This window comes from Oncorhynchus nerka, linkage group LG25 (assembly GCF_034236695.1).
Source record: "Oncorhynchus nerka isolate Pitt River linkage group LG25, Oner_Uvic_2.0, whole genome shotgun sequence".
Taxonomy (NCBI): Eukaryota; Metazoa; Chordata; class Actinopteri; order Salmoniformes; family Salmonidae; genus Oncorhynchus; species Oncorhynchus nerka.
This window is the reverse complement of record NC_088420.1, coordinates 9,634,675-9,706,763: the sequence shown is the minus strand read 5'-3', so window position 1 is coordinate 9,706,763 and position 72,089 is coordinate 9,634,675. Positions and strand designations below refer to the sequence as shown.

Genomic DNA, 72,089 nt, shown 5'->3' with positions numbered 1-72,089 from the left:
GCAGCCTCGGCTGTATCGGACCACCTGAACGTCACTCTGGGGAGGTTAAGGCGGTAAGAGGAGCGACTATCTGGCTAAAGTTGCGAACGAAACGCCGGTAGAAATTGGCGAATCCCAGAAACCTCTGTAGGGCCTTACGGGAATCTGGGCTTGGCCAATCCACCACAGCCTTAACCTTGTCAGGATCCATGCGAATACCTTCAGTCGAGACGATGTAACCTAGGAATGGAACGGATTGTGCATGAAAAATGCATTTCTCCGCCTTGACAAAAAGTCCATTCTCCAACAACCTCTGAAGCACTCGTCTGACGTGCTGAACGTGTTCCTGGAGAGAAGAAGAAAAAATAAGTATGTCATCCAGGTAAACATATATGAACTGATCAATCATATCTCTCAGCACGTCATTTACGAGTGCCTGGAAAACCGCTGGGGAGTTGGATAGCCCAAAAGGCATGACCAAATATTCGAAGTGCCCTCTGGGGGTGTTAAACGCGGTCTTCCATTCGTCCCCCCCCCTTATGCGAACCAAATGATATGCATTACGTAAATCCAACTTAGTGAACATGGATGCTCCCTGTAACCTTTCAAAGGCTGAGGACATCAACGGTAAGGGATAGGTATTTTTCACTGTGATGTTATTCAACCCACGGTAATCAATGCAAGGACGCAGAGATCCGTCCTTCTTCTCCACAAAGAAGAACCCCGCCCCCGCTGGAGAAGAGGAAGGACGAATGAATCCAGATGCCAGAGAACCAGAGATGTATCTCTCCATAGCCTCCCTCTCAGGAACAGAGAGTGAATATAACTTGCCTTTAGGCGGAGACTCACCTGGCAATAATTCTATAGCACAGTCATAGGGACGATGCGGAGGAAGAGAAGCAGCACGGGATTTACTGAACACCTCCTTCAGGTCGAGGTATTCAACGGGCACGTTAGACAAATCCACCGCCTCCTCTAGAAACACAGAATCAGACACAGACGAACAAGCAGACACTAAACAGGACTCAAGACATTTGTTACTCCACATGGATATAGAATTATGACCCCAGTCAACTCTGGGGTTGTGTTGGGTGAGCCAAGGGTGGCCGAGAACTAATGGTGCAAGGGGTGAGTCCATGAGTAGAAATGATAGTGTCTCAGTGTGATTGCCAGAAGTGATGAGTGTGATAGGTTCAGTGGTGTGAGAAATGTTGGGTAGTTCTTGACCATTGAGAGCGTTGACGGATATCTTGTGCGTGAGTGAGGTGATAGGAATCTGGAGTTTGTGAGCGAGCTTGAAGTCCATGAAATTACCCTCTGCTCCTGAGTCCAGTAAGGCTTGGGTGTCGTGCGTGTGGTTGGCCCATCTTAGTCTTACCGGGAGGAGAGTAGATGATGAGGTCTTCTCTGTGGTGACACCACCCGATAGTAGCCTCATTCTTACTACCGGGCCTAATCTTTTACCGGGCAGGAGTGGATAAAGTGGCCCGCTCTACCACAGTAGAGACAGAGTCCTTGGGATCTCCGCCTCTCCCTCTCTTCCCGGGAGAGGCGAGCTCTCCCCAGTTGCATGGGTTCGTGAGCGGAGGTTGAACTGGCTGTGTTCCCGCCGCTGGCATGCCAGCCCTCCGTGTCGTTATACGGTCTGTTAGGGCATGCTCGGCGGCCAACACGACTCAGACGAGCGTCGACCCTCAAGGCTAGTTCCACTAGTCCATTTAAACTCCTGGGAAGGTCCAGAACATAAATCTCCTTCTGGATCCGGTCCTCCAGCCCATGCAGGAACATGTCCCACTGCGCCTCCTCGTTCCACTGACACTCTGCGGCCAGAGTGCGGAATTGGATGGAGTATTCCGATACTGAACGGTCTCCTTGGCGAAGGTCAGCGAGTAGTCTGGCCGCCTCCCTACCCGCCACGGCCCGATCGAAGACCCTTCTCATCTCCTCGGAGAGTGTCTGGAAAGAGGTGCAGCATGGGTCCTGGTTCGCCCACACCGCCGTTCCCCAAAGAGCCGCTTTGCCTGATAGCAGTGTGAGTAAGAATGCTACCTTTGACTGTTCACGGTTGAAGGTCCGTGGCTGCAACGAGAAATGCATGGAACATCTCGTAAGAAAAGCTCTGCAATAGTCAGGATCACCTGAATAACCCTCTGGTGTCGGTAGCCGTGGCTCTAGCTGGGAATCCGGCTCTGGCGGGGCGGGTTGAACTGCCGGTGTAGGTGGCGCAGCGAGACCCCTCAGATGTTGTAATTGTTGGGTCAGCTGGGATACCTGTGTCGCAATGGCTTGTACTTCCCGACCTGTGCTGGAGATGTTCTCCTCTTGTTGATCCATTCTCGTGATACTACGGGAAATGAATTCGGTCAGACTCGTTGAACTCGCTGCATCCATGGTCTGGTCAGATCGTTCTGTAACAATACAGAGGCGGATGCAAGATGCAAGCAACGATGGTTTAATGAATACAGGTTACAGCAGCAACAGGACAGACAGACTGTACTCAGACGGAATCCGACCCAGGGACTAGGGCGCATCCTCCTATGTGAGCGTGCTGAGAAACCCAGGGGAGAGTGTCCGGATGGGTAGGAAGGAGCACAGCAGATAATCCACACAAGGGCGGCGAGAGATGAGAACGGACACACGACACAACCTCAGGGAAGTAACAACGATCTGACAACAAGAAACACTGGTTACAGAACATATAAAGGGAAGATAAGTGATTCCAGCTGGCGCAGACAATCAGGCCGAGATTGGGAACCACGCCCACACAAACACGGGAGAGAGAGAGAGAGAGAGAGAGAGAGAAAAGGAAAAGGAGGCAGTGGATTCATGAACCGTGACACCCTGACCCTAACTGGGCTCAGTGGTGGTCCTCTGATTTAGTTAACTCCAATTCCCTTTGTGAGTTTTCCTTCATTAAACAGTCCAAAATCACATTGTAAAATTGTGTAAACAGTATCATACTCACTCATTCATTTAGATGAAACCCTCATATCTGAGGCTATTATATAAACAGCGTTATGGTAATGTGGCCACACCGTCTCCCATGAGCTACCCCAAGTTGTAACAAACGGACCAGTTCGTAGCTGGATTCCTCACCGATCTTTTATACTTTCTTTGTTCTCTATGAAAATGTACTCTGCCTCTTATACTGTGTGGCCATGTGGCAGGGTCTTCTCCTCAGGAATTTACGACCTCTCTCTGACCACAGCAGCCTAGTTGAAGGAGGTGAGGGGGAGGCAGGGAGAGGGGGATGGGGCTTGCTGTACCCAAAGAGGCAACATCATGACACTGGCCATCCAGAATCATGGCAGTTTCTTGTCATTGTTGCTAGCTGTCTGGCCATCTGCAATCATGGCAGTTTCTTGTCATTGTTGCTAGCTATCTGGCCATCCACAATCATGGCAGCTTCTTGTCATTGTTGCTAGCTATCTGGCCATCCGCAATCATGGCAGCTTCTTGTCATTGTTGCTAGCTATCTGGCCATCCAGAATCATGGCAGTTTCTTGTCATTGTTGCTAGCTATCTGGCCATCCAGAACCATAACAACACACACAGACTTCACACACAGATTGAAGCTTGTGTATCGTTTTAGTGACTTTGTCAGCTAACCCATCTATAGAAGCTTTCATTGATTTCAAAGGAATCATTCCCTCAACGGGTGATGTCTGACAGCAACGCTGGATGCCATGACGACGAGATAGTGTTGTTTTTTTTTTGGTGTCACATTATCCCTGGAGAGAGAAATATCCTTCTAGCGCAGTGGTCACCAACCTTTTTCTGAGTCAAGATCACTTTCTGAGTCAAAATGCAGGTCGAGATCTACCGCTCAGTTGTAAGCCTATTCAACATTAACCAATTATAAACAGTTTTCTAGCAATTATATTTGTGCAGGAGGATATAGGCCCAATACATTATCCCCCCTCTCTCCCTCCCTCAGCTGAGAAAAGTGGACACCGTCTTCCAGCTGATGGCGAAACTTAAATTGCATTGAATTATTTCTGCCTCATGCACCAATTCATGTTGTTATGCCTGACCAGAGAAAGTGAAATATTCCTCGATATTCAAATAAGACATAAGCCGCAAAAAAAGAACACAAGCTTATGAAAACACTTTGCTATACTCATTCATTACAGCTGCAGTGCTGGTTGTAGAGTGAGTGGAAGTAGGGGAGTACATTTATGGCTTAGTAGTAGGAGAAAGTACATTTTATGGGGAGAAAGTACATTTTATGGCTTAAATATTCAACATTTTATGGTGAAAACACTGCTATACTCAATATGCAACGTGAGTGGAAGTAAACATGAACTTACTCATAAAAACAGCAGCTCTTTGTTGTATTATGAGTCTCTCTCTCTCTAGTCATGGTTTTCTAAGTTTTTAAATCTCACAGTATCAACTTTGCTGTGTGTTCGAGGCTTCTTTTTTGATAGTCTACGGCGTGAGGAAACTGTACAGATACAGTGATCTGAGCTATCTGATTGGCCAGCGGTAGGCCTATAGGTGAACTTGATTTTCTCTCTGGACCTGCCGGGTAGGCTTTGTTCTACCTTAAGATAACCGAAATGGTTAAAAATGGGAACACTTTGTCTTCCCAGAGCTAGGGCTGCTGAATCAATCCTACCGCCAACAGTGCAAAACAAAGAAAAGAAAATAGGAACCCAAGGGTTTAACGTTGGTTTTTTTTGCACAAATGTTTGGTGATCGACTAGGAATGGCTTGCAGGTCGTGATTGATTGGTGACCACTGCTCTCTGTAACATACCTTTTGACTATGATAGTATCACAGCTGAGGAATATTTTATTACATTGACAGGTAATTTCTTTCATTGCATGTTGTACGTTTACCAGAAAAGGGTGAGTAAGTGCTTTTCACAAACAACAAATACACTATATTGTCTGACTCAAAACATGTCACCCTCATTGACTGCCCTAAACCTGTAAGGGCTTTCTTCCTGGGAAGGAGAGGCGGACCAAAACACAGCGTGGTTGAAGTTCATGAGTCTTTAATAAGAGACACTTAACATGAACAAACTACAAAACGTGGCAAAACCGAAACAGCCCTATCTGGTGCAGCAAACACAAAGACAGGAAACAACCACCCACAAAACCCAACACAAAACAGGCTACCTAAATATGGTTCACAATCAGAGACAATGCCTAACACCTGCCTCTGATTGAGAACCATATCAGGCCGAACATAGAAATAGACAAACTAGACACACAACATAGAATGCCCACCCAGCTCACGTCCTGACCAATACTAAAACAAGGAAAACACAAAAGAACTATGGTCAGAACGTGACAAAACCTCAAAGCAATGCATTAATATTGTACCGTGCACACATCTTACAGAGACAAGCATTCCTTTTCAGCCAGCAGACCATGCTAATTTTAGAAAACTTTTCCAGCCTCATCTTCAGCTCAGTTTACTTGAAAACAAATTACCTGTACATCATGAAAGGAAATTTATGAACAAATTACTGCCTCCCTATATGCCCATCTCACTGTCATTTACATAAACAACTAAAAGGTTTCATGGCCGTGACAAAGAAATGAAAACCTCTTTTTTGGTCACAAACTAATATGCAATTATGAGAATCCAAATGTTTTTTTTCACAAGCTGATGTGCATAAGGCCCATGAAAGTAAACTTTTCAGGAAATGAGGTAGGTTAGAAATCAAAGAACAATAACCAACAATTCCAGGAAGAAACCCGCTTCAAACTGCTAAGCAGATGTATTAACTTCAGTAATACTGGAGTGCCAAAACCTACTTATCAGTTCCCTTATCTGTTCACTCTCCCACTCAGAGGCACTTTGTGTCTGCCTCCTTTGTGCTCCTCTCCACAACAGAGTCATTAGCGTTCATATTATATGGGCCTCCTTTGGAGTTAAAATATTGTTTACATATAATTGATAGTCTGATGAGGAGGAGGCCAGTCAAATTAAACCCCAAGGATCACCTCTAATTGACAGACTCCAAGCTTTCTCCCTCAATGATAAATAGTATGTCCCCTTTCACAGCAGATAAGCTCAGCTAGCAAGGGACATTGGACATTTCAGACTTGAAGTGCATCCAAAGGCAATTGTGAAACATGCATTCTGTATTCATAAAGGGTATCAGAGTAGCAGAGGTTTTCCCTGTCTATTCATTACAATCAAAAAAGCAAAACTGATCCTAGATTAGCACTCCTACTCTGAGATACTTTGTGAGTACAGGCCCTGTAGTACAGAAAATCATAAAAACACTGGTCTTACACATATTTTTTTCCATTAATTCAATGTGTCAAACTCATTCCACGGAGGGCCAAGTGTCGGTGGGTTTTCGCTCCTCTCTTGTATATGATTGATGAATTAAGGTCATTAATTAGTATTAAAAAAAATCTCCCCTCACCTGGTGGTCTTGGTCTTAATTGAATGGAAAAACTAAAAACATTCCTGCAATAATGTCTTTTGACAAATCAGATCTTTTCACATCAGCTCTTTTTCAGAGCTGATCTGATAGGTCAAAATACCAATTAGTGAAATAAAGATCAGAATTGGGCTGCCTTTGTAAACGCAGCCTAAGAGCGTTGGAGTTTGGAAAAGCATTAGTACTTGAAATTAAACATTCTTTCATTGATCACATGAAAATATATATTATTACTTTTACTCTGTTCAGGAGTAAATGTTCTCCTGTAGGCTGGATGGGCTCATGAAGACATGTTATTCTGATTTCACTATAGCTTTTACATGTTGAACGAACTGCTGCCGTTTTCTTAGCCAGAACTCCACTGTAAAAGACTCCGCCTCAAAGGACTTTCCCAGTGAAATACAAATGAAATGTTTTTTTTTTCAACATTATAAACATCATGTTTTAACAAGTCATGATTTTGGTAACATAATCAGAAGGCTGATGTACATTGCGTAACAATAAGGCTGTACATATCACACAACGTCTGTGATTAACCCATTCATCATATCTATGAACCAAAGGACCAGTACCATTGTGCATCATGTCATTAATTCATTAGTTATGACCATAGGTCTTCAGCTAACGGTGTGTGCCAAAAACCTTTGAATGTATTGTAATGTGAATAAATCTACATCAAATAATGAACACTGAGGTACTGTAGAATATCAGAGAGTTCCATTTCAACATTGAATGTTTTGTATGGTAGAACATTCAGCACCAATGCATTGTGGGAAAGGTTAAACGCTTCATGGGTATTTTTCAAACAGGGCCACGTTTGAATGTTGTCAAGTGTTTTAGATAGAAATGTCATGAATAGAGCTGACGTGATTCCTTACTTCACATGTTCTACATTGCATATTTTTATATGAACGTTCCAAAAAAATTGTGTCCTGCTGAATGTGCCCCAGGTTGTGTTCTATTGCGTACTCTTCACCCAGACATTTGCACCCATTCACCCCTCATGCGTTTATAAGCATCAGCAAAATAATGACTGGAGGGAGTTTGCTCCATTTCCTCACACCAGTTCATTGTTTTTGAATCCATGAGAGAAAGTTTATAAAATAGAATAACTTCACTACCTTGGCTGAGGTCGTCTGAGTCAACAACAACTATAAACATATGTTCATTTAGTGCCACTGCTGAGTCAAATGCACTCTACTCAAATATAATGTCCAAATTCACCTCTTTCTATTCCAAGTCATCTGTTAAATGAATTATAATATTTAACTGGTATGCATTATACATTTTCATGTTTCTATATTGAGTAAATGGAACAAGGGGAGCATCTACAAATACCTAGGTGTCTGGCTAGACTGTAAACTCTCATTCCAGACTCATATCAAACATCTCCAATCCAAAAACAAATCTATAATCGGCTTTCTATTCCTCAACAAAGCCTCCTTCACTTACGCCGCCGAACTTACCCTAGTAAAACGGACTATCCTACCGATCCTCGACTTCGGCGATGTCATCTACAAAATGGCTTCCAATACTCTACTCAGCAAATAGGATGTAGTCTATCACAGTGCCATCCGTTTTGATACCAAAGTGCCTTATACCACCCACCACTGCGACCTGTATGCTCTAGTCAGCTGGCCCTCGCTACATATTCGTCGTCACTGGCTCCAGGTCATCTAAGTCTATGCTAGGTAAAGCTCCGCCTTATCTCAGCTCACTGGTCACGATAACAACACCCACCCGTAGCACGCGCTCCAGCAGGTATATCTCACTGGTCATCCCCAAAGCCAACACCTTCTTTGGCCGCCTTTCCTTCCAGTTCTCTGCTGCCAGTGACTGGAACGAATTGCAAAAATTGCTGAAGCTGGAGACTTACATTTCCCTCACTAACTTTAAACATCAGCTATCTGAGCAGCTAACCGATCGCTGCAGCTGTACATAGTCCATCTGTAAATAGCCCACCCAATCTACCTACCTCATCCCCATATTGTTTTTATTTACTTTTCTGCTCTTTTGCACACCAATATTTCTACTTGCACATCATCATCTGTTCATCCATCACTCCAGTGTTAATCTGCTAAATTGTAATTACTTTGCTCCTATGGCCTATTTATTACCGCCTCATGCCATTTGCACACACCGCATATAGACTTTATTTATTTATTTACTCTATTGTGTTATTGACTGTACGCTTGTTTATTCCATGTGTAACTCTGTGTTGTTGTTTCTGTCGCACTGCTTAGCTTTATCTTGGCCAGGTCGCAGTTGTGAATGAGAACTTGTTCTCAACTAGTTTACCTGGTTTAAAAAAGGTGAAAGAAAAAAGAAAAAAAAACATTTGAACTGTAACATACCTACAGGAGGTTGGTATCCTGCTCTGGAGTAATACTGCGTGTATAATTTCTACTTGGAAAGCGTGTATCATTTCCACATGACTTAAAATCGAACTAATTCTCTCATCCCCACATTCGTATGGGTAGATGTTGATTTGGTATTGGGGTTTCTTCCCTCCTCCATAAAGTGTACATTCATACATATGTACACTGCACCTCATTTTTACATGTAAAAGCAGTAGACTAGTATAAGGAATACAGTAGGTGGAAACACCAATCCATTGCTTATAAAGAAATCCTTGAGGAGGGCTAAACGAGTGGACAGTGGAGTGTGGAGGGATGGAAGAAACAGGATTGGGATCAGGTTTAGTGGGTTGACTCGTTACAATGGCACGAGCATACGTGACTCTACAAATCCGCTGATATTGGGAAACTCACCCCAAAACAAGACCATCGACTTCGGAGTCAAATAAACAGGCCGAAATTGAATCGCAAACACTCAGTCAAACATCCCCTCTGCACTGTCTAGATGTCTAATCAAAACGCAGAGCAGAATTCCCTTGTTGCTAATTAAAATGCTGCTCAAGGCAATCTCAATTTCAAACCTTTAATGTCTAGTGGAAATAACAGAACTCTTGGTAAATTCTCAGCTGCTGTCTTTTTTAGATAGAAATTGTATTCTGAATGCTTAGCAGTCAGACTGTAGGACAGGACACAGCATTATCTCGGTTGCTTCTCTAATGACATAGTTAACACACTAGACAGGACACAGCATTATCTCGGTTGCTTCTCTAAAGAGCGTCTGCTAAATGACTTAAATGTAATGTAAATGTAATGACATAGTTAACACACTAGACAGGACACAGCATTATCTCGGTTGCTTCTCTAATGACATAGTTAACACACTAGACAGGACACAGCATTATCTCGGTTGCTTCTCTAATGACATAGTTAACACACTAGACAGGACACAGCATTATCTCGGTTGCTTCTCTAATGACATAGTCAACACACTAGACAGGACACAGCATTATCTCGGTTGCTTCTCTAATGACATAGTCAACACACTAGACAGGACACAGCATTATCTCGGTTGCTTCTCTAATGACATAGTTAACACACTAGACAGGACACAGCATTATCTCGGTTGCTTCTCTAATGACATAGTTAACACACTAGACAGGACACAGCATTATCTCGGTTGCTTCTCTAATGACATAGTTAACACACTAGACAGGACACAGCATTATCTCGGTTGCTTCTCTAATGACATAGTTAACACACTAGAGAGGACACAGCATTATCTCGGTTGCTTCTCTAGTCATAATGACATAGTTAACACACTAGACAGGACACAGCATTATCTCGGTTGCTTCTCTAATGACATAGTTAACACACTAGACAGGACACAGCATTATCTCGGTTGCTTCTCTAGTCATAATGACATAGTTAACACACTAGACAGGACACAGCATTATCTCGGTTGCTTCTCTAATGACATAGTTAACACACTAGACAGGACACAGCATTATCTCGGTTGCTTCTCTAATGACATAGTTAACACACTAGACAGGACACAGCATTATCTCGGTTGCTTCTCTAATGACATAGTTAACACACTAGACAGGACACAGCATTATCTCGGTTGCTTCTCTAATGACATAGTTAACACACTAGACAGGACACAGCATTATCTCGGTTGCTTCTCTAATGACATAGTTAACACACTAGACAGGACACAGCATTATCTCGGTTGCTTCTCTAGTCATAATGACATAGTTAACACACTAGACAGGACACAGCATTATCTCGGTTGCTTCTCTAATGACATAGTTAACACACTAGACAGGACACAGCATTATCTCGGTTGCTTCTCTAATGACATAGTTAACACACTAGACAGGACACAGCATTATCTCGGTTGCTTCTCTAATGACATAGTTAACACACTAGACAGGACACAGCATTATCTCGGTTGCTTCTCTAATGACATAGTTAACACACTAGAGAGGACACAGCATTATCTCGGTTGCTTCTCTAATGACATAGTTAACACACTAGACAGGACACAGCATTATCTCGGTTGCTTCTCTAATGACATAGTTAACACACTAGAGAGGACACAGCATTATCTCGGTTGCTTCTCTAATGACATAGTTAACACACTAGACAGGACACAGCATTATCTCGGTTGCTTCTCTAATGACATAGTTAACACACTAGAGAGGACACAGCATTATCTCGGTTGCTTCTCTAATGACATAGTTAACACACTAGAGAGGACACAGCATTATCTCGGTTGCTTCTCTAATGACATAGTTAACACACTAGACAGGACACAGCATTATCTCGGTTGCTTCTCTAATGACATAGTTAACACACTAGACAGGACACAGCATTATCTCGGTTGCTTCTCTAATGACATAGTTAACACACTAGACAGGACACAGCATTATCTCGGTTGCTTCTCTAATGACATAGTTAACACACTAGACAGGACACAGCATTATCTCGGTTGCTTCTTTAATGACATAGTTAACACACTAGACAGGACACAGCATTATCTCGGTTGCTTCTCTAGTCATAATGACATAGTTAACACACTAGACAGGACACAGCATTATCTCGGTTGCTTCTCTAATGACATAGTTAACACACTAGACAGGACACAGCATTATCTCGGTTGCTTCTCTAGTCATAATGACATAGTTAACACACTAGACAGGACACAGCATTATCTCGGTTGCTTCTCTAATGACATAGTTAACACACTAGACAGGACACAGCATTATCTCGGTTGCTTCTCTAATGACATAGTTAACACACTAGAGAGGACACAGCACTATCTCGGTTGCTTCTCTAATGACATAGTTAACACACTAGACAGGACACAGCATTATCTCGGTTGCTTCTCTAGTCATAATGACATAGTTAACACACTAGACAGGACACAGCATTATCTCGGTTGCTTCTCTAGTCATAATGACATAGTTAACACACTAGACAGGACACAGCATTATCTTCTCTAGTCATAATGACATAGTTAACACACTAGTCAGGACACATCAATGCTTCTCTAGTCATAATGACATAGTTAACACACTAGACAGGACACAGCACTATCTCGGTTGCTTCTCTAGTCATAATGACATAGTTAACACACTAGACAGGACACAGCACTATCTCGGTTGCTTCTCTAGTCATAATGACATAGTTAACACACTAGACAGGACACAGTACTATCTCGGTTGCTTCTCTAGTCATAATGACATAGTTAACACACTAGCCAGGACACAGCACTATCTCGGTTGCTTCTCTAGTCATAATGACATAGTTAACACACTAGACAGGAAACAACACTATCTCGGTTGCTTCTCTAGTCATAATGACATAGTTAACACACTAGCCAGGACACAGCACTATCTCGGTTGCTTCTCTAGTCTTAATTACATAGTTAACACACTAGACAGGAAACAACACTGCACTGCCTTTTATATTCAATGCAGACGATCATGAACTCCTGCTAGAGTTTTTTTAAATATTTAAAAATGTTTGATCAAGCAGACTGCATGACAGAAGTCAATGTCTATCTGGTGATAGAGTTCAGTCTAATGTTCTTAACATAACCATAGGAGTCCCACAAGGCCCAATGCTAGGCCCAATACTGTTCACTATTTACATGAATAATGTTGGTCTGTCCCGGAATAATAATAACTGGGGCTTACATCTCTATGTGGATGACACAGTTATGTATTCCCATGTCCCTTCAATGCAGCAGGAAATCCACAACCTTCAGCTTGGCTTTGGTTCAATTCAAGAATCGCTCACCGATCTTAAATTAGTGCTGGATGTTGATAAAACCACCATTTTTTATTTTTTTCCGGGTCTCGTAAACTTGATCCTAATAAACTACGTATTGTATCTGTACCTTGAGAGGCCAAATTGAGCCAGGCCACCGTTATAAATATCTAGGTATTTAGATTGACGATAAACTGTCCTTTATAACACACATTGATAAGCTGACTAAAAGTGTTGAGTAAAGATTGGTTTCCTTTATAGAAATACATCCTGTCTCACTTTTGAAAATAGGAGGAAGATTGTTCAAGCAACACTCCACCCAGTAATTGACTCTGGAGACTCAATCAACCTGTATGCAGCAGCTTCTTTGTTAAAACCTCTAGATTCAGTCTACAAATCAGCCTTGTGTTTTATCACTGGGGATAATTTTCGTACGCATCATTGTCTCTTATATAGTTCTGTTGGCTGGGAGTCTCTGACTACCAGAAGGATCCAACATCGGCTATTATTCGTATATAAAGCTCTCGTCCAGAAATTCCCATCACCTCACTTCTAAATTTGAAATCTAGTTATTATAAGAATCTCTCTCAAGACTAGATGGTTCTAGAAGTTCCACAGGTCTCCTCTGAGTTAAGACTGGTTGGTTCTAGAGGTTCCACGTGTCTCCTCTGAGATAAGACTATTTGGTACTAGAGGTTCCACGGGTCTCCTCTGAGTTAAGACTGTTTGGTACTAGAGGTTCCACGGGTCTCCTCTGAGATAAGACTGTTTGGTACTAGAGGTTCCACAGGTCTCCTCTGAGATAAGACTGGTTGGTACTAGAGGTTCCACGGGTCTCCTCTGAGTTTGGGAAGACTGCTTTCAGTTACTAAGCCCCTCAGTCCTGGAATGACCTACAGGCCACTCTAAAACATTATTCTTTGGTCCCAAAAGATGAATTTAGTGCTCTGATTTTTTAAAAATGTGACCAATGAAAACTGCACTTGTTTTGATTGATTGTATATATTAGTTTCTAATGTCCTTTTGAACGGACTGTCATTTATTTTGAAATGTTGTAACTGTCATTTATTTTGAAATGTTGTAACTGTCATTTAGTTTGAAATGTTGTAACTGTCATTTAGTTTGAAATGTTGTAACTGTCATTTATTTTGAAATGTTGTAACTGTCATTTATTTTGAAATGTTGTAACTGTCATTTATTTTGAAATGTTGTAACTGTCATTTTGTACTGATCATGCTTAAATGTGTTGCTCACATTGCTTGAACTGTTATTTTAAGGGCACCATTGGAAATTAGACTGTGGTCTCAATGGGTTCCCCTGGTTAAACAAAGGTTTATAAAATATATCTTGTAAGTGAGACACATTTCCATGCATTTAATATTGTGTGACTTGAATAAGGTGGAAGACCTACTTTATATAATAAACTTGGTTCCCTGTAGAAGGGATGCGACACCTCACTACTTACCACATCTCACCACTCTTGCTCTATATTGAAACCGCCTCAATTCACACCATGGAACCTATGGAGGATAGTGTGATTTCTAAGAGAAGGTGATACCACAGCTCTTAAGGGAGAATAAATCAATCTATTTATTAAACAGGACATTAGCACTACCACCATGAATGATACAAAAAAAACAGAATTGATGCTGTTGATATCAAACAGCATTGAACCGCCTCGTTCGTTGATCTGAAAGAGTTGTACGCCGTCGACCGTGAGATAATGATGCTGAGATAATGATGCTGAGATAATGATGCTGAGATAATGATGAGATAATGATGCAGAAGATGTCAGAGGTAGAGCTTTCAAGTCAAGCTCCCCCAGTGATTCAAAAAAATAAAAAGATAATTTCTAAATATCTTGATGGAAACAGTTCTTAACAGCCACATTTATAGAGTTTTTACAAAAAAATGAAGAGTTTTGAATCAGAAGGGTGATGTACATTGCGTAACAACAAGGGTGTACACATCACACCTAGACTGTGTTTTCCCCTTTCATTATATTCACGAAGCGAAGAATCACAAAACAGATGTTATTGCCTCAATCCCTTTAATTACTCACAGTGTCCATTTTAATAGTATTGTATGCTTGAAAACACCTGAGATCTTTGAGCACCTACAATATAAATTGCTTTTTCAAAACAACACAACAAACCCTGCAATTTAATTGGGGTAATGAGGTGGGAAAAACACGCATTTCTAATTTAACTTCAGAAATATAAGTGATGCATTCTGGTTAGATTCCATTGGCTAGCTGATGACATTTTGGAGGCACCCTGGATTATTCTCAATAGTCTGTCTTCGCTTCCTCGTGTTCTTTTCCTCCTGTTCTCTCCTCACTTCTCACTGATGTTTTGAGAAGGCGAGGGGAGTAAAGGAACAAAGACAAGGAAGCAAAGACAGACTATTGAGAAAAATCCAGGTTGCCTCCAAGAGTCTAGTCATGTTAGAGTTCATTTAAAGTGGAGTCACAACTCACTTTTACAAACGGAGGAACAAAACTAAAGGAGGTTGACGGGGTGTGGAGAAAGAGGAACAACGTAAGAAAATATATATAAAACAACACTGGACAAAAATTGAGGAGTAAATAGTCCATGACAAATAGTCTAAATAGTCCAGAAAGTCAATAGACCATAGGACAGGAAGTGGATGGAAGGAGGTGGACAGACAGAGAGAAAATGGACGGACGACTCACTAGTAAGGCAATGGCATCTAGGTTTCGAGGAGATGAAACACTAACATTTTGAAAAGGAGGTGATTAGAGATCAGGAGGATATGACACGTGGAAGCCAAAACAGATTTTTGAGCAGTAGTCCCCTGATTCTAAATTATACTCTGAAAGGGCTTCTATTTTCATATGAGTTTTTCCTGTCAAGTTCACCATTATTAAGTCTTCCATTATCCTGTGAAGGCCCGTGATGAGATTTTCCATTACACATGGTTTCCTCAAAAGCATTTGATAATATCAGTTCCGGAAAACTCCTCATGCAAAAAACTCCTCATGGAAATATGTTTCACGATTAACAAATAAGTGCTGGAATCACAAATCAGAAAAGTGTTGTACATTGCATAACAAAAAGGCTGTAAATATCACATAACATCAGTGATAAACCCATTCATAACTTTCATGAATCAAATGATCATATTTTTTACATATGTCATTAATTCATTAGTTATGGCCATAGGATTTCAATTAACGGTGAGTGTCCAAAACATGTGAATGTATTGTAACGTCAAACAATATACATCAAATATTAAACACTGAGGTACTGTAGATATGATGCAAAATTATTCAGAGTTCCATTTCGACATTGAATGCATTGCATGGTAATACATTCAACCCCAGTGCATTGTGGGAAAACTTAAACACTTCATGGGTATTTTTCAAACAGGGCCACGTTTGAACATTGTCAAGTGTTTTAGATAGAAATGTCATGAATGGAGCTGACGTGATTCCTTACTCCACATGTTCTACATTGCATATTTCTATCTGAACGTTCCAAAACGTTGTGTCCTGCTGAACGTGCCCCCGGTTGTGCCATGTTGCGTCCCCTTCACCCAGAAATGTGCACCTGTTTGTTCACCTCTCATGCGTTTAAAAGCATCAGCATGGTTGGAGGGAATTTGCTCCATACTCCTTAAACTAGTCCATAGTTTTTTGATCTATGGGAGGGAGTTGATAAAATATAATTACTTTTTTTTTCTCAGAGGAAATTACTACCTTGGCTGAGGTCCTCTGAGTCAACAACTTGACTATAAACATATGTTCATTTAGTGCCACTGCTGAGCCAAATGCACTCTACTCAAATATGTCAAAATTCACCTCTTGCTACTGGAAGTCATCTGTTAAAAATAATGTATTATATTTAACTTGTATGCATGGAACATTTTCATGTTTCTATATTGAGTAAATGGAACAAGGGGAGCGTCTACTTTTCACTGTAACATTGGTACCTACAGGAAGTTGGTATCCTGCTCTGGAGACTTCCTGATGTCACATCATAAAATAGCATGTATAATTTTAATGCAAGCTTCTGAGCATTCCAGAGTGGCAGGTAGCCTAGTGGTTAGAGCATCAGGCCAGTAACTGAAATGTTGCTGGATCAAACCCATGAGTGGACAAGGTAAAACACCTGTCAATCTATCAAGTTAACCTACTTTTCCCCAGGCCCTGTGGATGTTGATTAAGGAACCTCTCTGATTCAGAGGGGTTGGGTTAAATGTGAAAGACGCATTACATTTGAAGGCATTCAGTTGTTCAACTGACTAGGTATCCCCCTTTCAAGTCCTTGAACATATTTCATGGAAATATAGTCATCACCAATGCATTGTGGGTCAACTGAAATTACATAGTTTGACTATTTACAGTTGGAAAAATCATCAGAATGGGATTACTAATAATTCTGGGGTCAAATATAAACAGCTATTAAAGTACTGCTGAACCAAATATGCACTCATTTAAAATTTAATCGCAGTGTACAAATTCAGTACTAGCCTGAATTACTTTAACGTTGAGTAAAGGATGTGACGACCCTCCCACTCTGTCTGCCGTATTCTGTCATTGTTCTTGTTTCCTTATTAGGATGCCGGTGGGCGGAGTGCAGAGGGTCGTCAGCTACATGGGAAACACCTGGGCCAGGTGTCTCCCAGGATAAATAGACCTCTTCCACATTCATGGAAGAGACTCTCTCCATGCAGACACCTTTGTAGATTGTGTTGTGGTTCTTGGTGGCTGTTTGTTTTGGCACCTTTCAACACCCTGCATTATCACATTCATGCATGCACAACACTCACTTACACTACTGATTACTGATTACACACACCATTGTATATTTTCCTTAGTTGCTTTAGTTAATAAATATATATTTTGCTACTCCTTATCTCCACGTTGTCTCCCTTTGTTACGGGCTTTGAGCCGGTTCGTGACAAGTGGGGGCTCGTCCAGGATCTTTGAACTATTGGTTTGGGAGACCGTGGAGGTACGTGTTTGGTTTGAATATGGTGTTTGAGTGTGATCGGCCCAGTATTGGTTGCCTTTGTTGTTTGGTTTGTGTGCTGCGTTGGAGAGAGTATAATGGTTAGTTTCCAGGCCCTGCCTAGCCTGGAAACTCTTGTTCTACTTTCTGTTGGGAAGTCAGTCTGAGGAGGTGAGTAAATTGGCTGTGTACCTCGGTAGATTTGTGTAGGGTAGTGGAACTTGCTACCCAGGAGCTATAGCCTTTTTCCCCTGATAGGCTTAGCGACGTGTTTCAATTTTGGACATGTTGGGCATGGTTAAATGTTTGTTATTTTTGTGTGGTGTCTGTGGACTGAGCAGTTGTCTCGGGGGCACATCCGTGGCTTGGTGGAATTTGCCAGCATGCTGGGGAGTTCTATTTCCTTGCCAGCAGGCTACAGTGCGTAAATACCCACCGCAAATCTGCACGAAGACTAGGGTTGAGTTATTGTAGGTTTTGGGGAAGCTCCGTATCTCATCTCTCTTCTGTGGTGCTCAGGGTGATTGTCATTTCTCTGGTTGTGGTCTGATGTGCTCAGCAGAGGGGTTGAGCAAGATTACTTACTTATGACTATGGTGTCTCATGTATACAAGTTCATTCGCTTTCCATCAGAGGAACTGTTAGAATTATGTACTTAAGAACAGCTGTTGAAGATCGCTGAACACTACAAGCTTAAATGATTGAAATTAGTGAAATTCTGTTTCGTTGGAAGTGACTATGAATCGTTGGAAGTGACTATGAATCGTTGGGAGTTGTAAAAATTAAGAAGGACCCTGATGTTCTTTTCGTTGGAGTTTGTAGCTGTTGGTCTTTTGTGCCATGTTCCTGAATGTTTACATGACTGACCATTGTTTCGGGTTGTCATGTTCAATCTTTCCTGTCTGTTCCCTCCTGGTCTTGTGTTCTTCTTTCCTCTTAAATATTGCTTCCTATGCGCAAAGGTTGCTGAGGTCTGAGGAGGAGGAGGTTGGTTGGGGCAGGTGGAGGTGTGAACACATAACCCCTCACCAATTTGGGACGCGGGAGGCCTGTGTCAATTTGGGACGCGGGAGGCCTGTGTCAATTTGGGACGCGGGAGGCCTGTGTCAATTTGGGACGGCCTGCGCGGGAGGCCTGTGTCAATTTGGGACGCGGGAGGCCTGTGCCGCTGGAGGCCTGTCAATTTGGGACGCGGGAGGCCTGTGTCAATTTGGGACGCGGGAGGCTGGTATGTTGTTCCGGGGTCCTTGTTGGTCCCCGGTTTTATGGGGGGGAATGTGACGACCCTCCCACTCTGTCTGCCGTATTCTGTCATTGTTCTTGTTTCCTTATTAGGATGCCGGTGGGCGGAGTGCAGAGGGTCGTCAGCTACATGGGAAACACCTGGGCTAGGTGTCTCCCAGGATAAATAGACCTCTTCCACATTCATGGAAGAGACTCTCTCCATGCAGACACCTTTGTAGATTGTGTTGTGGTTCTTGGTGGCTGTTTGTTTTGGCACCTTTCAACACCCTGCATTATCACATTCATGCATGCACAACACTCACTTACACTACTGATTACTGATTACACACACCATTGTATATTTTCCTTAGTTGCTTTAGTTAATAAATATATATTTTGCTACTCCTTATCTCCACGTTGTCTCCCTTTGTTACGGGCTTTGAGCCGGTTCGTGACAAGGATATGACTGAGGGGAAACAGCAACTCTCATCTGTAACCTACAGGAGGTTAAGAAAATACAGAACCACTCTTGCCCTGAAGACCCCTTTAACTCACGTCATGTCATGGATGTGATCTGAATTTACTATTTAACCCGTACCTACTTCCTAGCAACTCATGTAGACTAGACCTGGCAGGATTGTGGAAAGGTGAATTAGATCTGAGAGGATAGGACAGATGAATTAGATCTGAGAGGATTGTGGAAAGATGAATTAGATCTGACAGGATTGTGGAAAGATGAATTAGATCTGAGAGGATTGTGGAAAGGTGAATTAGATCTGAGAGGATAGGAAAGATGAATTAGATCTGAGAGGATAGGACAGATGAATTAGATCTGAGAGGATTGTGGAAAGGTGAATTAGATCTGAGAGGATAGGAAAGATGAATTAGATCTGAGAGGATTGTGGAAAGGTGAATTAGATCTGAGAGGATAGGAAAGATGAATTAGATCTGAGAGGATTGTGGAAAGGTCAAACTAGATATTGGATAATTGGAAAGGTGAAAGCAACATGGCAACATATCCTCCCAGCCAATCAGATCTAAAGGAGGTGCCTATAGGGTGTAAGGGCTATAGGGATTGATTTGGAATTCAGAAGTAGATGAAAACAGTGTGCACAACGGGCCATGACAAAACGAACTTGATGTGACACTTTTGTTAACGAGTTCATTAAAAGTGCAATCTGTCATTTTAATTCTGGTAAAAAGTATTGACCGAGCAGGGCTCAAGTGGAGGGTCAGGAGGGTGATGTACATTGAGTAACATTGAGGTTATACATGCCACAGATGATGTACTGTGTTCATCATATTCATGAACCGAGCGATCGTTGATAGCTGAAGGGGCCTCTCCAGGTTAGGATTAGCCTAAAGGGTTCTCTCCAGGTTAGGATTAGCCTAAAGAGGCCTCACCAGGTTTGGATTAGCCTAAAGGGGCCTCTCCAGGTTAGGATTAGCCTAAAGAGGCCTCTCCAGGTTAGGATTAGCCTAACGGGGCCTCTCCAGGATAGGATTAGCCTAAAGGGGCCTCTCCAGGTTAGGATTAGCCTAAAGGGGCCTCACCAGGTTAAGATTAGCCTAAAGGGGCCTCTCCAGGTTAGGTTTAGCCTAAAGGGGCCTCTCCAGGTTAGGATTAGCCTAAAGGGGCCTCTCCAGGTTAGGATTAGCCTAAAGGGGCCTCACCAGGTTAAGATTAGCCTAAAGGGGCCTCTCCAGGTTAGGATTAGCCTAAAGGGGCCTCTCCAGGTTAGGATTAGACTAAAGGGGCCTCACCAGGTTAAGATTAGCCTAAAGGGGCCTCTCCAGGTTAGGATTAGCCTAAAGGGGCCTCTCCAGGTTAGGATTAGCCTAAAGGGGCCTCACCAGGTTAAGATTAGCCTAAAGGGGCCTCTCCAGGTTAGGATTAGCCTAAAGGGGCCTCTCCAGGTTAGCCTAAAGGTGGGTGCTTGGGTCAGGCTATTGGGTGCTTGCGTCTGGGTATTGGGTGCTTGGGTCTGGGTATTAGGTGCTTGGGTCTGGGTATTGGGTGCTTGGGTCTGGGTATTGGGTGCTTGGGTCAGGGTATTGGGTGCTTGTGTCTGGGTATTGGCTGCTTGGGTCTGGGTATTGGGTGCTTGGGTCTGGGTATTGGGTGCTTGGGTGTGGGTATTTGGTGCTTGGGTCTGGGTATTGGGTGCTTGGCTCAGGGTATTGGGTACTTGGGTCTGTGTATTGGGTGCTTGTGTCAGGGTATTGGCTGCTTGGGTCTGGGTATTGGGTGCTTGGGTCTGGTTATTGGGTGCTTGGGACTGGGTATTGGGTGCTTGGGTCTGGTTATTGGGTGCTTGGGTCTGGGTATTGGGTGCTTGGGTGCTTGGGTCTGGGTATTGGGTGATTGGGTCTGGGTATTGGGTGCTTGGGTCTGGGTATTGGGTGCTTGGGTCTGGTTATTGGGTGCTTGGGTCTGGGTATTGGGTGCTTGGGTCTGGGTATTGGGTGCTTGGGTCTGGGTATTGGGTGCTTGGGTCTGGGTATTGGCTGCTTGGGTCTGGGTATTGGGTGCTTGGGTCTGGGTATTGGGTGCTTGGGTCTGGGTATTGGGTGCTTGTGTCAGGCTATTGGGTGCTTGGGTCTGGGTATTGGGTGCTTGGGTCTCGGTATTGGGTGCTTGTGTCAGGGTATTGGGTCCTTGGGTCTGGGTATTGGGTGCTTGGGTCAGGGTATTGGGTGCTTGGGTCAGGGTATTGGGTGCTTGGGTCTGGGTATTGGATGCTAGTGTCTGGGTATTGGGTGCTTGGGTCTGGGTATTGGGTGCTTGGGTCTGGGTATTGGGTGCTTAGGTCTGGGTATTGGGTGCCTGGGTCTGGGTATTGGGTGCTTGGGTCTGGGTATTGGGTGCTTGTGTCTGGGTATTGGGTGCCTGGGTCTGGGTATTGGGTGCCTGGGTCTGGGTATCGGGTGGTTGGGTCTGGGTATTGGGTGCCTGGGTCTGGGTATTGGGTACTTGGTTCTGGGTATTGGGTGCTTGGGTCTGGGTATTGGGTGCTTGGGTCTGGGTATTGGGTGCTTGGGTCTGGGTATTGGGTGCTTGGTTCTGGGTATTGTGTGCCTGGGTCTGGGTATTGGGTGCCTGGGTCTGGGTATTGGGTGCCTGGGTCTGGGTATTGGGTGCTTGGGTCTGGGTATTGGGTGCTTGGGTCTGGGTATTGGGTGCCTGGGTCTGGGTATTGGGTCTGGGTATTGGGTACTTGGTTCTGGGTATTGGGTGCTTGGGTCTGGGTATTGGGTGCTTGGGTCTGGGTATTGGGTGCTTGGTTCTGGGTATTGTGTGCCTGGGTCTGGGTATTGGGTGCCTGGGTCTGGGTATTGGGTGCCTGGGTCTGGGTATTGGGTGCTTGGGTCTGGGTATTGGGTGCTTGGGTCTGGGTATTGGGTGCTTGTGTCTGGGTATTGGGTGCCTGGGTCTGGGTATCGGGTGCCTGGGTCTGGGTATCGGGTGGTTGGGTGCCTGGGTCTGGGTATCGGGTACTTGGTTCTGGGTATTGGGTGCTTGGGTCTGGGTATTGGGTGCTTGGGTCTGGGTATTGGGTGCTTGGGTCTGGGTATTGGGTGCTTGGGTCTGGGTATTGGGTGCTTGGTTCTGGGTATTGTGTGCCTGGGTCTGGGTATTGGGTGCCTGGGTCTGGGTATTGGGTGCCTGGGTCTGGGTATTGGGTGCTTGGGTCTGGGTATTGGGTGCTTGGGTCTGGGTATTGGGTGCCTGGGTCTGGGTATTGGGTGCTTTGGTCTGGGTATTGGGTGCAGCCATAAATTATTCTGATGCAGATCTGTTTTCATATGCTTTAATTTTCTGAAACCCCTCGCTAATGGCCACACTGAGTGAATCTTGCGAGAGTATTAAAAACCTGACTTATTGCCATATACTAGACCTTGGGTGGTGTCAAGAAGTCTGATATATCGAGAGGTAACATTATATTATGCGAGTATCAGGCTGTTGTAGGCCTTGGGACTAAAACGGACTATACACCTGCGTCATAAACCCCATATTCTGAAAGTGTTCTCCACGTAAGTCATCTGGGGCAGAGCACTGCACCAATTAGGAAGCAGAAATTAGTACTTCATACAGAGTCTGGATGGGAAACTAAAGTTTATTCATGGAAGGAATTTGACACAGAATAATTCAATGTGACATTTCCATTACAGTGGGGCAAAAAAGTATTTAGTCAGCCACCAATTGTGGCCAATATAATACACTTCAACTATGACAGACAAAATGAGAAAAAGAAATCCAGAAAATCTCATTGTAGGATTTTTAATGATTTTATTTGCAAATTATGGTGTATATTATAAGTATTTGGTCAATAAAAAAAGTTTATCTCAATACTTTGTTATATACCCTTGGTTGGCAATGACAGAGGTCAAACGTTTTCTGTAAGTCTTCACAAGGTTTTCACACACTGTTGCTGGTATTTTGGCCCATTCCCCCATGCAGATCTCCTCTAGAGCAGTGATGTTTTGGGGCTGTTGCTCGGAAACACGGACTTTCAACTCCCTCCAAAGATTTTCTATGGGGTTGAGATCTGGAGACTGGCTAGGCCACTCCAGGACCTTGAAATGATTCTTACGAAGCCACTCCTTCGTTGCCCGGGCAGTGTGTTTGGGATCATTGTCATATACTAAATGCTCCCCTAGACTAAATAAATAAATACTAAACCCTCCCCTGGACTAAATAAATAAATACTAAACGCTCCATTTGACTGAAATGTAAAAAACATGACCCTCTCCCACTTTCCTCTGGGTAATAATTGTGTACATTTCAACCGCTCCCTTATTGATTATTGATTTGGACACTTCGAAACTGTGTTTTGACATTGGGATATTTATCAAAAGTTATTGTCAACGGGAAGCAGCCATAGCATCATATTCAACTTGTGTTTTTGGAAAATAAATGGATCTTCCAATATTAAATTCCAAATAGTATTCTAATTATTTAGGTAAAAACTGCTGAATGAGTCCAACAAGGTGTGTCTGGGATCATTGTCATGCTGAAAGACCCAGCCACGTTTCATCTTCAATGCCCTTGCTGATGGAAGGAGGTTTTCACTCAAAATCTCACGATACATGGCCCCATTCATTCTTTCCTTTACACGGATCAGTCGTCCTGGTCCCTTTTCAGAAAAACAGCCCCAAAGCATGATGTTTCCACCCCCATGCTTCACAGTAGGTATGGTGTTCTTTGGATGCAACTCAGCATTCTTTGTCCTCCAAACACGACAAGTTGAGTTTTTACCAAAAAGTTATATTTTGGTTTCATCTGACCATATGACATTCTCCCAATTTTCTTCTGGATCATCCAAATGCTCTCTATCAAACTTCAGATGGGCCTGGACATGTACTGGCTTAAGCAGGGGGACACGTCTGGCACTGCAGGATTTGAGTCCCTGGCGGCATAGTGTGTTACTGATGGTAGGCTTTGTTACTTTGGTCCCAGCTCTCTGCAGGTCATTCACTAGGTCCCCCAGTGTGGTTCTGGGATTTTTGCTCACCATTCTTGTGATAATTTTGACCCCACGGGGTGAGATCTTGCGTGGAGCCCCAGATCGAGGGAGATTTTCAGTGGTCTTGTATGTCTTCCATTTCCTAATAATTGCTCCCACAGTTGATTTCTTCAAACCAAGCTGCTTACCTATTGCAGATTCAGTCTTCCCAGCCTGGTGCAGGTCAACAATTTTGTTTCTGGTGTCCTTTGACAGCTCTTTGCTCTTGGCCATAGTGGAGTTTGGAGTGTGACTGTTTGAGGTTGTGGACAGGTGTCTTTTATACTGATAACAAGTTCAAACAGGTGCCATTAATACAGGTAACGAGTGGAGGACAGAGGAGCCTCTTATAACCTCTTGATCCTCTGGGGGCAGTATTTCATTTTTGGATGAAAAACGTTCCCGTGTTAAACAAGATATTTTGTCACGAAAAGATGCTTGACTATGCATATAATTGACAGCTTTGGAAAGAAAACACTCTGACGTTTCCAAAACTGCAAAGATATTGTCTGTGAGTGCCACAGAACTAACCAAGATGAATCTTCAAACAGGAAGTGAGCCAGATTTTTGAGGCGCTGTGTTCCAATGTCTCCTTATATGGCTGTGAATGGCAGCTGCATGTATTCTTCCATGTGATTCAGAGGAGAAACCAAACTGCCACGAATGACTTATCGAATAGATATGTGAAAAACACCTTGAGGATTGATTCTAAACAACATTTGCCATGTTTCTGTCGATATTATGGAGTTAATTTGGAAAAAAGTTTGGCGTTTTGATGACTGAATTTTCGTTTTTTTTCTTAGCCAAACGTGATGAACAAAACGGAACGATTTCTCCTACACAAATAATCTTTTTGGAACAACTGAACATTTGCTATCTAACTGAGAGTCTCCTCATTGACAACATCCGAAGTTCTTCAAAGGTAAATTATTTTATTTGAATGCTTTTCTTGTTTTTGTGAAAATGTTGCCTGCTGAATGCTAGGCTTAATGCTATGCTAGCTATCAATACTCTTACACAAATGCTTGTTTTGCTATGGTTGAAAAGCATATTTTGAAAATCTGAGATGACAGTGTTGTTAACAAAAGGCTAAGCTTGAGAGCCAATATATTTATTTCATTTCATTTGCGATTTTCATGAATAGTTAACGTTGCGTTATGGTAATGAGCTTGAGTCTATAACTACACTCCCGGATACAGGTTTTTTTCTTAGCCAAACGTGATGAACAAAACAGAGCGATTTCTCCTACACAAATAATCTTTTGGAAAAACTGAACATTTGCTATCTAACTGAGAGTCTCCTCATTGAAAACATCCGAAGTTCTTCAAAGGTAAATTATTTTATTTGAATGCTTTTCTTGTTTTTGTGAAAATGTTGCCTGCTGAATGCTAGGCTTAATGCTATGCTAGCTATCAATACTCTTACACAAATGCTTGTTTTGCTATGGTTGAAAAGCATATTTTGAAAATCTGAGATGACAGTGTTGTTAACAAAAGGCTAAGCTTGAGAGCCATTATATTTATTTCATTTCATTTGCGATTTTCATGAATAGTTAACGTTGCGTTATGGTAATGAGCTTGAGGCTATAATTACGATCCCGGATACGGGATTGCTCGTCGCAACAGGTTAAAGAAGAAGTTACAGGTCTGTGAGAGCCAGAAATCTTGCTTGTTTGTAGGCGACCAAATATTTATTTTCCACCATCATTTACAAATAAATTCATAAAAAATCCTACAATGTGATTTTCTGGATTTTTTCTTTCTCATTTTGTCTGTCATAGTTGAAGTGTACCTATGATGAAAATTACAGGCCTCTCTCATCTTTTTAAGTGGGAGAACTTGCACAATTGGTGGCTGACTAAATACTTTTTTGCCCCACTGTATCTCAACTCATTTGTAATTTCATTGTAAAGAGAATGAGGTAATGACTGCCAGGTGAGGACTGTTTCACTGTAAACCTAAGAGAATGAGGTAATGACTGAGGACTATTTCATTGTAAACCTAAGAGAATGAGGTAATGACTTCCGGGTGAGGACTATTTCACTGTAAACCTAAGAGAATGAGATAATGACTGCCGGGTGAGGACTGTTTCACTGTAAATCTAAAATAGTGAGGTAATGATTGCCAGGTGAAGACTATTTCACTGTAAACCTAAGAGAATGAGGTAACGATTGCTGAAAAATATTTGTCATCTCCGAGTCTGATATGAATCTTTCTGAGCTATAGTCTTTTCTCATTAATGTCTAGATACATTGTGCAACCCCCACAGTGTGTGTTCAGACTACGACACTATATATCACCGCTTTTCGTTGTTCCTGTTACAAATGAGTTCAATGTTTTAAATGCTCAACAGGGAAAGGGGGATATCTAGTAAGTTGTCCAACAGAATGTATGATCAACTGAAATGTGTCTTCCGCATTTAACCCAACCCCTCTGTTCCATCGGAGCTGTTATCTCCTACCAAACTCAGAGTTGGAATCTGTCTGAAGTGTGAAGCCTGAACAGTGCCCCCCCCCCCCCCCCAAAAAAAAATCTGAAGGGTTTGATTTAAACAGCAACAAATAATCCCCTTACCATATGATTTAACTACCTAATCATATAGAAATTGCATTTCCAATCAAGAAGGCAAATCACAGCTCGGATACATCTCCAGATCTTTTCTTTTTTTTAATAAGCCAAATGATGCTGAATGTGAAATATTTGTTTGGTTATCCCTAGTCCCATTATAATGATGCTATTACTTCTCTGTCTGAAGACCTGTGATTGTATATTACAGTATTTACAGTCTCGTGTCAGATAGCGCGACAGCCGTCTGCACTGATGGCTCCTGTCAAGAATGACGCCATCTGATGGAGGATATGTAGATTTTAAAACTCGACTAAGTACAGTATTGGACTATGCAGAGAAAGAATGTGGTCTGATACGCTGTTCTACATTCATTTCCATTACCCAGATTTCCTCATTTGAGTTTGATGCATTTTTACAACCAACAGTGAGCTTGTTGATGACATCGTATGGCAACCTCTCCCTCAATGTGAGCTAGACAAAGGAGATGATTGTGGACTATAGGAAAAGGAGGGCCGAACTGGCCCCATTTAACATTGATGGGGCTGAAGTGGAACGGGTCGAGAGTTTCAAATTCCTTGGTGTCCAATTCACCAACAAACTATCACCAACAAACTATCATGGTCCAAAAAATATTTGGCATTGGTCCCCAGACCTTGAAAAGTTCTACAGGTGCACCTTCGAGCTCATCCTGACCGGTTGCATCACCGCCTGGTATGGCAACTGCTCGGCATCTGACCGTAAGGCGCTAAAGAGGGTAGTGCGTACGGCCCAGTACATCACTGGGGCCAAGCTTCCTGCCATCCAGGACCTCTATACCAGGCGGTGTCAGAGGAAGGCCCTAAAAATTGTCAAAGACTCCAGTCACCCAAGTCATAGCGGTACCGGAGCGCCAAGTCTAGGACTAAAAGGCTCCTAAACATCTTCTACCCCCAAGCCACCCGGACTATTTACATTGACACCCCCCCCCCCCTCTTTTTTTTTTACACGGCTGCTACTCTCTGTTTATTATCTATGCATAGTCACTTTACAAATTACCTCGGCTAACCTGTGCCCCCGCACATTGACTCAGTACCCCCTGTATATAGCCTCGTTGTTGCAATGTCATTAATTTTTTTTTTTTACTTTAGTTTATTTGTAAATATTTTCTTAACTCTATTTCTTCAACCGCATTGTTGGTTGTAAATAAGCAGTGCATGTGACAAATAAAATTCTATTCGAATTGTAATAAGGCTAGACCCCTAAAAACAGAGGCTGTCATGACTCCAATCTCTCACACTGTCTCCTTTCCTAATTTGGAGAGGTAGAGAGAAAGGGTCAGTTGTACAACTGAGTTCATTCAATTGAAATGTGTCTTCCACATTTAACCCGACCCCTCTGAATCAGAGAGGTGCGGAGGGCTGCCTTAATTGACATCCGTGTATTCCGCACCCGAGGAACTGTGGATTAACTGCCTTGCTCAGGGGTAGAATTACATATTTTTACCTTGTCAGCTCTGGGACTCGATCCAGTCAACCTTTCAGGGAGAGAGAGAGAGAGAGAGAGAGAGAGAGAGAGAGAGAGAGAGAACCAGTTCCACCTTTGTCTGGCGGCTATGGGAAGGACAGAGAGGGTAGTGTAGGTGGTTGACCAGTTGACATTTTCACTTTGCCTCTGTCAGTCAGGGGGAATGGCTTGTGACAGGCAGCTAGGATTGGCCTGGGTCAACGCCCAGCCATGACTCCTCGGGTTCAGGCTACACAGACAGCTCCATGTGGAACCTGAGATAAGCACCAGGATTAGGGCCGGCCCTAGCCCCTAAGCGCATTAAGCGACCGCTTAGGGCCTCTAGGGGGCCCCCAACCAAAATAAATACACACATTACTCACACACGTACGCCTGTGGTCAGTTAAATTAGGGTCAAATACCAGACACACCATGTTTGACTCGGTTATACAACATGTTGTCATGACAACTGTCATGTAACATTGAAGTCCTCTAACTAAGCCAGCAGTCTCAACCTGATCAATAAACAAAAATATACAGGGATCCAGCAAACATTTCCCCATGTGGGTATTCGGTGGACCAGGTGGGTGGATGCAGGTTAGCCCACAGCAATCCCACATCAGGCCAACACAGGCTAGCCCACAGCAATCCCACATCAGGCCAACACAGGCAATCCCACATCATTGGTGAAAACTATATTTTCAGGCCTTTTAACAGGCAGCCCACCATTGGTGAAAACTATATTTTTATCCCACATCAGGGCACAGGCTAGCCCACAGCAATCCCACATCAGGCCAACACAGAACAGCAATCCCACATCAGGCCAACACAGGCTAGCCCACAGCAATCCCACATCAGGCCAACACAGACTAGCCCACCATTGGTGAAAACTATATGTTTTACCTTTTTAACTAGGCAAGTCAGTTAAGAACAAATTCTTATTTTCAATGACGGCCGAGGAACAGTGGGTGAACTGCCTTGTTCAGGGGCAGAATGACAGATTTGTACCTTGTCAGCTCGGGGGTTTGAACTTGCAACCTTCCGGTTACTAGTCCAACGCTCTAACCACTAGGCTACCCTGCCGCCCCATATAAACGTTGTAGTATTAAAACATCTTTGAGATGTTATTGCCTAATGCTAAAAGTGTTAATTCCCTGACACTGACAAAGTGTTTACAGCGTTAACACTAAGCAAAGTGTTCATTCAACACTATAAAAGTGTGGACCCCGTATAGTGTTAAATGTAATGCTGTCTGTGTTGATTTAAAACACAGGAGAATTTGCTGTGAAGTTGGAATTTTAACAATATTTCCACAATGCAGGCCATCATGTTTAGAGTCATTGAAATTATTTGTGTTTCAGCGATAGCTTTGTTTTGCACAGTGAAAGGAAGATGGACAGATTGTTAAACTTATTGCGTCAGCATTTCAAAATGTTGCAATAACTTTTCCAAATTGGGAAACCTACTGTAGTCACAAAAGTAAACATTCCTTAGCCAAGGAGTTCTGCAGTGGTGCTTTTTTATGCATTTGTGTCTCCAGGTGAAATTGATTCTGATGAGCCTTTTAAGAGGGTGAAAACGGGTGAAGAAATGTACAGTATTGTGTGGTTGAAATCCATAAATCACACTGCATCCTTTGTGTGAGACTGCACACATAGGAGAAGCATACCACATCCTTTCTTTCCTGTACGGAGTTGGCAGGTCGACAATTAATTTACAGGGATTCCCCCTCAGAGGTGTTTGTGTAGCATTCTCACCTGCTTTGAATGAGTCAGTGTCAAACTGACAATTTACCTGACCAAACAACACAACTGCATGAGTCTTTTAGGATGATGTTGAAATTGCTGAAGAACCCTAAAATTCACAGTTTCTCTTCTTTATGTCTCTATTTGGTTTGGTCAGGGTGTGATTTGGGTGGGCATTCTATGTTCTGTTTTCTATGTTTTTGTATTTCTATGTTCTGGCCGGGTATGGTTCTCAATCAGGGACAGCTGTCTATCGTTGTCTCTGATTGGGAATCATACTTAGGCAGCCTTTTTCCCCTCTGTCATTGTGGGAAGTTGTCTTTGTTAGGGGCACTGTTGTTTTGTGTTGGCGACATTCTGATAAAAATAAAATATATGCTCGCCACGCCGCGCTTTGGTCTTCCTTGAACGACGGCCGTGACAGGTAGGCCTAAAAATAAAACAATTCCCCCACCCATCTTAACTTTAAGGTCCCAAACAGTCATTCTGATTCCCATGTAAAATAGCCTTTAAAGTGATTAAAATATCACTCACAAACTTTTGGGGAATTTTTTTTTTTTGTTGAAAAAGTACTTTTTCTCTCATGGCTAACTACAGTGCCTTCAGAAAGTATTCATACCCCATGACTTATTCCACATTTGTTGATCTAGCTTGAATTCAAAAGGATTAAATATAATATTATTATTTCTCACACATCTACTTATAATAAGTGAAAATATGTTAGACATTTTTGCACATTTATTGAAAATGAATTACAGAAATACCCCTGAGTCAATACCTTGTGAGTCTTTCTGGATATGTCTCTAAGAGCTTTCCACACCTGAATTGTAGAACATTTCCCCATAGTTTTTCCCCAAAATTATTCAAGCTTTGTCAAATTGGTTGTTGATCATTGCTAGGCAACCATTTCAGGTCAGATTTTCAAGTAGATTTAAGTCAAAACTGTAATTCAGCCACTCAGGGACATTCATTGTCTTCTTGGTTTTAGGTTATTGTCTGGCTGAAAGGTGAATTCATCTGTGTCTGATGGAAGGCAGACTTAACCAGGTTTTCCTCTAGGCTTTTGCCTGTGCTTAGCTCCATTCCATTTGATTTTTCATCCAGGAAAACTCCCCAGTCCTTAATGATTACAAGCATACCCATAACATGATACAGCCATCAACCACTATGCTTGAAATTATGTGTGTGTCACGATCGTTATAAGGAGTGGACCAAGATGCAGCGTGGTTTGTTTCCATCCTTTTATTTGGAAGAGAAACTTAAAGAACAAAAACAATAAAGCGAACAAAAGAACCGTGAAGCTCAGAGTAGTGCTCGCAGGCAACTATACCTAGACAAGATCCCACAAAGCACAATGGGGAAATGGCTACCTAGATATGATCCCCAATCAGAGACAACGATAAACAGCTGCCTCTGATTGGGAACCATACCAGGCCAACATAGAAATATAATTTACCTAGATAACCCACCCTTAATCACACCCCGACCTAACCATCATAGAGAATAAAAGCTCAGGACGTGACAGAGTGGTAATCATTAATGTGTTGTATTGGATTTGCACCAAACGTAACACTTTGAATTCAGGACAAAGAGTAAATTGCTTTGCCAATTTATATTCTCCCATTATTACTTTAGTGCCTGGTACAGGCTTCTGTCTTTTCCCTCTGTCAATTAGGTTAGCATTGTGGAGTAACTACGATTAAAAAAAAATATATATATATGTATATTTCACCTTTATTTAACCAGGTAGGCTAGTTGAGAACAAGTTCTCATTTGCAACTGCGACCTGGCCAAGATAAAGCATAGCAGTGTGAACAGACAACACAGAGTTACACATGGAGTAAACAATTAACAAGTCAATAACACAGTAGAAAAAAGGGGAGTCTATATACATTGTGTGCAAAAGGCATGAGGAGGTAGGCGAATAATTACAATTTTTCAGATTAACACTGGAGTGATAAATAATCAGATGGTCATGTACAGGTAGAGATATTGGTGTGCAAAAGAGCAGAAAAGTAAATAAATAAAAACAGTATGGGGATGAGGTAGGTAAAAATGGGTGGGCTATTTACCGATGGACTATGTACAGCTGCAGCGATCGGTTAGCTGCTCAGATAGCAGATGTTTGAAGTTGGTGAGGGAGATAAAAGTCTCCAACTTCAGAGATTTTTGCAATTCGTTCCAGTCACAGGCAGCAGAGAACTGGAACGAAAGGCGGCCAAATGAGGTGTTGGCTTTAGGGATGATCAGTGAGATACACCTGCTGGAGCGAGTGCTACGGGTGGGTGTTGCCATCGTGACCAGTGAACTGAGATAAGGCGGAGCTTTACCTAGCATGGACTTGTAGATGACCTGGAGCCAGTGGGTCTGGCGACGAATATGTAGCGAGGGCCAGCCGACTAGAGCATACAGTCGCAGTGGTGGCTGGTATAAGGTGCTTTAGTGACAAAACGGATGGCACTGTGATAAACTGCATCCAGTTTGCTGAGTAGAGTGTTGGAAGCAATTTTGTAGATGACATCGCCGAAGTCGAGGATCGGTAGGATAGTCAGTTTTACTAGGGTAAGTTTGGCGGCGTGAGTGAAGGAGGCTTTGTTGCGGAATAGAAAGCCGACTCTAGATTTGATTTTCGATTGGAGATGTTTGATATGAGTCTGGAAGGAGAGTTTACAGTCTAGCCAGACACCTAGGTACTTATAGATGTCCACATATTCAAGGTCGGAACCATCCAGGGTGGTGATGCTAGTCAGGCGTGCGGGTGCAGGCAGCGAACGGTTGAAAAGCATGCATTTGGTTTTTACTAGCGTTTAAGAGCAGTTGGAGGCCACGGAAGGAGTGTATGGCATTGAAGCTCGTTTGGAGGTTAGATAGCACAGTGTCCAAGGACAGGACGGAAGTATATAGAATGGTGTCGTCTGCGTAGAGGTGGATCAGGGAATCACCCGCAGCAAGAGCAACATCATTGATATATACAGAGAAAAGAGTCGGCCCGAGAATTGAACCCTGTGGCACCCCCATAGAGACTGCCAGAGGACCGGACAGCATGCCCTCCGATTTGACACACTGAACTCTGTCTGCAAAGTAGTTGGTCAACCAGGCAAAGCAGTCATCAGAAAAACCCAGGCTACTGAGTCTGCCAATAAGAATATGGTGATTGACAGAGTCAAAAGCCTTGGCAAGGTCGATGAAGACGGCTGCACAGTACTGTCTTTTATCGATGGCGGTTATGATATCGTTTAGTACCGTGAGCGTGGCTGAGGTGCACCCGTGACCGGCTCGGAAACCAGATTGCACAGTGGAGAAGGTACGGTGGGATTCGAGATGGTCAGTGACCTGTTTGTTGACTTGGCTTTTGAAGACCTTAGATAGGCAGGGCAGGATGGATATAGGTCTGTAACAGTTTGGGTCCAGGGTGTCTCCCCCTTTGAAGAGGGGGATGACTGCGGCAGCTTTCCAATCCTTGGGGATCTCAGACGATATGAAAGAGAGGTTGAACAGGCTGGTATTAGGGGTTGCGGCAATGGCGGCGGATAGTTTCAGAAATAGAGGGTCCAGATTGTCAAGCTCAGCTGATTTGTACGGGTCCAGGTTTTGCAGCTCTTTCAGAACATCTGCTATCTGGATTTGGGTAAAGGAGAACCTGGAGAGGCTTGGGCGAGGAGCTGCAAAAAAGTATTTAGTATTTAGTATTTAGTCATTTAGTATTTATTTTCCACCATAATTTCCACCATAATTAATTAATAAAGGTGTGTCCTTAATTAAAAAAAAACAAATATTGCAAAATACCGTGGGTCTTAAACAACTATTTTTCGTCGGAAGTGACGTCACACTCAGTTATGTCACCGGTGGACAAAGTGAGTCTTTCAATTACATTTACGTCATTTAGCAGACGTTCTTATCCAGAGCGACTTACAATTCTGTGCAAACCATTGTGAAGAGTATACAATTACTTGCTACTGCTCTAGTTATTGGTAACTACATTTGCAGTGCTCGCAGGTGAGTGATTTAACTTTAGCAATGTGAAGACAAATGCGTTTTGTGAAAGTAAAGCTGTCCAGTCATGTGAATTTATTTTTGTTAGAGGTGACCCTTACTTTTATCACTAGTTTTTAGCTAACTAATTATTATTACTATTAGCAGACAGTAAATGTAGCTAAGCCTATGTATTGTCCCACAACCCTTTACATTATAGCTACGTTTAAGTTTGAATGGAAGCCTACAGTATGTGACCTAGTTTCGATACAACCATGGCCATGTGTAGACTTGCCAGTTCATGTAGTTTTTAGTCTTCTGATCGTAGTTCTGACCACGGAGTTACGAACGAGTCAATGTGTCCGGATTACCCTATTCACACTCTGTTCAAGTGGCCAGGATGCATTCAACAATCGGTGGAATAGGCTAAATATGATGACATAACAACTACTTGATGGCTGTAGCTAAGTAGCCAGCTGACCTATGTGGCTAGCAAGCAACGCTAAAGGGATTTTAAAAAGGGTTAGCAGAAGTCTAGACCCAACAACAAAAAAATCGTTGTTCTTAATATTAGCTAGAAGTCTAGTATTTATGAGTCTAGGAACGTATTTCATCCGAAGTTCTAATGAAAAGGTGCCTCGGTTCCAAAACACAAAACGTTTTCTGGAGACTTGTGCCACTTGCTGGAGGGGTGCTGATAACGTCGCCCACTGTATGTGTTTTCTGATTGTGTGCAGATTTCTCACTCTGGACGCAATGTAGCCCTGCCAGATCTGGAAAAACAAAGCGAGTTATGCCCGTATTTTCAATGCGATTTTCCTATTCTGATAGCAATGTCGAAGGTTTCTAGATTCGGGTTGCAGCGAAGCAAATGTGGCTGTACTTGAACTTTTCAAATATCTCATGTGCCTTGGAATGTTAACTATCTTGATAGCTATGCCCTTTACATTTAACAATGTTTGTGTTACCAGAAAATGACAAAACAGTTGTTTTAGATTAGAAAGTACTTTGTGACTTGTAAACATTGATTATTGTAATACCAATTGCATTCGAGATGTTTTATATGAATGTGTGTATATATATATATATATATTTGAACCTTTATTTAACTAGGCCAGTCGGTTAAGAACAAATTCTTATTTTCAATGACGGCCTAGGAACAGTGGGTTAACTGCCTGTTCAGGGGCAGAACGACAGATGTCAGCTTGGGGATTTGAACTTGCAACCTCTCGGATACTAGTCCAACGCTCTAACCGCTAGGCTACCCTGCCGCCCCAAATATTTTTCAGTCTAAGATTTTTCTTGGGTATATTCATTATGTCAATTCTGTTCCAGAACGTTTCTTAAACTGAATTAAATGGAACGAAACGGGGAGGGACCTACCTGAATTGGTCCAATAGAAACTCTCGTTTTAAACTAATTTGGACTAATGATTACACCCCCGTCGTGACTTTTTTTCTTTGCATTCCTTCTCTGTAGCATCAATGGCATTAGCGGAATCTAAACCAAACCTCAGCCATCTACAGGTGTCTGAGCTAGTGAAGAGGCTCTTTGACTTGACGCCGTCCCAGATTCACCCGCTGCCCAGCTACGATGACCAGAACTTCCGCTTGGTGGTCAGTGAGGACAACGAGTACGTCCTGAAGGTAATGAACTCTGAGGACAGTCAGAACCCCTCTCTGCTGGAGCTGCAGACTTATGCAATGACCTTCCTGCACGAGAAGGGGCTTCCTGCCCAGACTGTCCTCCCCGCCATCTCAGGACAAGTCATGAGCCTGGAGGACATCGGTATGTATGAAGCTCACACAAGACTGAGCCTTTGGGATATCCTCTGGGAATCACCAGATGTTACTGTATGATCATGGTTTAATTGCATGTAAAGGCCTATTAACAAAAATAAGTGTCAGCTGGTTTTCTCTTCTTCCTGGTACCCAGTCAATCTATTTAGTAGAAATGGGCACGTATAGGGCATTCCATACGGGAGTGACGCAAAGATATTTATAATGTTTTGGATCTTCCTGAAATGAAATCCATTGAAATTAAAACCCAAAGGACCTTTCTATGGATTTCATTTCATGAAGATCCAAAACATTATAAATATTTTGGCCAATCTTGTATGGAATTGCCCATATCGAAATCAATAAAATTGTTTTTGATACAATATACAGTGTGTTATACTACCATTCAAAACTTTGGGGTCACTTAGAAATGTCCTTGTTTTTGAAAGAAATTCACTTTCTTTTGTCCATTTGAAATAACATCAAATTGATCAGAAACACAGTGTAGACATGGTTAATGTTGTAAATGACTGTTGTAGCTGGAAATGGCAGATTTTTGATGGAATATCTACATAGGTGTACAAAGGCCCATTATCAGCAACCATCACTCCTGTGTTCCAATGGCACGTTGTAATAGCTAATCCAAGTTTATAATTTTAAAAGGATAATTGATCATCCGAAAGCCCTTTTGCAATTATGTTAGCACAGCTGAAAACTGTTGTCCTGATTTAAAGAAGCAATAAAACTGTTCTTTAGACTAGTTGAGTATTTGGAGCATCAGCATTTGTGGGTTCGATTACAAAATGGTTCGATTACAAAACTTTCTTCTGAAACTCCTCAGTCTATTCTTGTTCTGAGAAAATAAGGCTTCCATGTGAGAAATTGCCATTAAGATATTGTACAATTCTGTGTACTACTCCTTCATAGAACAGCACAAACTGGCTCTAACCAGAATAGAAAGAGGAGTGGGAGGCCCCCGGTGCATAACTGAGCAATAGGACAAGTGTCTAGTTTGAGAAAGACGCCTCAAGTCCTCAACTGGCAGCTTCATTAAATCGTACCCGCAAAACACCAGTCTCAACGTCAACAGTGAAGAGGCGACTCCGGGATTACATTTACATTTAAGTAATTTAGCAGACGCTCTTATCCAGAGCGACGTACAAATTGGTGCATTCACCTTATGACATCCAGTGGAACAGTAGTGCATCTAAATCTTTTAAGGGGGGGGGTGAGAGGGATTACTTTATCCTATCCTAGGTATTCCTTAAAGAGGTGGGGTTTCAGGTGTTTCCGGAAGGTGGTGATTGACTCCGCTGTCCTGGCGTCGTGAGGGAGTTTGTTCCACCATTGGGGGGCCAGAGCAGCGAACAGTTTTGACTGGGCTGAGCGGGAACTGTACTTCCTCAGTGGTAGGGAGGCGAGCAGGCCAGAGGTGGATGAACGCAGTGCCCTTGTTTGGGTGTAGGGCCTGATCAGAGCCTGGAGGTACTGAGGTGCCGTTCCCCTCACAGCTCCGTAGGCAAGCACCATGGTCTTGTAGCGGATGCGAGCTTCAACTGGAAGCCAGTGGAGAGAGCGGAGGAGCGGGGTGACGTGAGAGAACTTGGGAAGGTTGAACACCAGACGGGCTGCGGCGTTCTGGATGAGTTGTAGGGGTTTAATGGCACAGGCAGGGAGCCCAGCCAACAGCGAGTTGCAGTAATCCAGACGGGAGATGACAAGTGCCTGGATTAGGACCTGCGCCGCTTCCTGTGTGAGGCAGGGTCGTACTCTGCGGATGTTGTAGAGCATGAACCTACAGGAACGGGCCACCGCCTTGATGTTAGTTGAGAACGACAGGGTGTTGTCCAGGATCACGCCAAGGTTCTTAGCGCTCTGGGAGGAGGACACAATGGAGTTGTCAACCGTGATGGCGAGATCATGGAACGGGCAGTCCTTCCCCGGGAGGAAGAGCAGCTCCGTCTTGCCGAGGTTCAGCTTGAGGTGGTGATCCGTCATCCACACTGATATGTCTGCCAGACATGCAGAGATGCGATTCGCCACCTGGTCATCAGAAGGGGAAAGGAGAAGATTAATTGTGTGTCGTCTGCATAGCAATGATAGGAGAGACCATGTGAGGTTATGACAGAGCCAAGTGACTTGGTGTATAGCGAGAATAGGAGAGGGCCTAGAACAGAGCCCTGGGGGACACCAGTGGTGAGAGCACGTGGTGTGGAGACGGATTCTCGCCACGCCACCTGGTAGGAGCGACCTGTCAGGTAGGACGCAATCCAAGCGTGGGCCGCGCCGGAGATGCCCAACTCGGAGAGGGTGGAGAGGAGGATCTGATGGTTCAGTATCGAAGGCAGCCGATAGGTCTAGAAGGATGAGAGCAGAGGAGAGAGAGTTAGCTTTAGCAGTGCGGAGCGCCTCCGTGATACAGAGAAGAGCAGTCTCAGTTGAATGACTAGTCTTGAAACCTGACTGATTTGGATCAAGAAGGTCATTCTGAGAGAGATAGCGGGAGAGCTGGCCAAGGACGGCACGTTCAAGAGTTTTGGAGAGAAAAGAAAGAAGGGATACTGGTCTGTAGTTGTTGACATCGGAGGGATCGAGTGTAGGTTTTTCAGAAGGGGTGCAACTCTCGCTCTCTTGAAGACTGAAGGGACGTAGCCAGCGGTCAGGGATGAGTTGATGAGCGAGGTGAGGTAAGGGAGAAGGTCTCCGGAAATGGTCTGGAGAAGAGCGGAGGGGATAGGGTCAAGCGGGCAGGTTGTTGGGCGGCCGGCCGTCACAAGACGCGAGATTTCATCTGGAGAGAGGGGAGAAAGAGGTCAGAGCACAGGGTAGGGCAGTGTGAGCAGAACCAGCGGTGTCGTTTGACTTAGCAAACGAGGATCGGATGTCGTCGACCTTCTTTTCAAAATGGTTGACGAAGTCATCTGCAGAGAGGGGGAGGGGAGGAGGATTCAGGAGGGAGGAGAAGGTGGCAAAGAGCTTCCTAGGGTTAGAGGCAGATGCTTGGAATTTAGTGGTAGAAAGTGGCTTTAGCAGCAGAGACAGAAGAGGAAAATGTAGAGAGGAGGGAGTGAAAGGATGCCAGGTCCGCAGGGAGGCGAGTTTTCCTCCATTTCCGCTCGGCTGCCCGGAGCCCTGTTCTGTGAGCTCGCAATGAGTCGTCGAGCCACGGAGCGGGGGGAGGACCGAGCCGGCCTGGAGGATAGGGGACATAGAGAGTCAAAGGATGCAGAAAGGGAGGAGAGGAGGGTTGAGGAGGCAGAATCAGGAGATAGGTTGGAGAAGGTTTGAGCAGAGGGAAGAGATGATAGGATGGAAGAGGAGAGAGTAGCGGGGGGAGAGAGAGCGAAGGTTGGGACGGCGCGATACCATCCGAGTAGGGGCAGTGTGGGAAGTGTTGGATGAGAGCGAGAGGGAAAAGGATACAAGGTAGTGGTCGGAGACTTGGAGGGGAGTTGCAATGAGGTTAGTGGAAGAACAGCATCTAGTAAAGATGAGGTCGAGCGTATTTCCTGCCTTGTGAGTAGGGGGGAAAGGTGAGAGGGTGAGGTCAAAAGAGGAGAGGAGTGGAAAGAAGGAGGCAGAGAGGAATGAGTCAAAGGTAGACGTGGGGAGGTTAAAGTCGCCCAGAACTGTGAGAGGTGAGCCGTCCTCAGGAAAGGAGCTTATCAAGGCATCAAGCTCATGGGATGTTGGCCTTCTAGGCAGAGTTGCAAAGAAAAAGCCATATCTCAGACTGACCAATGAAAATATTAAGATAGTCAAAAGAACACAATGGACAGAGGAACTCTGTAATCTTTCTAGGGTAGGTGGGACGGTAGCCTCCCACCTGGCCAATATCCAGTGAAATTGCAGAGCACGTAATTCAAAAATACTAAATTCAAATATTTAACATTCTTGAAAATGTGTTATATAACAAAATAAAGCTTAACTTCTTGTTAATCCAGCCGCGTGTCAGATTTCAAAAAGGCTTTACGGCGAAAGCAAACCATGCGATTATCTGAGGACAGAGCCCCACATACAAACGCATGAAAATCATATTTCAACCAGGCAGGTGCGACACGAAAGTCAGAAATAGCGATATAAAAATGCCTTACCTTTGATCTTCCTCTGTTGGCACTCCAATAGGTCTCAGTTACATCACAAATGGTACTTTTGTTCGATAATGTCCTTCTTTATATCCATAAAAACTCAGTTTAGCTGGCGCGCTTCAGTCAATAATCCACCCAGTTTCCCTCCATCAAAATGCATACAAAATGAATCCCAAACGTTACCAATAAACTTTTCCAAACAAGTCAAACAACGTTTCTAATCAAACCTTAGGTATCCTAATACGTAAATAAACTATAAAATTTAAAACGAAGAATAGTATGTTCATTACGGGAGATAAATAAGAAAGATTGCGCTTTCCTCCACGCGCTTGGAAACACTACAGCCAAAATGGGAGCCACCTAGAATAACTACAATTTCTGGGTCATTTTCCCAAAAAACAGCCTGAAAGTCTTTCTAATGACTGACATCTAGTGGAAGCCATAGGAACTGCATTTTGGAAGGACTTGGGCTTATAATTATCGTACTGTCCATTGAAAATAGTGGTAAGCTATACTCTATCATTACATCTACCCCATAACACACTATACTCCTCTATCACTACATCTAACCCATAACACACTATACTCCTCTATCACTACATCTAACCCATAACACACTATACTCCTCTATCACTACATCTAACCCATAACACACTATACTCCTCTATCACTACATCTAACCCATAACACACTACTCCTCTATCACTACATCTAACCCATAACACACTATAGTCCTCTATCACTACATCTAACCCATAACACACTATACTCCTCTATCACTACATCTAACCCATAACACACTAGTCACTACTCCTAATGCATTTTCTACAGTTATATACATACTAACATTCTCAAATCAGTTAGTCAATATACATAATTCCCTCCTCTGGAACAATGAACACCCTCATGTTCCACAAAACCTAAAAACAGATTGGCTTGGAAAGGAAAGAGAGAAAGAAAGTACATGTTTAATAACTTAGCACCACTCATTGATGCGATGTAACATTAAAACTCTGAATACAGGGTAAAACTAAAAACGTTCATGGTCGTCCCAAGCTGTCACCCCCCCAAACTGTCATCCATTTCCCCCCCCAACACAAACCACCTCCCCTCAGGATTACACTTAGAGAAACATTTCTGGAGACTCTTTCATGGTCGTCCCAAGCTGTCATCCATCCAAGCTGTCATCCCCCTCCAAGCTGTCATCCACCCCCCCCAACACAAACCACCTCCCCTCAGGATGACACTTAGAGAAACGTTTCTGGAGACTCTTTCATGGTCTTCCCAAATAAATGTTATCTTAGAGAAAGCTGGAGACTCCCCAAATAAATGTTATCAGCGCCCCTACCCCTCATCGTGCTTTAGCAATCCTCTCTCTCGCTGTACCCCAATCACAACTTAAACATTTTTATAAATTATCCAACCCAAATGTAGAATGACAGAACTCAGTGCTGACTTTGAGTCTAGGGCTCTAATTCCAGTTTATCAACCAAGCACAGATCATCCCTGTTAGAACATACATTTATTAACAACTTGTTATTGTTGGTCACAACTCTTCTCAATACAGCCCCCCTTTGTCCCTCTTTTCCTGCCATGAGTGGCCTGATACGGTTTTTCTTTATCTCAATGCATTCTTAGTCTAAATAGTTAGCAGGGCATATACCACTACCCCCCCCCCCCCTCCTTTCCTTCACCCGGCACTTATCATTCTAGCGTGTCTTCTTCAGATCATTCTAGCGTGTCTTCTTCAGATATCGTTTACAGTTCATTTTCCCAACGGCACTTGTAACTTTTGCCTGTCACATTTCATGGCCCTTGATCATGTCCCGATTTTAATATCCAAGTCGATACTTCCGTTTCCCCCACATACACGAGTCTCTCACCTGAGCTTGTTCTCTCTCTCTCTCTCCACGCTCACTCCACACGCGCTCTCAGCACCCCCGCCCTGGTTTATGGCTCGGACTCAGATAAGAGTGGTAAAGGTCACTGTCTCTCATTGCCTGCCTTTGTCACTCTTTCTTCAGCCGGTTAGGGAGGGTTTTGAGGTTTACACACACTGTTTATGTTCAAATTATTCCTACCATGCATTAAGACATAATCTGACGTTACCTTCCATGATAACTGTTATGATCTGTGCTTTTTGAGGTTAAGTTCATTATATTTGTTTCAGGAAACTAGACAAACCTTGACTATATGAGGAATTATGACATTAACCTTTTCTTAATAACATCTCTAAGACAAATGTCAAAAAGCATAACATACTGTTCCTGCTAAAACCATTTTCTAAAGTAGTCCGTATTCCCTTATTCTACTGGCGACCTCTAGGAAGAGTTACCACATCATGAAGTTAGCACCCTAACCCCTCGCAGAATTCCCACTCCAGGATCCCAATCTGGTGGCGTTTGTATCAAAACACATGAAATCAGCAATACATGTATCACAATCCATTTGAAGTAACTGTCATCCCTTATTAACAGATATTTCCCTTTCTATATGCAGCCTGAACACAGTACCACTGTATAAGTACCACAAAGACCAGAACCTCAGGGAACTGGTCATTTTCCACTTTTGCTCATGTGACAAAAAAAACAAAAACATGTTAAATCAAAAATAAACAAATTCAAAATACTAATCAACTTAGAATTATAACTCCCTACGGAAATAATAATCTAATGGTACAATTTTGATAAAGACGGGTGATTTCTCATTAATTTTATAATTAAATCCCACTCTTCCGTTACTTTATAATGAGATCATTTCTCATTAGGATTTTTTTTCTCTCCCTGTCCATTTAAATACTTCTTCAAAACACTTCCATCATCCTGCATACCCAATTTAACTGCATTAAAAAGACCCCTTCCAATAAATCCCACAACACGGCGACAGTATCTCTCCACCAAGTCTAACGATTCACTGGTCTCCTTTTCCCCATGTGGTTCTCCATAACCACCGCACCAGTTATTTTTAGGTTTGGTAACCCCTATTCTAATTCCGCGTGACCCCTTCTTTTGTCCATTCTAGAACTCCATTCCAGAATAAGATGACATAAAATGTAAATGTATTTAAAAAAAGTAAAAAACTACTTAAAATGTCTAATGATTTAAACAAACTCTAAGGCCTTCTGAGTTTGCAAGGAGTGTTTGGTCATATTTAAATGTGTTAACTTTAGAATCCATTCCCCTGGCATTTCGCCTACAATCTTCAAATCTAATTTATTTATGAAGCCCTTCTTATATCAGCTGATATCTCAAAGTGCTGTACAGAAACCCAGCCTAAAACCCCAAACGGCAAGCAATGCAGGTGTAGAAGCACGGTGGCTAGGAAAAACTCCCTAGAAAGGCCAAAACCTAGGAAGAAACCTAGAGAGGAACCAGGCTATGAGGGGTGGCCAGTCCTCTTCTGGCTTCTGGCCTCTTCTGGTGGAGATTATATCAGAACATGGCCAAGATGTTGAAATGTTCATAAATGACCAGCAAGGTATAATAATAATAATCACAGTAGTTGTCGAGGGTGCAACAAGTCAGCAGCTCAGGAGTAAATGTCAGCTGGCTTTTCATAGCCGATCATTAAGATTATCTCTACCACTCCTGCTGTCTCTCTGTCCGGTGAACAGGTCAGGGTTCCATAGCCGCAGGCAGAACAGTTGAAACTGAAGCAGCAGCACAGCCAAGTGGACTGGGGACAGCAAGGAGTCATCATGCCAGGTAGTCCTGAGGCATGGTCCTAGGGCTCAGGTCCTCTGAGAGAAAGAGACTTAGAGAGAGCATACTTAAATTCACACAGGACACCGGATAAGACTGGAGAAGTACTCCAGATATAACAGACTGACCCCAGCCCCCCGACACATAAACTCCTGCAGAATAAATACTGGAGGCTGAGACAGGAGGGGTCAGGAGACACTGTGGCCCCATCCGATGATACCCCCAGACAAACAGGCAGGATATAACCCCACCCACTTTGCCAAAGCACAGCCCCCACACCACTAGAGGGATATCTTCAACCACCAACTTACCATCCTGAGACAAGGCTGAGTATAGCCCACAAAGATCTTCGCCACCTACTCAAGTGACGCACCCCTCCTAGGGACGGCATGGAAGAGCAGTGACTCAGCCCCTGTAATAGGGTTGGACTTCCTATAATCCGTTGTACTGCTTCTCCTCACCCTTTATCGGCTTTTCTATTTTTCCCATTCGGTCTTATCTCCTTTTCTACTGTCCATGGTATATCTTGAAGCACTCAATGTGCAGTGGCGCTTTGCATTTCTCACATGCATAGGTAGTATGTTTGTCACCATGACGACTTCTCTGGAACCGGTGCATCGTGCTGATTGGCCAGTGAGAAGCTTTGTCATATCATGCCTGATCTTCAACATTTACATTACATTTAAGTCATTTAGCAGACGCTCTTATCCAGAGCGACTTACAAATTGAACAGATTCAACAGTAGCAGCCAGTAAAGATCTCCTTCCATGGCTCAGTGGTTTCGTGCCAAACGTTTGCACATTTGGGCTGTGTACTATGTGTTTTGGAATCACATCAGTGGCAGGCCTCTTGGATCGTTTGAACGCTCAATCTTTATTTTTGACCAGCTGCAGCTTTTCCCTTGGCTCTTCTGGCTGACCCCTATATACTTCTGCATTTAATCGTTGGTGTACAGCTTCTGAAGTTAGTACTTTTAAGGGTCTGTCTAATTTGATTGTGTTAGAACATTTCAACAAATTCTGTGTCTGACCAGGTTGCTACGTACATGAATGAACGTAAAGTTAAGTCTCCAAGTGATGCAGCAATCCTTGCAGATGAGTACAGGCTAACACATAAAAGCCATTTTGAGTCAAACAGTGACATGTACCATAAAGATAACTTTACTCCTAGGAATAGTAGGTCACCTTTTTCTGGGGCTTCTTTCCAAAGACCTCAGCAGAAGTTTGTGTCTGGAGGACTTAAAGCACCGGTTAATACTAATACCCGTCGCTACTGTTTAGTTGAAGGACATTGGAAGAAAGATTGTCCTCTGCTTAAATCAAAAAAAGTCAGGTCAGGTTAAACCTGCTGTGATGGCAAGTCCTGTTACAGGCTCTGACCACCATGGTGAGCTTTTTCAGCCACTCGTTGAGTTTGATTCTCAGTCTTCCCACTGTGATTTTTCAGCCTTTACATCAGATGGTGTAGTGTCCCTGGTAGATGGCAACCAAAATGTTTCAATCAAGATCTTAGGAGACACTGGAGCTTTAGATGATTTTATTCTGGAATCTGTTTTGCTGTTCTCTAAAGAGTCTGATACTGGCAGTTGTGTAATGGTATGTGGTATGGGTTTAGTTCCATTCTCTAAAGAGTCTGATACTGGCAGTTGTGTCATGGTATGGGTTTAGTTCCATTCTCTAAAGAGTCTGATACTGGCAGTTGTGTAATGGTATGTGGTATGGGTTTAGTTCCATTCTCTAAAGAGTCTGATACTGGCAGTTGTGTAATGGTATGTGGTATGGGTTTAGTTCCGTTCTCTAAAGAGTCTGATACTGGCAGTTGTGTAATGGTATGTGGTATGGGTTTAGTTCCATTCTCTAAAGAGTCTGATACTGGCAGTTGTGTAATGGTATGTGGTATGGGTTTAGTTCCATTCTCTAAAGAGTCTGATACTGGCAGTTGTGTAATGGTATGTGGTATGGGTTTATTTCCATTCTCTAAAGAGTCTGATACTGGCAGTTGTGTCATGGTATGGGTTTAGTTCCATTCTCTAAAGAGTCTGATACTGGCAGTTGTGTAATGGTATGTGGTATGGGTTTAGTTCCGTTCTCTAAAGAGTCTGATACTGGCAGTTGTGTAATGGTATGTGGTATGGGTTTAGTTCCATTCTCTAAAGAGTCTGATACTGGCAGTTGTGTAATGGTATGTGGTATGGGTTTAGTTCCATTCTCTAAAGAGTCTGATACTGGCAGTTGTGTAATGGTATGGGTTTAGTTCCGTTCTCTAAAGAGTCTGATACTGGCAGTTGTGTAATGGTATGTGGTATGGGTTTAGTTCCATTCTCTAAAGAGTCTGATACTGGCAGTTGTGTCATGGTATGTGGTATGGGTTTAGTTCCGTTCTCTAAAGAGTCTGATACTGGCAGTTGTGTAATGGTATGGGTTTAGTTCCATTCTCTAAAGAGTCTGATACTGGCAGTTGTGTCATGGTATGGGCTTAGTTCCATTCTCTAAAGAGTCTGATACTGGCAGTTGTGTAATGGTATGTGGTATGGGTTTAGTTCCATTCTCTAAAGAGTCTGATACTGGCAGTTGTGTAATGGTATGTGGTATGGGTTTAGTTCCATTCTCTAAAGAGTCTGATACTGGCAGTTGTGTAATGGTATGTGGTATGGGCTTAGTTCCATTCTCTTGTCCTTTACATGAAGTTACCCTAAAATGTGGTCTGGTAGAGGGTGATGTAGATGTTGGGGTTAGACTCCAGTTGCCAGTAGAGGGAGTCCACATGATTTTGGGGAATGACTTGGCAGGTAGTAAGGTGTGGGCAGATGGCAAACTAAACATCTGTAAGAAGCAACCTTCAGTGTCACCTGCAAGGGAATCGCCGGATCAAAACTGTTTGTCTCCTGAGGTATTTCCAGTTTGTGCGGTTACCCGCGCTGCCTCTCGTAAGGAGATTGAGAGTAAGCCAGAAAGTCTTGAGTTGCCAGTCAAACTCCAGACAGAACAGTTGACTAGTTCTAGAGATTCATTGATGGCTGAGCAAAAGGCCGATACTAACTTGGCTGATCTGTTTGATAAAGTTGTTCCTGATTCAGTGGTGAGGAATAGTGCTCAGTGTTATTTTCGTCTTGATGGTCTGTTAGTGTGGAACCCATTTCCTGACCATGATCAGGGTCTAGGAGAACCAGTCTTTCAAATAGTTGTACCTACTACTTTGCGAAATAAAGTGTTGCAAACTTCACATGGTGATGTGGCAGGTCATGGGTGATGTGGCAGGGTGTTCGTAAAACTTATGATCGCATACTTCGTAATTTTTTTCCGGCCACGTTTAAAGCGGGATGTATCTGTTTATTACAACTTGTGATACGTGTCAGCGCACAAGCAAGCCAAACCAGGTTGTATAGCCAGCACCTTTGTATCCAATACCAGCCATATGGCAACCTTTTGAGCATATTATTATCGATTGTGTTGGGCCTTTACCAAGGTCCAAGTCAAGTCATAGCTACTTATTAACTGATATCCGGCAGCTTTGTCCTTGCATACCATAACTTCAAAATCAGTAGTTAGAGCGTTAACTCAATTTATTTCAACATTTGGGATTAAAAAAAATCTAACTTTACCTCCCATTTATTTGCTCAGGTTCTCAAACAGCTTAAAGTTAAACACAACAAGTCTACTGCGTTCCATGCCCAGAGCCAGGGAGCTTTGGAATGTTTTCATCAAACTTTAAAATCCTTGCTTTGTGCATACTGTACAGAACTGTCTGCAGATTGGGAGGAGGGGGTTACCTTGGCTGTTACTAGCTGCTCGTGAAGTAGTGCAGGAAAGCCGTGTTTAGCCCAAATTACTTAGTGTTTGGTCATAAGGTGCGTGGACCTTTAGCAGTGTTGCAGGATGGTTGTTTGCCTGAGGAACCACCTCAGAACCTTATTGACTATGTAAATGGGTTTAGGTGGAAGTTGTATAGGGCTGGTGAACTGGCGAAATAAACAAAAATCTTCTCAACGGAAAATTAAACTGAAATATGACGGACAGGCTGAGCTGCGTGAGTTTAGTCCCGGTAATCGTGTACTTGCTCTTCTGCCTCTTGTAAGTTCACCTTTTCAGGCAAAATACTGTGGTCCTTTCAATGTGTTGTGTAAAGTGTCAGATTTGAACTAACTTATTGAAACCCCAGGTCATAGGAAGTCCTCTAAATTATGTCATGTGAACCTGTCAATGTTATCACTCCCGTGATCTAAGCACAGTAGAAGGCACTCCAGCGGTGAGGTCAGCGTTGACTGCTGCTCCAATCACTGCATCTTCTGGCTTTAATTTGGTGGAGGGGGGAGAAGAGGAGGACGTTAAGGGTTTCAGATGAGGTCTTACAAGGTCGGTTGAAAAACTCCCAGACTTTGCAAAACCTTGGGGTTTGGTAGATCATTTAGACTCTGAGAAACGTGATGAATTGATAGCTCTTATTAGAAACTACCCTGTTTTGTTTTCTGACACTGTTATTGTAATTTAATTATACCAATGTGTTTTCATTAATTGAATTCCCTTAATCTATTTTCTTGTTTTGCATAAAATAGACGGAGACCAGTCTTATCAATAATGGGTAACAGAGTTTATTCTCGGAGCGCGCTCCCATGTTACCACAAGCAACAGTTTAAATGCAATAACATGACGTCATTTCATTGCTCCTAAAATGAATCTCCTCCTCCAGACTGGGTCAAAGGGAACTTTAAAGGTTCATTCTGACCCCCCTAGCACATACACAGGACACACAACACAACTGAATTAACTGTTGACTCACCATTATCGATCACCACTTAGCTGACAGTTCTAATTAACAGAACCTAGGAATGCACTCACTGTCTTATCTAAAACACCCCAGAGCTCAGTTTCGTCGGTTCAACCATAGGTTAACTACCTTATCTGTTTACTTAACTTGTTGCTCCTACCCTCTACTTTTTTGAACATTTTGTTAAAAATCGCGCAACATTTCAGCGCCCTGCTACTCATGCCAGGAATATAGTACGTTCATATGGTTAGAATGTGTGGATAGGAAACACTCGGACGTTTTTAAAACTGGTTAAATCACGACTGTGGCTATAACATAACGTGCGTTACATCGGAAAGCGCAGGAAAACCTGATCACAGAAAATGGAAATAAATATCCTTGCGCCACTTCCAGCAATTGTTCACAGTGAGCCGAATTAGATAAGACCGAGCATTCAACTCCCACAGCATCCCCATGTTGTCTAGAGTCTTGTGAATTGAATCATCTTTGATGCTTGGTTGAACCGAAACAGGGGAACCACTTACCTCCAGTCTCCGCCCAGATCATTTGGAAGAGCTCTCTCGTGAAATTTTTTCCAAGACGACAGCTAATGATTTTTAAATCGCCTCATGATGATTTTTATCGCTTATTAACGTTTACTAATACCTAAAGTAGCATTACAAACGTATTTCGAAGTGTTTTGTGAAAGTTTATCGTCTACTTTTTGAATTTTAAAAAATGACGTTACGTTGTGAAATCGCTGTTTTTTTCGTTTATCACACAGTCTACATATAATGATATCTTGGCTTTATATGGCCCGATTTAATCGAAATAAAGACCCAATAGTGTTTATGGGACATCTAGGAGTGCCAACAAAGAAGATGGTGAAAGGTAATGACTGTTTTCTATTTTATTGTGCGGTTTGTGTAACGCCGAAATGCTAATTATTTTGTTTACGTCCCCTGCTGTGCTTTTGTGTTGTAGTGTATTGGTGCATGCTATCAGATAATAGCTTCTCATGCTGTCGCCGAAAAGCATTTTAAAAATCTGACTTGTTGCCTGGATTCACAACGAGTGTAGCTTTAATTCGATACCCTGCATGTGTATTTTAATGAACTTTTGAGTTTTAACTAATACTATTAGCATTTAGCGTAGCACATTTGCATTTCCAGAGCTCTAGTTGGGACGCAAGCGTCCCGAGTAGAGGGAAGAGGTTAATCCACAACTCATTTCTTTCTTCCTAGTTGGAATGGTGTTCATTAATAACAATCCCTTCTTATGAACTCATATTGTTAATCAGATAAAATAAAACAGAGTAAGTTTACTTAGTTACAGTTCTATTTAAAATGAGGATATTGTTTATTCATATTTCTAACAGACACTCCATCACAAATCCACTTAATTGAGCATGATATAGACATCGGAGATGCTAAGCCTATCAAAAAGAGATTTTATTGTGTATCTGAGGAGAAGAGATTGAAACTGGAAACAGAGGTGCAGTATATGTTGGACAATGGTATTGCGGAGCCATGTTAAAATTGGGCTTCACCCTTTCTTTTGGTCAAAAGTCTGATTCCACTTTCAGACCTTGCACTGATTATAGAAAAGTTAACAATGTTACTAAAGCAGACCTTTACCCTCTTTCTAGGATGGAGGACTGTATTGGTCAAGTTGGGTCAGCAAAGTATGTTAGCAAATGTGATCTTTTAAAGGGATATTGGCAAGTACCCCTTACCAAAAGAGCTTGTGAGATTGCTGCCTTTATAACTCTGTCTGGTTTGTTCTCTTATACAGTGATGCCTTTTGGCTTGTGGAATGCTCCAGCCACCTTCCAGAGGCTAATGAATCAGGTGGTCTCAGGTCTGGAAGGGTGGGCCGTGTATTATACAGTGATAGCTTGCGGAATGCTCCAGCCACCTTCCAGAGGCTAATGAATCGGGTGGTCTCAGGTCTGGAAGGGTGGGCCGTGTATTATACAGTGATGGCTTGTGGAATGCTCCAGCCACCTTCCAGAGGCTAATGAATCGGGTGGTCTCAGGTCTGGAAGGGTGGGCCGTGTATTATACAGTGATAGCTTGTGGAATGCTCCAGCCACCTTCCAGAGGCTAATGAATCGGGTGGTCTCAGGTCTGGAAGGGTGGGCCGTGTATTATACAGTGATGCCTTTCGGCTTGTGGAATGCTCCAGCCACCTTCGAGGCTAATGAATCGGGTGGTCTCAGGTCTGGAAGAGTATGCCGTGTATTATACAGTGATGCCTTTCGGCTTGTGGAATGCTCCAGTCACCTTCCAGAGGCTGATGAATCGGGTGGTCTCAGGTCTGGAAGGGTATGCCGTGTATTATACAGTGATTCCTTTTGGCTTGCGGAATGCTCCAGCCACCTTCCAGAGGCTAATGAATCGGGTGGTCTCAGGTCTGGAAGGATATGCCGTGTATTATACAGTGATAGCTTGTGGAATGCTCCAGCCACCTTCCAGAGGCTAATGAATCGGGTGGTCTCAGGTCTGGAAGAGTATGCCGTGTATTATACAGTGATGCCTTTCGGCTTGTGGAATGCTCCAGCCACCTTCCAGAGGCTAATGAATCGGGTGGTCTCAGGTCTGGAAGAGTATGCCGTGTATTATACAGTGATGCCTTTCGGCTTGTGGAATGCTCCAGCCACCTTCCAGAGGCTGATGAATCAGGTGGTCTCAGGTCTGGAAGGGTATGCCGTGTATTATACAGTGATGGCTTGTGGAATGCTCCAGCCACCTTCCAGAGGCTAATGAATCGGGTGGTCTCAGGTCTGGAAGGGTGGGCCGTGTATTATACAGTGATGCCTTTTGGCTTGTGGAATGCTCCAGCCACCTTCCAGAGGCTAATGAATCGGGTGGTCTCAGGTCTGGAAGGGTATGCCGTGTATTTGGTCGACATGGTCGTCTACTCGGACTCCTGGGAGGAGCATGTTTGGAGAGTGCAAGTCCTGTTCGAAAGACTGGTGTGGGCCAGGTTGACTATTAATTTGGCAAAATGTGAGTTTGCCAAAGCTACAGTCACATACCTAGGCAAGGTTGTTGGTCAGGGATTTGTCTGTCCCGTGGAAGCCAAGGTCCAGGCTGTGAAGCATTTCCCACAGCCCCCAACAAAGAAAGAACGGATGCGCTTCCTGGGAATGGCGGGGTACTACCGTGCTTTCTGTAAAAACTTTTCAGTAGTAGTGTCCCCACTGACCAATCTGTTGAAGGCCAATGCTGAATTTATCTGGTCCACCCAGTGTCAAGAGGCATTTGATGCAGTTGAGGCTCTTTTGTGTTTGGCACCTGTGTTGGTAGCACCAAATTGCAGGTAGACGCCAGTCAAATCGGCGCTGGTGCTGTGCTTCTCCAGGAGAATGATGACAATGTTGAGTGTCCAGTCAGTTTCTTCTCTCGGAAATGTAATAAGTATCAAACTATTCTGTAATTGAAAAGGAGGCTTTAGGTCTCATTTGGGCTTTACAGCACTTCGAGGTTTATGTTGGTTCTGGTTTGACCCCTGTAACTGTGTTCACTGACCACAACCCACTTGTTTTTCTGCTCTGTCCCGTGCTCCTTTAACCTAGTTTGTATCTTCTCTCTGCTGACCCCTGTGCCTCTTTCCTCTTAAATTCCTCCCCAGGTACCAGGGCTGCAGAGTTTGAGGGGTGGACAGTCAGTTGGGGGACACGGGGCTACTACTAGGAGCCGGGACTGGTATCTTTTTTTGTTTTTGGGACATTTGAATTGTTTTGAATATGTTGGAGGAAGTTTGGTTGAGTGTGGGACCCTCATTTTAAGGAGGGGCGGTGTCACGGCTCCTCTGCAGTGCAGGGGCGGTTCCTCCTGCAGGCAGAGGGTCGTTAGTGATTGGAGTCACCTGGGCTCTATGTAGTATTGAAACTGTGTCACTAATCACTTCTCTCTCTATCTGCTCCTCCAGCTATGAACCTATTTTGTAGTTTTGCATAGTTTTCACTCAGTCATTCACACACACAGATTCACACATCCATGCACTTTACATACACCTTACATTATGATACTTCCACACCTCATACCTTTTTCTTAGTTTAAAGTTAATAGTTTGTTTATAATAAAGATTTTTTTTTTTAAATTGGCCTATACCTGTTCGCATCCCCTCATTTTTGCCACAGGCTATGAGCCGGCCTGTGACGCTTATGTCTGAAACACAAGCTTCTAGCAAGGGCAATTTTGGGGCTTCACCATGTTTCATTGAAATGTACACCTGTGTGTCATCTGCATTGCAGTGAAAGTTGACATTATGTTTTCGAATGACATCCCCAAGAGGTAAAATGTATGGTGAAAACAATAGTGGTCCTAAAACGGAACCTTGAGGAACACCGAAATGTACAGTAGATTTGTCAGAGGACAATCCATTCATAGAGACAAACTGATATCTTTCTGACAGACAAGATCTAAACCAGGCCAGAACTTGTCCGTGCAGACCAGATTGGGTTTCCAATATCTCCTCACTGAGTTCCCCAATAGAATGTGGTGATCAATGGTATCAAAAGCAGCTCGAAGGTCTAGGAGCACGAGGACAGATGCAGAGCCTCGGTCTGACGCCATTAAAAGGTCATTTACCACCTTCACAAGTGCAGTCTCGGTGCTATGAATGGTTCTAAAACCAGACTGAAGCATTTTGTATACATTGTTTGTCTTCAGGAAGGCAGTGAGTTGCTGCGGAACAGCTTTAAAAAAAAATTTTTTTGATGAATGGAAGATTCGATATAGGCCAATTCTATTTTTTTATATTTTCTGGGTCAAGGTTTGGCTTTTTCAAGAGGCTTTATTACTGCCACTTTTAGTGAGTTTGGTACACATCTGGTGGATAGAGAGTCATTTATTATGTTCAACATAGGAGGGCCAAGCACAGGAAGCAGCTCTTTCAGTAGTTTAGTTGGAATAGGGTCCATCCAGTATGCAGCTTGAAGGTTTATAGAGACCATGATTATTTTCATCATTGTGTCAAGAGATAGAGTACTAAAACACTTGAGTGTCTCTCTTGATCCTAGGTCCTGGCAGAGTTGTGCAGACTCAGGACAACTGAGCTTTGGAGGAATACACAGATTTAAAGAAGAGTCCGTAATTTGCTTTCTTATGATCATGATCTTGTCCTCAAAGAAGTTTATGAATTTATTACTGCTGAAGTGAAAGCTATGCTCTCTTGGGGAATGTGGCATTTTAGTTAGCTTTTCGACAGTATCAAAGGCATTTCGGCTTGTTCTTATTTTCCTCAATTAAGTTGGAAAAATAGGATGATCGAACAGCAGTGAAGGCTCTTCAATACTGCATGGTACTGTCGTTCCAAGCTAGTCGGAAGACTTCCAGTTTGTGGCGTAATTTCCGTTCTAATTTTCTGGAAGCTTGCTTCAGAGCTCGGGTATTTTCTGTATACCAGGGAGCTAGTCTCTTATGACATGTTTTTAGGGGTGCGACTGCATCTAGGGTATTGCGCAAGGTTCAATTGAGTTCCTCAGTTAGGTGTTTAACTGATTTTTGTCCTCTGACATCCTTGGGTAGGCAGAGGGAGTCTGGAAGGGCATCAAGGAATCTTTGTATTGTCTGAGAATTTATAGCACAACTTTTGAGGCTCCTTGGTTGGGGTCTGAGCAGGTTATTTGTTATGATATTAAACGTAATAAAATGGTGATCTGATAGTCCAGGATTATGAGGAAAAACATTAAGATCCACAACATTTATTCCATGGGACAAAACTAGGTCCAGAGTATGACAGTGAGTAGGTCCAGAGACATGTTGGACAAAACCCACTGAGTCGATGATGGCTCCGAAAGCCTTTTGGAGTGAGTCTGGACTTTTCCATGTGAATATTAAAATCGCCCAAAATTTGAATATTATCTGCTATGACTACAAGGTCCGATAGGAATTCGGGGAACTCAGTGAGGAACGCAGTGTATGGCCCAGGAGGCCTGTAAACATTACCTATAAAAAGTGATTGAGTAGGCTGCATAGATTTCATGACTAGAAGCTTAAAAGACAAACGTTTAATTTTTTTTGTAAATTGAAATTATCATAAATGTTAGCAACACCTCCGCCTTTGCGGGATGCACGGGGGTCATGGTCACTAGTCTTTTTCAAGAGAGGCTTTATTACTGCCACTTTTAGTGAGTTTGGTACACATCTGGTGGATAGAGCCGTTTTAAAACTGTTTGGAATCTGCAATATTTACATGTGGTTCTCTAACACTTTCTCTCACCAAGGCAGCTGCTTTACGATTACCTATGGCGATTTAAAACAAATAATATATTTTTTATAACTGTACGACTAGTATGAGCTTCACCTTTTCACCACTGCTAATTTACTGGGTAACTGACATGCTTCTAATCATGTCTCTACCTCCAGACCATTTTTATTTTATTGGTGTTGCTGTTAACATGCCCCGATGTGACCACAATGTACCGAAATCATGAACTACTCCAAATGCATACCACACAGTGTACCCCGTTACTCTGTTCCCTTCTGTGTTCATGGAACTAGAGCCATCTGTATACAATACTTTTCCCGATTCCAATGCTGTCTCTTACAAGCCAGGCCTAGGTTTTGGACCCCCGTCCGTCCGTCCGTCCGCCCGTCCACTCTGGAAGTGTCTCAGCAATTTCAGAGAATGACTAAATAAAATGTCTAACAAAATTGAAAACTCCTAAAGTGTTCCTGAGCGTGCGAGGAGTGTTTTGGCCGTGCCAAACACTTGTGTATCTTGCTCTTAGAAATCGAAAATGCCAAATATGTTACTTCTTGCTTTGCTAGTTGTGCTCGCTCATACGATGCTATGTGACCCTGTTCCGCCAACGTGGCGAGGTCTCGCATGAGTTTCTTCTTCTTTTGACGCTAATAACAAATCATCCACGTATTGTACCAACACAGAACCTACCATTGACACCCTATTTATTTATTTTAACTTTGTTTAACCAGGTAGGCAAGTTGAGAACAAGTTCTCATTTACAACTGCGACTGCGACCAAGATAAAGCAAAGCAGTTCGACACATTCAACAACAGAGTTACACATGACGTAAAACAAACACACAGTACAAAAACAAGTCTATATACAATGTGAGCAAATGGGGTGCGATAAGGGAGGTAAAGGCAATAAAAAGGCCACAGTGGCAACGTAACTACAATATAGCAATTAAAAACACTGGAATGGTAGATTTGCAGTAGATGAATGTGCAAAGTAGAAATACTGGGGTGCAAGGAGCTAAATAAATACAGTTGGGGATGAGGTAGTTGTTTGGGCTATTTATAGATGGTCTATGTGCAGTGATCTGTGAGCTGCTCTGACAGTTGGTGCTTAAAGCTAGTGAGGGATAAGTGTTTCCAGTTTCAGAGATGTTTGTAGTTCGTTCCAGTCATTGGCAGCAGAGAACTGGAACAAGAGCCGGCCAAAGGAGGAATTGGCCCTGGGGGTGACCAGTGAAATACATTTGCTGGAGCGCGTGCTATGGGTGGGTGCTGCTATGGTGACCAGTGAGCTGAGATAAGGCGGGACTTTACCTAGCAGGGTCTTGTAGATAACCTGGAGCCAGTGAGTTTGGTGACTAATATGAAGCGAGGGCCAGCAAACAAGAGCGTACAGGTCGCAGTGGTGGGTAGTATATGGGGCCTTGGTGACAAAACGGATGGCACTGTGATAGACTGCATCTTTTAACGATTGTTTCAATGCAAAATTATAACAAGTGGGACTTTGTGTAAATCCCATCGGTACTCTACAAAAAGTTTTTGGTCAAACGTGACCTCATACGTCTTGTCCTCCATCACATAGAAACTGTAATCCCTATGAACCACTTATCGATCGAACAGAGACTATACACGCTAGATGGAAGTGCTAATCTCAAAACGATAAATTGTTGCTCTTTTGAAAAAGATGCAAACTCTTGTATAGCTGCATTTCCTGCTAATGCACTTAGGTTCCAGTGTCACCTTTACACTCAGGCTTCCAATGCCGATAGTTCCCCGTTTTTACATGTGGGACCATATCCTTACACTTTGAAGTGTTTTCGCTATGTTTCTTAGTCTCTGCCATTGAAACTATAGTTAGTGATTTTCTCTATGGCCCTATTAACCCCTCGCACGTCTGCGAGGTGAGTGGAGTCATATTCCACTCTCAAAACATCTTCTTGAATTAAATCTACTACCCCCCAATTACCGTTTTGATCACAGGGTTAAAACCAGCCATCAAAGTAGAAGTGCAAATTCTATCAATGCACTCCCATTCCCAGTCCTTCTGTAGTGGTGTACTGGTGTTACTCATTCTGGGTTTATCGTTATGCATTTGCTGTTGATAGAATGCTGACATCAAAATGCTGGTATATGGAGCTGTTTCTGTTATGTTTTTATGCCAAGTCATAATTGCCTCCACTGTATTTATTTATAAAAAAAAAAAATGAATTCCCTGTCAGCAGGAAAATGTTGTCCCAATTGTTTTAAATCTAATATGCTAAATTCTTCCCATATTCCAGCCGCATTGGTAGAATGCTCTTCTTTTACCACCTCCATGGCTTTATTAAACTCTGCTAGCTCTATATTACAGGGAGACACCGGTCTGTTTGTCGCCATAGCAATAGTTATTCCCTAAACACTCCCGTCTATAATACACTTCTATTAACTATTTTCTAAGATGGCACTACACACTTCTCCCGGATAATAATTCATTGGTGACGGCACTTAATAATAGCATGTATTAGAACCGATACCATAGCGTCTGTGAATGTATTACTGGAGAATACGGATTTCTTTAATGGCTTGGTGCCGTATCTCCACCCATATCGCTATTATTGATAACACACGCCACCAAAATTATTCACACTTGTCTTCCTATTTCCACATAATCTGCCATGATTCACCACCCCAACAGGGAACACAACTAACCTCCCATTCACACTTTTATGGCTACTACAACTAGACTCTCACCCCGTTATAGTTTATGTAAGGAACCAATCCTGCCGGATATACCTCCTAGGACTCAGGTTCACCTTCCGGGTCTTTATAGTAGGTAAAGGGTAAGTCCTAGGACTTTATAGTACTAGTAGGACTTACCCTACAGGTACCAGCCTGTATGAGTTTACTTTCCGGGCCTTACCATTTACTATAAAGCTATGACTGGTCGTTACACAATGGGCCTATAGAATTCAACTTTGGCTTTTCGTATCCCATAATTAGTTCAGCCAATGATTCTCATCTCTCCAAGATGTCAAAATGAGTGGAAACAGATATAGGAACTAACCTACATTGTTTGTTGCCAGCTCTGCTCCACTGATCTGGAGTCTTTGGTTTGACTATAATTTGTGGTGAACTCCTGGCTGGCTCGCCATCTGTTAGGTTCTTTATATTTCAGAGTAAATAACTCACGGACACTAGAGAAGCTTTAACCAAGTTTAATTCTTCCCAAAGGTTCTGTACAGCTGTAATTTCATACAGCAAAACATTTCTCACCATCACAGTTATATACATCTAACTTAAGACACTCCTCCTTCTCTCCAATCCTCACATCTTATGGTTCAACAGGAAAATGGTAACAGGATACCAAACCCTTATTACTCCCTTAAGGGAATCTGTCCTCACCTCCTGACCTCAACCCCTCCTCCACCTAATCCACAGATGTGCTTCGGTCTTCCCTATATCAACACGTTGCTCTCCTTTCATCCACCCAACACATTCCAAACCCTTCTGTCTTTCTTCAGAGAACCCTTAACTTCTGACATAAAACTCTCTTACTCCTTTGATTCCATGCTGCTTTCCTATCATTTATTTAATATCTCAATGTTCAAAGTTTAGCCGATTCCAACAATAGGTTTGATGTCTTCTATTATTTTACAATGTCGAAAATAGTAAAAATAAAGAAACCCTTGAACGAGTAGGTGTGTCCAAACTTTTGACTGGTACTGTATATATTGCATTCTAAATGTATTTCCACCCCTTGACCTTTTCCACAATTAGTTTTTACAGCCTGAATTTAAAATGGATTACATTTATATTTTTTTGTCACTAGCCTACACACACTACCCCATCAAAGTGGAATAATGTTTTTTGAAATGTTCACTAATTAATGAAAAGCTGAAATCTCTTGAGTCATTTTAAATATTCAACACGTGTGTTATGGCAAGCAAAATAAGTTGAGTAAAAATGTGCTTGAGTCACGTAGTTTATTTACATGGACTCACTCTGTGTGCAATAGTTTTAACATGATTTTTAAAATTACTACCTCATCTCTGTACCCCACACAAAATGATGTTTGAAGTTCCATAGTCGAGCAGTGAATTTCGAACACAAAGACCAGGGAGGTTTTTCAATGCCTCGCAAAGGACACCTATTTTTTTTAAAGCAGACATTACACATCCCTTTGAGCATGGTGAAATGATTAATTACACTTTGCAGGGTGTATCGATACACCCAGTCACTCAAAGATACACGCGTCCTTCCTAACTCAGTTGCCGGAGAGGAAGGAAACCGCTCAGGGATTTCACCATGAGGCCAATGCCCACTTTAAAACAGTTACTGAATTTAATGTCTGTGATAGGAGAAAACTGAGGATGAATCAACAACATTATAGTTACTCCACAATACTAACCTAAATAACATAGGGGCAGCATCCTGTTTGCAACGAGGCACTAGTACTGCAAGAAATGTGGCAAAACAATTAACTTTTTGTCCTGAATTCAAAGTGTTTGTGGCCAAATCCAATACAACACATCACTGTGTACCACTCCATATTTTCAAGCATAGTGGTGGCTGCATCATGTTATGGGTATGCTTGTAATCGTGTCTGCTTTATATCTTGTGAATTTGTCCAATTTAAGACCCAGACAACCAGGTTAGGGCAGTTCATAACTAATCAGTGACCTTAATTGATCTTTCAAGTATAAGGGAGGAGTGAACTTGCATATACAGACACTTGGCCGTCCAGCAATTTGAGTTTGTTTCGCCTGGTGTGAAAGTTACATTTAGTTTCTGGAAATATTAATAACAATACTGCATCACTAGAGAATCAGACCTGGGGGGGAAACCTTCAATACTGCATCACTAGAGAATCAGACCTGGGGGAAACCTTCAATACTGCAGCACTAGAGAATCAGACCTGGGGGGGAAACCTTCAATACTGCAGCACTAGAGAATCAGACCTGGGGGGGAAACCTTCAATACTGCAGCACTAGAGAATCAGACTTGGGTGAAACCTTCAATACTGCATCACTAGAGAATCAGACCTGGGTGAAACCTTCAATACTGCATCACTAGAGAATCAGACCTGGGGGGGAAACCTTCAATACTGCAGCACTAGAGAATCAGACTTGGGTGAAACCTTCAATACTGCATCACTAGAGAATCAGACCTGGGGGGGAAACCTTCAATACTGCATCACTAGAGAATCAGACCTGGGGGGGAAACCTTCAATACTGCATCACTAGAGAATCAGACCTGGGTGAAACCTTCAATACTGCATCACTAGAGAATCATACCTGGGGGAAACCTTCAATACTGCATCACTAGAGAATCAGACCTGGGTGAAACCTTCAATACTGCATCACTAGAGAATCAGACCTGGGTGAAACCTTCAATACTGCATCACTAGAGAATCAGACCTGGGGGAAACCTTCAATACTGCATCACTAGAGAATCAGACCTGGGGGGGAAACCTTCAATACTGCATCACTAGAGAATCAGACCTGGGGGAAACCTTCAATACTGCATCACTAGAGAATCAGACCTGGGGGAAACCTTCAATACTGCATCACTAGAGAATCAGACCTGGGGGAAACCTTCAATACTGCAGCACTAGAGAATCAGACATGGGGGGGAAACCTTCAATACTGCAGCACTAGAGAATCAGACCTGGGGGGGAAACCTTCAATACTGCATCACTAGAGAATCAGACCTGGGGGGGAAACCTTCAATAAGAGGTCAAACTGAAATCATACCAGTTGCACTGCATTTTAATGTTGAGGAGTCTGAGTATTATTACTAGAGGTCGACTGATTTAATCGGAATGGCCAATTTAATTAGGGCCGATTTCAAGTTTTCATAACAATCGGAAATCGGTATTTCTGGGTGCCTATTTTATTTTAATCGTTTACACCTTTATTTAATCTGTATTTTACTAGGCAAGTCAGTTAAGAACACATTCTTATCTTCAATGACGGCCTAGAAACGGTGGGTTAACTGCCTCGTTCAGGGGCAGAACGACAGATTTTCACCTTGTCAGCTCGGGGGATCCAATCTTGCAACCTTAAAGTTAACTAGGCCAACGCAATAACGACCTGCCTCTCTCGTTGCACTCCACAAGGAGACTGCCTGCTACGCAAATGCAGTAAGCCAATGTAAGTTGCTAGCTAGCATTAAACTTATCCTATAAAAAAACAATCAGTCATAATCACTAGTTAACTACACATGGTTGATGATATTACTAGATATTATATAGTGTGTCCTGCGTTGCAAAGAATCTGACTGAGCATACAAGTATCTCTGAATGAGCGGAGGTAGGCAGGCGCGTAAACAGTCATTCAAACAGCGCACTCGTGCGTTTTGCCAGCAGCTCTCCGTTGTGCATCAAGCATTGTGCTGTTTATGACATCAAGCCGATCAACTCCCGAGATGAGGCTGGTGTAACCGAAGTGAAATGGCTGGCTAGTTAGCGATCGCTACTCGCTCTGAGCCTTGGGGTGGTTGTTTCCCTTGCTCTGCATGGGTAATGCTGCTTCGAAGGTGGCTGTTGTCGTTGTTTTGCTGGTTCGAGCCCAGGGAGGAGCGAGGAGAGAGACGGAAGCTATACTGTTACTCTGGCAATACTAAAGTGCCTATAAGAACATCCAATAGTCAACGGTTAATTAAATACAAATGGTATAGAGGGAAATAGTCCTATAATTCCTATAATAACTACAACCTAAAACTTCTTACCTGGGAATATTGAAGACTCATGTTAAAAGGAACCACCAGCTTTCATATGTTCTCATGTTCTGAGCAAGGAACTGAAACGTTAGCTTTCTTACATGGAACATATTGCACTTCTACTTTCTTCTCCAACACTTTGTTTTTGCATTATTTAAACCAAATTGAACATGTTTCATTACTGACTTGAGGCTAAATTGATTTTATTGATGTATTATATTAAGTTAAAATAAGTGTTCATTCATTATTGTTGTAATTTTCATTATTACAAATACATAAAAAAAAATAAAATAAATTGGCCGATTTAATCGGTATCGGCCTCGTTGGAGCTCCAATAATCTGTATCGGTATCGGCGTTGAAAAATCATAATCAGTCGACCTCTATTACCTCTGGCTAGGTTGACGTTAACAGGCAGCGCTGCTTTTTAAAATCTACATTGCCAAGCATCTAGAGGCAGATTTAATTTGATATTTGTTGACAAGGAGGTGGTGAAACAGGATGAGCTTATATTCCAATTTCCCCCAGAGGGCTGCAGATCTCTTCCAATTGCTATTTTTATTTTTCCCTGGTAGACTGCGGCTTTGGCATGCAGAAGTACCTGGTGAGACTGCTGACCTATTTACCGGGGACCACCATCGCCAAAGTGCCCTGCTCTCCACAGATCCTGTATGAAACTGGCAAAATGGCCGCCAAGATGGATACAGTCCTGCAGGAAGTATGATTATCTTCAATTAGTCTGCCTGAGGTGCGTTCAAGTAGGCTGTTTGCAAATGTTGCTATTTAAAGTGCATACAGTTCGGTTGGCAACCATTTTAACTTGAAGAGGGTAAGGCATAACACCTCAATTAAATAATGTCCCTTGACGTCAAAATATTTTCACTGTTTGCAATGTCTGGCCTTATAGTTTGTGCAACATTGTACCCTATATATAGACCTACTATGTGGCCGTTGCTGTGGTGAGAGAGAGAGAGAGAGACAAGCACTCCTGTAGTCCAGTGTGTAGCCCAAACAATTCATATCCTACGGTCGGGAACGTGCGGCCAATCTGTCAGTGAAAAGCATGCAGACAAAACAAGCCTTTTGAAATATTTCAACTACAATCGTGGGCTAACACAGGTTGGAAAGCAAATGGCTTCTGCTGAAAAGAGAAGACTCTAATCTGTCAACTGTAGGATACGACATATATTGTATCAACTTCCAAATAGGCCTATAACGAGAACAGTATTGTTTTACAAAGTTTAAACAAGAGAGGCTTTGGGTATGAGAGCGAGGCCATCGCTGGTGAGTGAGCTGTGCATAAGTGGGTGAGTCAGTGAAACTGGAAAGCTTTTTTGGGCCTATAATTGTCTCTGCGTTCTGTACAATATGTCTCTCCACAGACCTAGGCCTAGGTTATTGATGGATTCAAGACCAGGTCGTTTTTTTTATTGCTCTGTTTGTCAGTAGCCTGTCATTTCGATCATTTGTGCAGTGTTAAAAAAAAAAAAAAAGATTCTGCCAGTCTCCACTCATGTAAAATGATGCATGAAATGTTTTTATATAAAACCACATTTTTTTCCCAGACCCTAGGCTACTAAAATTGTTCCCCGTGTGTGCAACTTCTGTAAGCGCGACGGTACGAATGCATGTAATGATAAATAATAATAATGATATTAATAAAGATATGCATGTAATGATAAATAAATAAATAAAGATATGCATGTAATGATAAATAAATAAATAAAGATATGCATGTAATGCTTTATTATAAAAGTTATTTTCCTTTTTCATGCATTCCGGTACCTCTGAGACCACCAGGTCACTTTTTTGCTCCCACCTCCTGATTTAAAAGATAAAAAAAAAAACGTACATATTTTTACAAATGGAGCACTGCGTGACCCCCTTTGAGTATTGTAGTATCATTCATAAAACCTTTTTTTATAACACATTTATTCAGTATCATTCATGAGGAAATAAAATACCCTTTTTCATGACACCTTCTTGGATGGGGTATGCAAAAGGAATTGATATGAAACCTTTTCAAAACACCTTTTTATGAGTGTCTCAGGTGTCATATCAAATCAAATGTATTTATAAAGCCCTTCGTACATCAGCTGATATCTCAGTGCTGTACAGAAACCCAGCCTAAAACCCCAAACAGCAAGCAATGCAGGTGTAGAAGCACGTGTCATATTCACATTTCAAGTAAAGAATTAAGCCAGTAAAGTGTCATCTTTAAAAAAAAAAAAAATTTGTTAGGTTTGGCTCAGGGCAAACAAAATTAGCAGTGTTTTTGTAAGCTGTTGAAAAACCATCACAATACATATTATTCTAGGAGGTTGATGCTTATTCTGTGTGAGTGAATACATTTGTCGTACATAGAGAGCAAGAAAATGGGTTCTGTCAATTTGAAATCGTCACAATGGATTGAAATATGCATTGGACATAGAGTAATACTGAAGGCCGTATTACTCTCTTTTTTTATATGCTGGATTGTTGGTCTTTGAATGTGAGCTTTGAACGCACCTCTAAATGTCGACCTAACAAAATACTGTCATGATTTTACCCCCATTTCCCTGCATGCTCTATGACCCACTGCTATGCGTGATCAGATGATTTCAAGGACTTTTGGTTTATATTATATATATATATAACGATTGATTGGCAAACAAATATTGTTAATTAAAAAACATAAAACATAATTGCTCATAGCTGTACAACGGCATGTTTAAAAAAAATTGAAAATGTCTGAAAATAATCTGATCGACAGTAGTTAACTCCGTTCCCGGTTGATGAGTCTGTTTTCATAGATGGAGCATCCTCAACTCCATGTACTACAGAGGGAGAAGTTCATCTGGAGTCTGTCCAACATCCCTCTGCTGGAGCCGTACCTCCATCTAATGGACGGGGATCCTGTACAGCAGGTGGTCAAGTCAGTCATCCAACTGTACAAGACTTGTGTTCAGCCCAAACTCGGCTCCTTCCGCAAGTGTGAGTCTCTCCCTTCACCAGCTGTTCTGTCAGAGCTCTCTCTTTTGATAGACCTGGTTCAAATGGAAGAAAACGGACTGGAACAGCGTGGACTAGTTCATCGAGAGAGGCACATTTTTTGTTTTCCATTGCATGCCACAATAAATATGACCTTCATTTTAACAAAGTAACCAGTCTGTTGTAATGATTGACAGGTCAGGTACTGATGCAGGTGGAGAATGTAATGGTTTATAACTGAGCGGTGAAATCAAACCTGGGGTCAAATAGTATTGGTTTTCTTTCAAACTTTCACTGGGAATGATTGAGTTTTACTCAGTGCAATGGAACCAATGAAATAGGCCACCAAAGTACAAACCACGCCCATTTGGTACTCTAGGTAGACTCACGCAAACGCTCAAAACATTTGAACGATTTGAATTACTATTTGAGCAAACGTCTGGTACTATTGAGCATATTTGATATGTCAAGTAAACGTGCATTTGTCTCTTATGTAGGCATCAACCATGGTGACTTCAATGACCACAACATCTTGGTGCAACCAGACGATTCAACCGCCTACAAAATCTCTGGCATCCTGGACTTTGGGGACATGAGCAGCGGCTACTACGTGTTCGAGCTGGCCATCACCATCATGTACATGATGATCGAGAACCCCACACCTCTGAATGTGGCAAGAGACGTGCTAGCCGGCTGGGAGAGTGTTATTCCCCTCAACGAAGCCGAGAGGGACGCACTCTACCTGCTGGTGCTCTGTCGCTTCTGCCAGTCCCTGGTTCTTGCCCGCCACACTGTGGTGCAGCACCCGGAGAACAAAGATTACCTCATGATCACCACCAAGACGGGCATCGGCCATCTTTGCCGACTTTGGGAACTGGGCAAGGAGGTGGTGGAGAGGAGGTGGTTTCAGAATGCCACCCACTATCCTGGCAAAGAGTGGCCCAATGGTCTTCAAGCCCAAGAGGTTTAAGGGAAGCAGTCTCTCTTGAAGGATATTTCAGGGACCACTTTCTTTTCATAGGCTGTGTCCCGATTTATTTTCCCTTCAGCCAGTGCCTCCACCAATCCAATGATGTTGAATCCATGTGGAGTCTGCAGGTGCACCTTTTTAAGTATTAAAAGGTACACTCAGCAATATGAAATCATTAAAAAGTGTGGCGTGCCTCGAGCTAATAGTTGGTTGTCATCCTGTTCTGCATGATAATTTCATATTGCTGAGTCTACCCTTTTAGCAGACCGACCATCTGATAAAAGGTAAACTCATTTAAACTTATTAACTGGATTCCATCAGTCTGGTAGTGTGACCTGAGGAAAATCTGACTCAAAATCTGTTCTAAAACGGTTTTGAATCTTGGTCAGTCTCAGATTTGTCTGAACCCATCCAGTTGAGAGAAGTATAGATTTCTGCTCTGTGATAACTCCGTTTTACATGCATTAAGTCATCTCTTAACACTCCCAAAGCTTTGATTTACGAATTTAACCCCCCTCTGCACGGAATTTGTGCCATATGATCATTCAAATGAGTAGGTCGGATGATTTGAGGTGCTTATATGCATAGCAACAAGTTACTCTGAATCAGCTGTTGCAGTGTCCACAATCCACACTATGTCCTGTGTCAATTTTCATCATTCCATTTTTAGGGCTCACTTCAATTAGTGTAACTCACTTTACAAAAAAAGCAATTCAGCAGCTATGACCTACATTTAACTGAAGTGCCTGTGTAAGGAGTCATTGATGTACCATGATCGTTTGTTAAAGTCATATTTTGTAAGATTCATCTAATTCCTTTGCATAATAAACCTACAAATCTGTGAAATTAAGAAACTTTCAAAGTATTTACATTTACATTTAAGTCATTTAGCAGACGCTCTTATCCAGAGCGACTTACAAATTGGTGCGTTCACCTTATGACATCCAGTGGAACAGCCACTTTACAATAGTGCATCCAGATCTTTTAAGGGGGGGGGGTTTATGAAACTGGATATATCAATCAATGAAGCGGGGATATACAGGCATGTCTGAAATGATTGGCTCCCTTGATAAAGATGAGCAAAAACATACAAATACTGAACTAATATTACATGCTAAAAAAAATTTTACTTTTTAAAAATTTTTTTTTTTACTAATACAATTGCTCAGAGAAACAGATTTAATTCAAACAAAATCTAGGGGTAAAAATTATTGGCACCCCTGTTTTCAATACTTTTTCAATAAATCAAGTAAATTTTTATTGTCACAGGCACCAAATACAATTTCACCTTACAGTGAAATGCTTAACCAACAATGCAGTTAAAAAAAAACAAACAATGCAAATAGTCTGGGTAGCTGTTCAAGAGTCTTATAGCTTGGGGGTAGAAGCTGTTAAGAAGCCTTTTGGACCTGGACTTGGCACGCCGGTACCACTTGCCGTGCGGTAGCAGAGAGAACAGTCTAACTAGCGTGGCTGATCACATTGAGGGAGAGGTTGTTGTCCTGGCATCACACGGTTAGGTCTCTGACCGACCTCCCTATAGGCTGTCTCATTGTCAGTGATCAGGCCTACCACTGTTGTCGTCAGCAAACTTATTGATGGTGTTGGGAGTCGTGCCTGGACGTGCAGACATGAGTGAACAGGGAGTACAGGAGGGGACTGAGCACACACCCCTGAGGGGCCCCCATGTTGAGGATCAGCGTGGCGGATATGTTGTGACCTACCCTTACCACCTGGGGGGGCCCGTCAGGACATCCAGGATCCAGTTGCAGAGGGAGGTGTTTAGTCCCAGGGTCCTTAGCTTAGTGATGAGCTTTGATGACATTATGGTGTTGATCTGTAGTCAATGAATAGCATTCTCATTTGTGTTCCTTTTGTCCAGGTGTGTAAGGGCAGTGTGGAGTGCAATAGAGATTGCATCATCTGTACATCTGTTGACGCGGTATGCAAATTGGAGTGGTCCTAGGGTTTCTGGGATAATGGTGTTGATGTGAGCCATGATCAGCCTTTCAAAGCATTTCATGGCTAGAGATGTGAGTGCTACGGATCGGTAGCCATTTAGGCAGGTTATCTTAGTGTTCTTGGGCACAGGGACTATGGTGGTCTGCTTGAAACATGTTGGTATTACAGACAGGGAGAGGTTGAAAATGTCAGTGAAGACACTTGCCAGTTGGTCAGCACATGCTCGGAGTACATGTTCTGGTAATCTGTCTGGCCCTGCGGCCTTGTGAATGTTGACCTTTTTTAAAGGTCTTACTCACATTGACTGTTGAGTGCGTGATCACACAGTCGTCCGGAACAGCTGATGCTCTCATGCATGTTTCAGTGTTTGCCTCGAAGCGAGCATAGAAGTAGTTTGTCTGGTAGGCTCGTGTCACTGTCACTAGTCCTGTATTGATGCTTTGCCTGTTTGATTGTTCGTCGGAGGGCATAGCGGGATTTCTTATAAGCTTCCGGGTTACACGGAACCCAAACCGGCTGTGCGCGTGCGCCATCGTGCATACATTTATTTTGTCCCCCCACACCAAATGCGATCAGGACACGCAGGTTAAAATATCAAAACAAACTCTGAACCAATTACATTAATTTGGGGACCGGTCAATAAGCAGTAAATATGTATGGCAATTTAGCTAGCTAGCTTGCACTTTCTAGCTAATTTGTCATATATAGCTAGCTTGCACTTTCTAGCTAATTTGTCATATATAGCTAGTTTGTTGTTGCTAGCTAATTTGTCCTGGGATTGTGCATTTCAGGTAAAATAACAAGGTCCTCTACCCTGACAATTAATCCACACATAAAACGGTCAACCGAATCGTTTCTAGTCACCTCTCCTCCTCCCAGGCTATTTAATCTTTGAACTTATATGGTGATTGGCATCTAAACTTTCATAGTATTACCACAACTAGCGGCAACAAAGTTTGTTTTTCAATCATCCACGTGGGTATAACCAATTGAGGAGATGGCACATGGGTACCTGCTTCTATAAACCAATGAGGAGATGGCACATGGGTACCTGCTTCTATAAACCAATGAGGAGATGGCACATGGGTACCTGCTTCTATAAACCAATGAGGAGATGGCACATGGGTACCTGCTTCTATAAACCTGCTTCTATAAACCAATTGAGGAGATGGCACATGGGTACCTGCTTCTATAAACCAATGAGGAGATGGCACGTGGGTACCTGCTTCTATAAACCAATGAGGAGATGGCACATGGGTACCTGCTTCTATAAACCAATGAGGAGATGGCACATAGGTACCTGCTTCTATAAATGAGGAGATGGGAGAGGCAGGACTTGCAGCGCGATCTGCGTCAGAAATAGGAATTACTTCTATTTTAGCCCTTGGCATCGCAGACGCTCGTTGACGTGCGTGAGCAGTGTGGGTGTAATAATTGATTAAATCAGATTTAAATTTATTTTGCGACGCGAGTGGTGTACTCAGGGTATTAAGAGTCCCGCTCCTTGAACGCGGCAGCTCTACCCTTTAGCTCAGTGCAAATGTTGCCTGTAATCCAGGGCTTCTGGTTGGTGTATGTGCGTGCGTACAGTTACTGTGGGGACAATGTCCTCGATGCACTTATTGATAAAGCCAGTAACTGATGGCTTGATCAATAACACATTTTTCTATAAAGTTAATATCCTGATTGGTGAATGATTGTCTGTCCTCATTATTGGTCATTTAAGACGTCCGCTACACTTGTTGCATACAAGATAAGATGCATGTTTTTGGAATCTTTTATTTGTGTTCTTTTCACTTTTCATTTATGTCATTAGTGTGAAGTCACTACAATGACTTGGATCCATCCTCAGTTGTATCTTGACAGCCATTGAACTCTATAGCTGTTATTTAAAAAAAATGTTTCACCAAGCAGTTTCCTTCCTCTCCTGCAGCTCAGTTCAGGATGATTATCTTTCATGTTTCTGGGTGGTTTAATTCATAATCCACAACATAATTATTAACTTGACCATGCTTAAAGAGACCATGCTTATTCAATGTCTGATTTGTTATTGTTATGCCATCTACCAATCACTGGCCTTCTTTATGAGGCTTTTGAAAAGCTCCCTGGTCTTTGTAGTTGAATCTGGTTCAAATTCAATACTTAACTGAGGGACCTTAGATGTTGTATTTATGGGGGACAGAGGAGAGGTTATTCAAACATCAATCCCTATTATTTACATTGACCCATTATGATTTTATTTTTTTAAACTCCTGAACTAATTCAGGCTTACCTAAAGACGGGCTGAACACTTAGTGCCTTCAGAAACTATTCACACCTCTTGACTTCTTCCAAATGTTGTTGTGTTACAGACATAATTTAAAATGGATAACATTTTGATTTCTCTTGTCACTGGCCGACACGCAATACCCCATAATGTCAAAGTGGATTTTTAAAAATATTTTTCTTCTTGAGTCAAGTATTCAACCCCTTTGTCATGGAAACGCCTAAATACGTTCAGGAGTAAAACATTTCTTAATATTTTTGAATGACTACCTCATCTCTGTACCCAACACATACAATTATATGTAAGGTCCCTCAGTCGAGCAGTGAATTTCAAACACCGATTCAACCACAAAGATCAGGGGGAGGTTTTCCCAATGCCTCACAAAGAAGGGCATGTCTTGGTAGATTGGTATATAAAAAATAAAAAAACAGACATTGAATATCCCTTTGAACATGAAGTTATTAATTACACTTTGGTGTATCAATATACCCAGTCAGTAGAAAGATACAGGTGTCCTTCCTAACTCAGTTGCCAGAGAGGAAGGAAACTGCTCAGAGATTTCACCATGATGCCAATGGTGGCTTTAAAACAGTTACAGGGTTTAATGGCTGTGATAGAGGAGAAAACTGAGGATGGATCAAAACATTTGTAGTTACTCCACAATAATAATTGACAGAGTGAGAAGGAAGCACATCATTTTTATATTCCAAAACATGCAGCCTGTTTGCAACAAGACACTAAAGTAATACTACAAAAAAATTGGCAAACCAATCAACTTTTTTGTCCTGAATACAAAGTGTTAAGCACAGGCAAAATCCTAGAGAAAATCTTGGTTCAGTCTGCTTTCCACCAGACACTGGGAGATGAATTCACCTTTAAGCAGGAAAATAATCTAAAACACAAGACCACATCTACACTGGAATTGCTTACCATGGAGACAGTGAGAGTGGCTGAGTTACAGTTCTGACATAAATCTGTTTGAGAATCTATGGCAAGACCTGAAAATGGTTGTCTAGCAATGATCAACAACGAGTTTGACAGGTTGAAGAATTTTGAAAAGCGTAATAGGTAAACGTTTACAGAAAAGCTCTTAGAGATTTGCCCTGAAAGACTCCGTTGTAATTGCTGCCAAAGGTGCTTCGACAAAGTATTGACTCAGGGTTGTCATATCTGTATTTCATTTTCAATAAATTAGCAACATTTTCACAACGTTTTCACTTTGTCATTATGGGGTATTGTGTGTAAATGTTTTGGGGAAAAAAACAAACATATTTAATCCATTTTGAATTCAGGCTGTAACACAAAATGTGGAAGAAGTCAAAGGGTATGAATACTTGTTGAAGATATTGTATACTAGTGGCGGTCAGTGCCGTTTATGATGAGGGAGGACAATATACCTTTAGTGAACATGGCCTTATTTCTTTACAGTGTGTTGGATGACTGTCATTCATATTCCGTTCACCCAGTTCAATGTAACATCGATAGGTTTAGGCTACTACATGATACTCTAATTTTCCCTATACCCATTATGAAGTTGCTACAACATAGGTGCACACAGGTCGAGAGAAAGATTTGAGATGACAGGTAGTGACACATAGACAGTGACACATTCAATACCGCCTTGCACACTCTTGCCTGCATCTAGCTTATCTAGGGTGTAATCATTAGTCCAACAGTTGCAAATTAGAGTTTCTATTGGACAAATTCAGGTATTTTTATCCGTTTTCGTTCCGTTTAAGAAACGCTTTTCAACAGAATCGGCGGAATGAATACACTAACTGCATAAACACAGTTCACTTCCATAGCAGCCATGTTGTATTCATTCTAGGCCCCTATGTACTCACATTTTCCCTTTGTTCATTGAAGTTCACAAACAAACACATCAGCCCTATTTGACCAGGCAAAAAAACCTAAGCCAAATCATATCATAACCGCTACACACAGCCTACACACGTTACATTAGCTAATATGGATTAGCTAATGTAACACCCTAGTCAACACAGCTAATAGAACTAATGCGTTAGTAAACCCGCTATAATCATGCAGTTACGTTAGTGTATAGTCAGTAAGCAGTTAGCCGGGTAGGCCCCGGAAGCAATATATTAATAAAACTATAAGCTTACCATGACACGGAAGAGTTCCAGTGTTGTGTTGGATAGTCATAGCCAGTTAGCTAACATAAAATCCCATCTGTTTGAGATGGGATTTTGAGTAACTAAACTTGCCAGCTGCATTTGCTAGCTAAGTGAAACTGAAAAAATGGCTCTTGCTTCTCAATTTTTTAAGAAATGAATTTGTTGAATTTTTGTTTGTCAACTACTCACTGCATTTTATGCACCGCAGTGCTAGCTAGCTGTAGCTTATCCATTCAGTACAAGATTCATTCTCTGATCCTTTGATTGGGTGGACAACATGCCAGTTCATGCTGCAAGAGCTCTGATAGGGTGATGTCCGTCCTCACAATCACTGTAAGTCTATGGAAGGGGGTGAGAACCATGAGCCTCCAAGGTTTTGTATTGAAGTCAATGTACCAAGAGGAGGAAGGAAGCTAGCTGTCCTCCGGCTATACCATGGCGCTACCCTACAGAGTGATGTTGAGGCTACTGTAGATCTTAATTACAAGATGGTGTGTTTTAATCAATTATTTGTTGATGTGAATATATTTAGTATAGTTTTAGTTTTTTAATTTTATGAAATTCACTGAGGATGG

At 42.5% G+C, this 72,089-nt stretch overlaps 2 protein-coding genes and 1 non-coding gene across 3 annotated transcripts; 1 reads left to right on the top strand and 2 right to left on the bottom strand.

The window, feature by feature from the left end:
• Positions 1-6,858: 6,858 nt before the first annotated feature.
• On the bottom strand, positions 6,859-6,954 carry LOC115109824 (small nucleolar RNA U13). Its single transcript, XR_003860566.1, has one exon. It is a non-coding gene; the product is annotated as a small nucleolar RNA U13 (small nucleolar RNA).
• A 14,571-nt stretch (positions 6,955-21,525) lies between these two features.
• LOC135564619 (uncharacterized) lies at positions 21,526-22,497 on the bottom strand. The gene has a single exon (XM_065009986.1). The coding sequence runs from the start codon at positions 22,495-22,497 to the stop codon at positions 21,526-21,528; it is 972 nt and encodes a 323-aa protein (XP_064866058.1).
• Positions 22,498-33,867: 11,370 nt separating this feature from the next.
• On the top strand, positions 33,868-66,004 carry hykk.2 (hydroxylysine kinase, tandem duplicate 2). The gene is made up of 5 exons (XM_029633563.2): positions 33,868-34,016; positions 35,472-35,780; positions 61,787-61,929; positions 64,004-64,184; positions 64,679-66,004. The coding sequence occupies exons 2-5, from the start codon at positions 35,477-35,479 to the stop codon at positions 65,149-65,151; spliced, it is 1,101 nt and encodes a 366-aa protein (XP_029489423.2). The 5' UTR covers positions 33,868-34,016; positions 35,472-35,476; the 3' UTR covers positions 65,152-66,004.
• The last annotated feature ends 6,085 nt before the right edge of the window (positions 66,005-72,089 follow it).

Bases quoted from the DNA above. Each gene is read 5' to 3' on its own strand.
- hykk.2 (XM_029633563.2), top strand. From the start codon at position 35,477: ATGGCATTAGCGGAATCTAAACCAAACCTCAGCCATCTACAGGTGTCT. The intron at 35,781-61,786 runs GTATGTATGAAG...TTTCCCTGGTAG, and splicing joins CATGAGCCTGGAGGACATCG to ACTGCGGCTTTGGCATGCAG. The intron at 61,930-64,003 runs GTATGATTATCT...CTGTTTTCATAG, and splicing joins TGGATACAGTCCTGCAGGAA to ATGGAGCATCCTCAACTCCA.
- LOC135564619 (XM_065009986.1), bottom strand. From the start codon at position 22,497: ATGGCTGCACCCAATACCCAGACCAAAGCACCCAATACCCAGACCCAG.